General features: G+C 47.2%; 1 protein-coding gene across 1 annotated transcript; it reads right to left on the bottom strand.

The window, feature by feature from the left end:
• Nucleotides 1-31,501: 31,501 nt before the first annotated feature.
• On the bottom strand, nt 31,502-54,557 carry LOC139255162 (cytotoxic T-lymphocyte protein 4-like). Its single transcript, XM_070873877.1, has 5 exons — nt 54,494-54,557; nt 37,092-37,463; nt 36,530-36,630; nt 33,690-33,822; nt 31,502-31,536 (listed from the first exon to the last, which is right to left on the bottom strand). The coding sequence occupies exons 1-5, from the start codon at nt 54,555-54,557 to the stop codon at nt 31,502-31,504; spliced, it is 705 nt and encodes a 234-aa protein (XP_070729978.1).
• Between the last annotated feature and the right edge of the window lie 17,532 nt (nt 54,558-72,089).

Here is a 72,089-nt window from a genome sequence, read left to right as displayed (position 1 = left end):
TCCAGGAGGACGAGGAGGGATAGTTTACCTTTCTCACAGTCACAAAGGATGTCATTTGTGACTTTGATGAGAGATGTTTCGATACTGTGGCAGGGGCGAAAACCAGATTGAAGGGATTCAAACATTGAGTTCTGGGAAAGATGGTCACGGATTTTGGAGGCAACAACACATTCAAGGACTTTGGACAGGACAGGGAGGTTGGAGATGGGGCGGTAGCTAGCTAGCTAGCACAGTGGGGTTGTTTCTTTGAAGAGAGGGGTGATGACAGCAGATTTGAAGGAGAGAGGAACAGTACCTGAGGAGAGAGAACCGTTAACAATATCGGCTAACATGGGAGCCAAAAAAGGAAGTTGGGTGTTCAGCAGTTTAGTGGGAATAAGGTCAAGGGAGCAGGAAGTGAGTCTCATGGACAAGATGAACTTGGAGAGGTCAAGAGGGAGATCAAAGAGAAACTGGAGAAAGATATGAATTTAGGGCTGGGGCCGGTGGGAGCCTCAGAGGAAGTTTGGCCCGGTGGGTAGGTGAAGGAAGGGAACTCACAGAGGCAACTGATCGGATGGTTTCAATTTTTGAGACAAAAATCCATGAGCTCCTCACATATGTTGTTGGAAGTGAGTGTGGTGGAGACAGGGGAGAGGGGTTTAAGAAGACGGTTAGCAGTAGAGAATAGTAGTCTGCATCCCTTGGACTTGAGGGAGCAAAGATGAGGGCTGTACCGGGGGAACAGCCAGGGTGGCAGAGAGTAATGGTGAGTCACTGGCTGGGAACCTGGGTGGAGGGGGAGCATGTGGGAGGGCGCTGAGCACCACGAGTCTCGTCACCGAGAGCATGCGGAGGTTGGACTGTACCTTCACCTGAGAGCTCACTTAGACTGGAAGCAGGTCTTCCTCAATTTCGAGGGACTGCCGATGATGATGATTACCCTTATTACATGCGTTTCTAATTTCCTGATTTATACTCTGCTCTACATTACAACTACTGTTTGGGGGCCTATAAACAACTCCCACCAATGTTTTCTGCCCCTTGCTGTTTCTTAGCTCCACCCAAACTGATTCTACTTTTGGTTTTCAGAGCTAAGATCCTTTCTCTCTCCTGTCTTTATCCCATCCTTTATTATCAGGGCTACCCCCCTCCTCCTTTTCAATTTTGCCTATCTCTTCTAAAAGTTAAGTATCCTGGAATATTTAGTTCCCATCTGTAGCCACTTTGCAACCATGTCTCTGTAATGGCTATTAGATCAAACCTATTAATTTCTATCTGCGCTATTCATCTTTTTTGTTGCAAATGCTTCGTGCATTCAGATATAGTGCCTTTAGCTTTGATTATTTCTATTCTTCCCTAATGTCACCTCAGTCACTGATGCCTTATTACCTTTGTAGCGGCGGAGCCTGGTCTCCAGTCATCTTGGATCCCCTTGCCACTGGAACAAGACCTTGCTCCGTCAAGCCCGTGTGGTGGCTGGTGTGCAATGGCTACCTCACGTTAAAAGAATTCATGCACAGGCATCTTCCACTGTTTAAAATGGGTTCATCAGTCACCTGGGTACTCGTTTTTGGTGTGGAGGTGGGTCATCCTCGACTCTGAGGGACTGCCTATGATGATGATAATGATGAATGGTTTTAATAGGGACTAGGGCATTAAAGGTGGTGATGAGGGTGTGGATGAGCAGATCGGTGGCTGCAGAAATATCATTGTGAAAGGAGGGCCAAAGGTTGGACAGTTTGAAGTTGATAGAAATTTTTGAGAGATTTTTCCAGGGGCAGATGCAGAAGGAAGAAGGTGAGGGAAGGGGGATGTGGGTGGAGAGCGATACAAGGAAATGGTCAAAGATGGCCTTATCTGTAACTGACATGTTAGGAATAGCGAGACCATGAGAGATGGCATGGTCAAGGAGGTGGCTGTGAATATAGATTGAGGGAGAGATTAAGGGAGGATAGGAGGGCAATGAGAGGAGAGAGCGCATGATGAATTGAGATGGAGGTTGAAATCACCGAGGATGAGAAGTCACTCGGTGGAGAGGCTGAGGGAGGAAAGCAGTGAAGATATATCCGTAATAAAATGTTATCATATAAAATGTTTAAGGTATTTGGGTGGGTGGTAGAGAATGAGAATTTTAAATGAGAGAGGAGAGGGGTGGAATAGGGTGAGATGCTCAAAGGAGGAGAAAGTGCCGGAGGAGTAGGGGGACAGACCACGGTGTGATTTGCTGATGAGAGCCACATCGCCACCATGGTGGTTTGGGTGGGGCAAGTGGTGGAAGCTATAGCCAGGCGGGGCAGCTTCGTTTAAAGGTAAGGTGTCATTAACCCTCAGCCAAGTTTCCATCAGGGCCATGATGTCGATGCAATCACCCACGATAAGCTCATGGATGACAAGGGCCTTGTTCGCAAGTGAACGGACATTGTGCAATAAGATCTGGAGAGGATCCGTGATGGCTGATCCATTGCCAGCATACACAGGGTCAGGGATGAGTTGGATGGGGAGGAGATTGGCAAGGTTAGCCCCCTGCGGGCAAGCTCGGTGAGAGAGCAGGATGGGGTTGCTGTTTGTGAGGAGACAGCGACGAGTGCCATGGTAGGCCCTTTGGAGAATGCCAAGAGTGGCACAGAGGGAAGCTGCAGGCTTATCTAAAAGGGAGTCGAGCCTGGGATGATGGCAGGAGAGTAGGAAGGTTGAAGAGTAATGAAGGATTGGGGTAGGGATTTGGGAGGACAGAGTATTCAGAGAGGAGAGATGAAAAGCGGCCTGACGACAGGAGAGACTGATCAGGGAGGGAGGGAGAGAAAAAGCGGGAGAAGGAAGTGGAAATAGAAGTCAACAGCTCGGGTCCGAAGCGGCAGCCAAAATGCGCAAGCAAATAGGCACGGGAAGAAGAAAAAAAGAAACTCAATTTACTAGTAAATACTACAATAGGGATTCTGCAATAGTAGAATCGGTATAATCAAGATGAATTATCCTAAAATAAAATGGATTAATATGTAGAATAATTATAAATAAATTTTAAATCAGAACATCAGTAATTGAAAAAGTTAAATCAGTCTTTAGCTGTCTTAATAAATCAATTCTCCAGTAGATTAAAAAGCACAATAAGAGGTAATCATTCCAAAGGCTGTTGATCTAACTTCTTTCCTGCGATTAATTGAAATGCTACTCTCTGTCCTGCGATTGATATAACAGGGTGATCTCCACCCTCATGTCCTGTGAAGGTTGGAACTGATGCTCTCCTGACGGTGCCCCTTCACTTCGGGAGAGGAGTGCATCATGGATGGCCCATGTCTGGCATGTTATATTCCATCTGCATGTGCCTCTTGTAGAAGTTGCCATGCTTGGTGACGTACTCTTCATGGTCATGGATCCTGTTGACTTGTGGAGGATGTGCGAGTGCCAGCATGTCTACTCTGCCGCATCCTCTGCGACGATCAACTGGGAGAAATGTTCTGGACTCCTGGTGGGTAAGTGGTGGATGGAATCCCTGCCGGAGGAGTTCAAGCCTCTTGCCTGGAGCACCACTCATCTCCTCTACCTGGGAGTCTACCTTAGCCCTGTCGAGGAAGCCTGGGCTGTGAACTGGCAAGAGCTGGAGGCCAAAGTCACCACTCGCCTCGGGTAGTGGTGGTGGAGTCTAGGGGGTGGAGTCCTTGAGGGGTGGTGAGGGAGTCTGGGAAGGGGGAGAGTCTGGGGAGTGGGGGAGGAATGTCCAGGGGGATGGAGGGCAGGAGTCCAGGGCTATGGAGGTGTGTGGGGGGGAGTCTGAGGTGAGGGTGTCTGGGGGGTGGGGAAGAGTCTGGGGTGGGGGAATGAAGAGTCCGGGGCGATCGGCTCCAACCTTGCACAGGATATTGCAAAGAGATTGGAGCCCATCCTTTCCAGCGTGGAAGTGATTGGCAGCTCAATTAGCACACCACTGCCACTCCAGCCAACCATAATACAGCGTCTGATGGCCGGGGTGTGGGTTTTTCGGGACTGGGACGGGGATGTGGCGGGGGGGTGTAGTGGTGTGCAGCTGTCCAACGGGTGGTGGGGGAGCCCGAGGGGATGGCGTGGGGGGCCGGGGAGAATCCGGAGGAATGGGGGGGGGGGAGTCCGACGGGTCTCTAAAGCGAGAGGCTGCTGGTAAAATGACACTCCAACGGGTTCACTGCCCAGTCACGAGAGTGCCCGGGAACTGCAGCACTCTGGGCTAAGGGAAAGATTGCATAAATTGGTTTAACCTTTCAGTATCGACAGCGAGGTACGTAAGAGTCTGCTATTTGCTGCTGTCTGCAGATTTGTTAAAGCGAACTCAATCAACTTTGATCTGAGGATGTGACATTTGGTTTGACTGGTGAAATGATTGTCGGTTTGATAACAGATCTTATGTTTTCAACCCTGTTGCCTTGTTGCGTAGACACAATGGCCGCCTATCATTGGCCAGGGAAAAGTTCATTTTCCACTTGACTGGCCATTGTTGGACGCTGACAGAACAAAGTCATCTAGGTAGAATTCTAGAAGGTCATGCCTTAAGACTTGTGAAGGGAAAGTCCCCTGAATAGTTAAATTTTTAAAGGCTCAGCTGCCAGCTTCCCGGAGCATGAGGTTGCACACGAGTACTGCTGCACAGGACTCGGAAGAGGGCTTCGATACAGAAGAACACTGTTAGTATGCACAACAAAATACTTGGTGCATTGGCAGGCCTGCCAGAAAACCTGAGTGCAATGTCAAGGAGCATGGAGAGACTCGGCTCCAATCTTGCACAGGATATTGCAAAGAGATTGGAGCCCATCCTTTCCAGCGTGGAAGTGATTGGCAGCTCAATTAGCACACCACTGCCACTCCAGCCAACCATAATACAGCGTCTGATGGCCGATGTCTCAGCTTCCATTGCAGCACCAGCAGAAGGCACCCAATGTCTGAGTGCTGCAGAGGAAGCTCAGACTTCTCCCATGCAAGCTCAGACTTCTGCCGTTGTGGCTGCATTTACCAGTGTGGAAAGGGCCTTGCAGACTGTCACAGTAGTCCAGCAATCTGCCCTTCAACAGATGGCTAGGAATGCTGAGGCTCACCCAGGGGGAGTAGCAGTGGTTCAGTAGAGCATGAACCTACTGTCCTCTCAGGATGACAACATTCATCCTCCCACCACTGCCACTCCATCACTGCTCTTGTTGTTGCCTGTCAGCCAGCCAGCCCAGAATGCTGCAGTCCATGCTGAGGTGGTGCAGTCTGCAGTCAGGTCCTCTAGGCCCGGAGGCACTTGAGGTCAGCCTGCAAGGCCATCTGCAGTCTTGACCACTGAAAGCCAGCAGCCTTCCACCAGCCATGCTGCATCCATGGGATAACACTTCATAGGAGCACTAGGACGCAAAGGAACACAAAAGACAGGCACTAAGAGAATCCACAAGGGTGATTAGTTGACTTTGTTATGCTAAATTTGACAGATTGATGGATAAAGTTGGATTGAAATGTTTCTTTTGTGGTGGTTTCGATTGCAACCAAGAAGATGCTGTGAAGGTCAGTAACAGAGGAAAGGTAAGGTGTGGGACTATTTAGATAGAGGCATTGGGGCTGCGTTTGTCCAACCCAGTCAGATGAGTCGATCAAGGACACTACGGGCAGAAAGCGACTATCTGGGTTGCCTTCTCACTTCCGCATCCTCCTCTTCCTCCTTCTCCTCCTCCTCCTCTTCTTCCTCCACCTCCTCCTCTTCCTCCTCCTTCTCTTCTGCTTCCTCTTCTGCTTCCGCCACTTCCTCCTCCTCTTCCTCCTCCTCAGCTGGAGGCAAGGTTGTGGAGCATGCAGCAGACCACGACAAATCTTGATATGCGCTCTGGTGAGTACTGCGGGGCTTTTCCAGTGCGGTCTAGGCAGAGGAAGTGTTGTTTAAGGATGACAATGGTCTGCTCTATCAGATTCCGTGTGGCAGCATGGCTCTCATTGTATGCATGTTGCCCATGTGTAGTTGGGTTGTGGAGCCAGGTGGTCAGCAAATAGCCCTTTTTGCCCAGTAGCCACCTGGTTAGTCTTGGTGGCTCACAGACTGAGGGAACAGCGGACCACCGCAGAATAAAAACATCATGACTGTTGCCAGAATATACCGGAAATTCGCCATCATGATGTGCTGAGCTTGGTGGCACACCAACTGCAAATTCAGCGAGTGGTAACCTTTGTGGTTGTGGTACATCTCAGCATTTAGATACAGCGCCTGCAAAGCCACATGAGTGCAGTTGATGGCACCATGTACCATGGGGATGCCTGCTATCCTGGCAAAGGTACATACATACTCTGCCTGCTTCTCTCTAGTCAGAGAGAAGACAATGAAGTCCCCTCTCCTGACATAAAGAGCGACTGTCACCTCTCCTATGCAACAGTGTACAGCAGAGTGATGTTACAGTTGTCGCTACAGAATCCCGACACAAAGAAATTCAGGGCCACAGTCACCTTCACAGCCACTGGCAGTGCTGTCCTTGCCCTGGTGTGAGGCTGCAAGTCTAGTTGCAAGAGAGAGATTTCTGTGAGCACCTCCTTCGTTAAACACAGACACCGCACACACTGCTCCTGGCTCAGGCTCAGTTAAGACAATTGCTCTCTGAAGACCCTAGGTAGGTAAGGCCTCCTGCTGAGAGCCCTTCTCCCCCTCCCTCTGTGACTAGCTTGTTTTCTTCTTCGCCTCTGTTCCATCTCCCTGTCAGGCTGCAGGACAAGGGGGATAACAACTAGAGCCCCTATGACTGGAAGCAAGAAGAAATTAATCAGCAACTAACCTATAAGTAGGTGATGATCCCTTTGAATATCACTGGCAAGGGGTCTTTGCAGCTGCTGAATGCATGCTCCGCTGTGCGAGGTTAACACAGGGCACTGGTTCCAGCATTGTCAAAAAAGGCAGCCCTGTCTTCAAATCAGTATTTCACACTGATTAACATCACGCTCTGCCTCCTCTACATACTTCAAGTGCTCGCTCCCAGCGTCGACGCTAATGCCCTCACCAAGATGGCGACTGGCATGGCCCACACCAGAAGTGTGAGCACGCGGCTTGGACGGCACTTTTGACAAAAAATGGCACCTGTTGCAATCAAACTTTTAGCCTCATGTTTCCTGGACGGGGATGGAGGGCTGTGAAGGAGGGGTGAGAAGCAGGGATAGGAAGCAGGGATGGGAAGCAGGAATGGGAAGGAGGGATAGGAAGCAGGGATGGGAAGCAGGAATGGGAAGCAGGGATTTGAAGGAGGGGTAGGAATGAGGGTTGGGGAGCAGGGATAGGAAGCAGGGATACAATGCAGGGATGGGAAGGAGAGAAGCGAAAGAGGGATGGAAAAGTGAGATGGAAAGGAGAGATGGGAAGCAGGGATGGGAAGGAGGGATGTGAAGGAAGAATGTGAAGGAGGGATGGGAAGGAGGGATGAGAATGAGGGATGAGAAGGAGGGGTGCGAAGCAGGGATAGGAAGCAAGGATTGGAAGCAGGGATGGGAACGAGGGATGGGAAGGAGGAATGGGAAGGAGTGATGGGAAGCAGGGATGGGAAGGTGGGATGGGAAGGAGGGGTGGGAAGGAGGGATAGGAAGCAGCGATGGGAAGGAGGGATGGGAAGGAGTGATAGGAAGCAGGGATGGGAAGGAGGGAAGGGAAACAGTGATGCGATGTAGGAATGGGAAGCAGGGATTTGAAGGAGGGGTGCGAATGAGGGATGGGGAGCAGGGATAGGAAGCAGAGATGGGAAGGAGAGAAGCGAAAGAGGGATCTGAAGGAGGGACAAGAAAGTGGGATGGAAAAGAGAGATGGGAAGCAGGGATGGGAAGGAGGGACGTGAAGCGGGGATGGGAAGGAGGGATATGAAGGAAGAATGCAAACAAGGGATGGGAAGGAGAGAATCACAATGGGAAACATAGAAACATAGAAAATAGGTGCAGGAACGGGCCATTCGGCCCTTCGAGCCTGCACCGCCATTCAATATGATCATGACTGATCATTCAACCTCAGTACCCCACCTCAGCCTTCTCCCATACCCCCTGATCCCTTTAGCCGTAAGGGCCACATCTAACTCCCTTTTGAATATGTCCAACGAACTGGACTCAACAACTTTCTGTGGCAGAGAATCCACAGGTTCACAACTCTCTGCGTGAAAAAGTTCCTCCTCATCTCGATCCTATTTGGCTTACTCCTTATCCTTAGACTGTGTCCCCTGGTTCTGGACTTCCCCAACATCGGGAACATTCTTCCTGCAGCTAACCTGTCCAGTCCCGTCAGAATTTTATACGTTTCTATGAGATCCCCTCTCATTCTTCTAAATTCCAGTGAATATAAATCTAGTCGATCCAGTCCTTCTTCATATGCCAGTCCTGCCATCCTGGGAATCAGTCTGGTGAACCTTCGCTGCACTCTCTCAATAGCAAGCACGTCCTTTCTCAGATTAGGAGATCAAAACTGCACACAATACTCAAGGTGTGGTCTCACCAAGGCCCTGTACAACTGCAGCAAGACCTCCCTGCTCCTATACTCAAATCCCCTCGCTATGAAGGCCAGCATGCATTTGCCTTCTTTACTGCCTGCTGTACCTGCATGCCTACCTTCAATGACTGATGTACCATGACACCCAGGTCTCGTTGCACCTCCCCTTTTACTAATCTGTCACCATTCAGATAATAATCTGCCTTCCTGTTTTTGCCACCAAAGTGCATAACCTCACATTTATCCACATTATACTGCATCTGCCATGCATTTGCCCATTCATCTAACCTGCCCAAGTCCCCCTGCAGCCTCATAGCATTCTCCTCGCAGCTCACACTACGGCCCAGCTTAGTGTCATCTGCAAACTTGGAGATATTACATTCAATTCCTTCGTCTAAATCATTAATGTACATTGTAAGTAACTGGGATCCCAGCACTGAACCCTGTGGCACTCCACTAGTCACTGCCTGCCATTCTGAAAAGGACCCGTTTATTCCCACTCTTTGCTTCCTGTCTGCCAACCAGTTCTCTATCTGCGTCAATACATTATCCCCAATACCATGTATTTTAATTTTGCACACTAATCTCTTGTGTGGGACCTTGTCAAAAGCCTTTTGAAAGTCCAAATACACTACATCTACTGGTTCTGCCTCATCCACTGTACTAGTTAAAAAATTCTAGAAGATTTGTCAAGCATGATTTCCCTTTCATAAATCCATGCTGACTTGGACCGAAGCAGGGATAGGAAGCAGGGATGGGAAGAAGTAATGCAATGCAGGGATAGGAAGTAGGGGTGGGGAGCATGGATGCGATGGGAATGGGGATGGGAAGGAGGGATGAGAAGGAGGGATGGAGAGTGGGGATGTGTCTGAGGGATGGGAAGCAGGGATGGGAAGGGTGGATGTGAAGGGGGGATGGGAAGCAGGGACGCAGTACAGGTATTGGAAGTAATGATTTGAAACAGGGATGGGAAGGAGCGATGGGAAGGAGGGATGGGAAGGAAGGATGGTGACCAGGCATGGGAAGCATGGATGGGAAGGAGGGCTGCGAAGGAGGGATTGGAAGCAGGGACGGGGAACAGGATTGGGAAGCAGGGATGAGAAGCAGGGATGGGAAGGAGGGAAAGGAAACAGGATTGGGAAGCAGGGATGCAATGCAGGGATGTGAAGTGTAAGAATTCGGCGAAAACATTGACAACAAAAGCATAAACTTTTGGACTTAAAGTTTTGGACATTGCTTGGACATTTGATGTTACTGCAGAGAAGCAGACAGCCTGATGTGGGACAGGTCCAAAGATGTCCCACAGGAATACACATCAAGTGGGCAGGAATCAATGGCTGAAATGGCAGGAAGATGGTTGATGGACGGGCCCTTTGTCGTGTAATCAGTGAGAGATCAAGAAGATTGCTCGGTGCTCAAGACACAAAGGAAGCTTTTCGACCACCCAGACCTGTTGGAGTTTTATCAAGGAAACAGTCCAGTAACAAAAGAACAGGCTGAAGACATGATTTTGCTCTTTTAGTTGTACTGCCTCAGGCGAAAGACAATTGAACTTTTGATGCAAAAAGAAGCATTCTGCAGGTATAAGAGTGGCAGGTTTCGGCTGCCATCTCTCTCTCTCTCTCTCTCTCCCCTCTCCTACACCTACTTGCTTTGTTCATGGCACAAGGACTGACCACTCAGTCTGGGATGGAGAGAAGAAACACCATCTACAAGCAAAGAGAGCCTCGCTACTTCGACTGGGAAGCTGACCTTGAATACCACACATTGGTACAGAACCAGAAGCTATGCCTCACCAGGAGAAGCAGCGAGTAAGCCAGAGGGGTAATTGGTGAGCATTTATCCCAGCCCACACATCTTAAGACCACTGCATAGTTAGGTGTTGTGTATCCCAACTAAGCCTTAGGGGTTTAGTTGAGAGGTTTTTGCACGGATCCCTGTCTGGAGTAAAAATAAAACGAGGAAGGTGGCTCAACCATGGCTAACAAGGGAAATTAAGGATAGTGTTAAATCCAAGGAAGAGGCATATAAATTGGCCAGAAAAAGCAGCAAACCTGAGGACTGGGAGAAATTTAAAATTCAGCAGAGGAGGACAAAGGGTTTAATTAGGAGGGGGAAAATAGAGTATGAGAGGAAGCTTGCCGGGAACATAAAAACTGACTGCAAAAGCTTCTATAGATAGGTGAAGAGAAAAAGATTAGTGAAGACAAACGTAGGTCCCTTGCAGTCAGATTCAGGTGAATTTATAATGGGGAACAAAGAAATGGCAGACCAGTTGAACACATACTTTGGTTCTGTCTTCACGAAGGAAGACACAAATAACCTTCCGGAAGTACTAGGGAACTGAGGGTCTAGTGAGAAGGAGGAACTGAAGGATATCCTTATTAGGCGGAAAATTGTGTTTGGGAAATTGATGGGATTGAAGGCCGATAAATCCCCGGGGCCTGATAGTCTGCATCCCAGAGTACTTAAGGAAGTGGCCCTAGAAATAGTGGATGAATTGGTGATCATTTTCCAACAGTCTATCGAATCTGAATCAGTTCCTATGGACTGGAGGGTAGTTAATGTAACACCACTTTTTAAAAAAGGAGGGAGAGAGAAAACAGGTAATTATAGACCAGTTAGCCTGACATCAGTAGTGGGCAAAATGTTGGTATAAATTATTAAAGATGAAATAACAACGCATTTGGAAAGCAGTGACAGGATCGGTCCAAGTCAGCATGGATTTATGAAAGGGAAATCATGCTTGACAACTCTTCTGGAATTTTTTGAGGATGTAACTAGTAGAGTGGACAAGGAAGAACCAGTGGATGTGGTGCATTTGGACTTTCAAAAGGCTTTTGACAAGGTCCCACACAAGAAATTGGTGTGCAAAATCAAAGCACATGGTATTGGGCGTAATGTACTGACGTGGCTAGAGAACTGGTTGGCAGATAGGAAGCAGAGAGTCGGGATAAACGGGTCCTTTTCAGAATGGCAGGCAGTGACTAGTGGAGTGCCGCAGGGCTTAGTGCTGGGATCCCAGCTATTTACAATATACATTAATGATTTGGATGAAGGAATTGAGTGTAATATCTCCAAGTTTGCAGATGACACTAAGCTGGGTGGCGGTGTAAGCTGTGAGGAGGACGCTACGAGGCTGCAGGGTGACTTGGACAGATTAGGTGAGTGGGCAAATGCATGGCAGATGCAGTATAATGTGGATAAATGTGAGGTTATCCATTTTGGGGGCAAAAAGACTAAGGCAGAATATTATCTGAATGGCGGCAGATTAGGAAAAGGAGAGGTGCAACGAGACTTTGGTGTTGTTAGATCTCTTAATTTCCAATGAAATACGAACTCCGATGGTAGTTTTAACTTTTTAATCTTGGCACAGAGTAACAAGCTGCTGGCTGATTGCCAGTTTCTTTGTCTTACTGAAACCACATGGTCAAAATGGCTGTATTTATACCTGGATCAATTTACAGAAAAGAACTCGCCTTCTTTGACCTTATTGGCTCAATTGAAAGTCTTTTAACGTTTTAATTGGCTCGCTACCCAAGGTCCGAAAATGTCAAGTTGATTGATGACTTAATGCAATGTGGCTTGTGTTTTTTCACAGCCTGTCTAAATGCAGCCTGTTTGAATTCTCTATCAATCCCCCCTTTGATTCTTTCACAAACTCAATCATAAAACATCAGGTATCACTGGTTAAACATTCTACAAAATCATTTCATACATGTTAATAGAGTTTCCTTCTAAAATTTGTTGATGTGTTTCGCCACATGTCCGGACTAGTAGCTTCCACACAAATTTACACCAACCCGAGTTCCATCGTGGCCACAATGGAAGTCTGGTTTTAGTAGGTTAATTAACCTTATTCCAATTTAATCCAAATCAATATCTTAATTCAACCAGTAAACCACCTTTCCTTAAGCATAACATACCCCTGTGCCACGTACAGACGGTCTGCTGGGACCTGCAAGGTGTCTCACCTGCGGAACAGCAGCTACAGCCGCCTGGTCGCAACAACATTTAATCAACATAAACAAACAATATAAAAGTAAAAGGTGTTTACATATAATTCCCTTGCTACCCTACTATTTCCCTTTGGTGCAGAGGGTCGGCTAGTAAGAAGTAGGCCTATGCCTAGAATACCTACAATCAATACTACAGTAAATTTATACATTTTCGCAAAAAGTAATTGTCCTTATTAGATTTCAGCTTCAGTTATGGGTGCTCGTTTAACGTGTGAAGCGTGGATCCAGGCTTTCTTTCCTTGGACTTTAACAGCTGCCTGGGTGGTCAATAACACTTGATAAGGTCCCTCCCACTTGGCACCCAAAGGTTCTTTATGCAACTTTTTCACATACACCCAGACTCCCGGGATGATGTCGTGTCCTCCTTCGGGTGGATTACCCCAAGCTGCCGATACCTGTCGAGAAACAGAACTAATAGCATTGGTTAAGTTCTGACAGTATGATAACAAAGTGTCAATCATTAAGTGAACATCAGCTTTCCGTAAATCGATAGTTCCTGGCAGCGACATGGGTCTTCCTGTTATAATTTCAAATGGGCTTAGACCTGTAGTTCTGTTCGGGATTGCCCTAATGCTACATAGCACTATTGGTAGTGCCTGGGGCCATGGTGTTCCTTCTTGGTGATATTTGGCAAGCCGTTGTTTCAGAGTTCGATTCATTCGTTCTACTTGTCCTGATGATTGTGGATGATAAGGACAGTGTAAATCCCACGTAATGTTCAGTAACCTGCAGACTTCTTGGCAGACAGTACCTGTGAAGTGTGTTCCCTGATCTGAGTCAATACTACTCGGGACTCCCCATCGGGGAATGTAATCCTTACACAAGACCTTTGCAGTGTGATTAGCTGTGGCTCTTTTAGTTGGGACATCTAGAGAATCTGTCGACCATGACAAGAATGTTAGTGTATCCTTGAAGGAAGCGATATATAATCAACCTGCAGGTGCTGGAATGGTCCGACAGGGGCAGGGGGCCTCAGTTGGGGCATTACCGTGATAGGTCCAGAATTATTTTTCTGGCAGACCACACAGCGGTCTGTTACCAGCTGGGCATGTTTTTTAAATCCCCGACCCCACCAGCTTTTCTGGAACCGTGCCGTCATCTGTTATGAGGCCAAGTGTCCCCACGAGTGGATCTGTTGGGCTAAAAAAGGCATACGCGCTTGTGGCGCGACTGGCTTGTCGGTAACTCTTTGCCTCCAGACACCATCTTCGCATAGCTTAATTCCTGCCTCAATCCATGTCCATTTTTCCTCTCGGGAGCACTCGCCTTGCATTGTTTGAAGGTCTCGTGTCAGAGTCCTGAGTGCTTTCAATCTGCACATCTGTGTTGGTTCTTCTGGAGGAACGCCCTGTGAGGCGGCATCTTTAGCTGCCTGGTCGGCTAGGACATTTCCCTGTGCTTCTGTGGTATTTTCCTTGATATGGGCCTTACACTTCAGGATGGACACTTCCTGAGGTAATTGTATGGCCTCCAGTAAGTCTCGGACTTCTTTTCCATTTCGGATAGGTGTACCAGCAGCAGTGAGGAATCCTCTTTTCCGCCATAACAGACCAAAGTCGTGAGCGACTCCAAAAGCATAACGAGAATCTGTGTAGACATTAGCTGTCTGTCCTTCTGCTATTCGACATGCTTCTGACAGGGCCCGTAACTCAGCCTGTTGTGCTGACGTTCCTGAGGGTAAACATCCTTTTGCCACTACCTCATATAAGGTTGTAACTGCCCATCCTGCTTTTCTGGTACCATTGTCAACAAAGGAGGAACCATCTGTAAACAGGATGAGGTCTGGGTTGTGCTGAGGCTCCTCTGCTGCTAAGGCTGCTTCTTCTGTTTCTTTTAAAATCTCCACGCAGTCATGTTCTTCACATTCTCCCCCCTCTTGCTCCCTCGATTCTGACATCGGGAGCATAGTTGCGGGATTAACCGGGCTGGCCCGGACGATATGGAGATTAGGAGCTTCCAAAACTGCTGTCCAGCGGGTCCATCTTGCGGCTGTCACCTGAGACATGCTATCCATAGACAGCAAAGCGTGTACGATGTGGGGACACTTGACAATCAGCTTTTGGTCGAGGACTAGACCCGCAGTGATCATTACCGCTCGACATGTAGCTTCCATGGCCCTTAGGCAACTTCCCCATCCGAGGGCTACCGCATCCAGTTTTGCCGAATAATAGCCAATAGGTTTTTGCCAATCCCCATGTTCTTGTGTCAGTATAGCTGTCATATATCCTTCTTTCTCATGGACAAACAGGGTAAATGGCTTACCACTGTCGGAGATTCCCAGAGCCGGTGCCGAACACAAAGCCTTTTTCAAACTCAGGAAGGCCACTTGCTGTTCTTTAGCGAGGGTGATGGCTTCTTTAGAGGCACGTTTCCCCTTTAAAATATCATTCAGTGGCTGAGCAAGCTGTGTAAAGGAGTCAATCCAATTTCTGTTAAAGTTACACAATCCCAAAAAAGACCTTAGTTCCTGAATAGTGGTGGGTTTTTTAGCAGCCCGAATGGCTGCAGTTCTATCCTGGGTAAGTTCTCTCTTTCCTTGTGAAATCTTTTGTCCCAGGTATACAACCTCTTCTTGGGATATTTTTGCTTTGTCGATGCTGGCTTTATGTCCTTTCAGCCAAGGTGATCCAGCAAAGCTCGTAAATCTTGTTCATGCTGTTCTTCCGTGTTTGAAGCTAGCAGGATATAGTCTACATATTGGATGACTGTGGATGACAGGGGAGGTAATTCTCGCAAATGGCTTTGTAAAGCCATGTGGAATACCATAGGACTGTTGTGGAAACCCTGTGGTAACCGGGTCCAAGTATACTGTTGTCTTTGGACAGTGAAAGCAAACCACTGTCGAACCTCCGGTGCCAGAGGCACCGACCAAAATCCGTTGGCCATATCTATAACCGAGAAATATTTATGTTCCGGTTTGAGGGCATTAAAAATGGTGGAGGGATCTGCGACCAAAGGAGCTTTTTGATCAATACACTGGTTAGCTTTCCTATAATCGACAGTCAAACGCCAAGTCTCATTAGATTTCTGTACCGGCCACACGGGGCTATTGGGGGAGCTATGCGTTTTAATAAGCACCCCTTGTTTCTCCAATTGCTAAATAACCGGTAAGATTCCCGCGATGGCAGTTGGACTGATGAGATACTGTTTAGTGCATGGAGGCTTGGTCCCTGTAAATGACGCAGGCTCCATCTGGAGTAGGCCACAATCGTTCTTATCTTTAGCCCATATCGGGTGTTCCTTCAATTCTTCTTTCTTCAAAGTTCTAATTGACCATGTCACCCGACCATCCTCGAAATGCAACGATGAATCTATTTGGATTAGAACGTCCATTCCCAAAAGGGGTTGATCTACTGGACCTATCCAGACCGGCGGGGTTAGTTCATGTGGACCCAGCCCTATAAGTATCGGTGTTGTCCTTTTAATTTCCATTTTATGGCCCCCAACTCCATAGGCTGTACGTGCCCTACCATGCAACGGCAAAAACTCTCCATATTGTAGGGGTAAGCATGTTAATTCCGCCCCTGTGTCTAAAAGACAGTCCACATCCTTATCGCCCACCCTCAGTTATATATAGCCCATCTCCCCTTTGTTGTATTAGTGCGAGGAGGGGGGCCAGGACGGGCTCTAATCGTTTTTTGCTATCCCAAGTAACTCCTTCTGTTGTTGTATTGTCAGTCGCTTAAATGCTTCTATGAGGTCGTTATCTTGTGACAAGCCTGGTTTGTTGGCTGAATTGTATCCCTGGCTGCGTCCTCTTCCCCAGCCACGACCTTGCTGTTTTGCCCTGCACGTCTTGGCCCAGTGACCTTCTTTCCCACAATAATGACATTTTCCGGGTAATTTTCCGAATGACTGTTTATCGGAATCCTGGGATTTCCATCCCATAGCCTGTACAGCTCGGACTTTAGCTCCCATATCCCGATCTAATTGGTTACATCGATCCACCAATGCTGCAAAGGTAGTTCCTCTACCTTCCCAGTCCGGTAACACTACCTTAAGCATTTTGGACAGTTCTGGCTTTAGACCTGCCACGAAAGCTGCTTTCAGGGGTCCAAACACTTGTTCATCCATTTCCTCATCCGTATTATTCATACCCGAATGTTCTAGCCACGTGCATCTAAACCGCTCGTCATACTCCAGGACCTCCTCTGTTCCTTTCTGTTGGCAGGCTGCAATTTTTCCCCAGTCTGCCTTAGCTGGACTGAAGGCTTGCAGCCAGTGTTTAATCGCCTCCCATCCTGCGTCTAATTCTTGCTCATTCTGCCCCAAAGCTTCATCTACCTTGTCGTGCAATTTTCTTCCCTGTGTTTTTGGCATCATTATGGTCAAAATTTGCACTCCGTCCCAGGGATGAAGTTGATATATATTTCTTAAGCGGTCCAATTGGTCCCACGTTTTTACTCCCCCTTTCTTTGGATTGGGCAACTCCTTGGACCATTTATCAATTTTCTCTGGGTCTGCCGGAGCATGAACTAAGTATTCCGCATACACCCTTCTCTTTGTTTTTTTGGTTCCACCCTCATCCGCAGTCTCTTCTGATTTGACTACAACTCGTCTTTTTTTAAACGGGGCAAAGCGCACCCCTAATTCGTCATCCTCCGACACTGTATTGTCGGAGGATTCAGAATTCGTATCTATTCCTCAGTCGTGTCTTCGTGTTTGCGCTTTTAATTTATCCAAACATGGGTACCCTGGGAATTGATCAATACATTTTCCTTTTCCTATTACTGTCTCTTGACCCAATGATTTTTTCCATTATTTAATTTCACCTTTAAGATCTTTAACTTCTGCTTCCAGCTTTTCAAGTTCAAGCTTTTTCTGATGCAACTGTGCACAAACAGCTTGCAATTGATCCTTTGTACTGGTCAGTTCTCGATCATGTTGGGAACGCATTATAATTTCATTCCGGTTTCGAATCTGGCCCATAACCACTAGGGACCATCTAGTTCGCTCTTTATTTTTCATACGGGTCATTTTTCCCCAGACCCTTTTAATCTCGTCCAAGGACCATTGTCCTTTGGAGGTTCCGTACTTTTGTTCATTCGTAATACAGGTTTTAGATAAGTTGAATTGTTGCTCTATGTATTCTTTCAACTGTTCGAGAATGAAATCTAGCGAAACTTCAGGTGGTGCCTGCCCACCTTTAACAGATGTAGGCAATTCTTTGCTCTTATCTCCTGCTGCCATTTCTTTACTGAGTTCTTTACTGGGGTCTCGAGTCATAGGCTTGCTAGCCGATCAATAGGTCGGTGATTAATTAACTAACACACCGCCGAAGTTTAGACGTCTATGGGACCTCGAGCCGACTACCAACCGGAGGGTTCGCAAACCGGAAGCTTTCGGAGTCGCGTTGGAGAGGCGAATTTAGACTTTTGACCGAGGACTTTTTTTTTAAAAAGAGGTGTCTTTCCCTCAATATGTAGGTCCGATGTCCAAAATTCAGTTTCTTTCCTCAGCGACCCTGCTCGCAGCGCCAAAATTGTTAGATCTCTTAATTTCCAATGAAATACGAACTCCGATGGTAGTTTTAACTTTTTAATCTTGGCAGAGAGTAACAAGCTGCTGGCTGATTGCCAGTTTCTTTGTCTTACTGAAACCACATGGTCAAAATGGCTGTATTTATACCTGGATCAATTTACAGAAAAGAACTCGCCTTCTTTGACCTTATTGGCTCAATTGAAAGTCTTTTAACGTTTTAATTGGCTCGCTACCTAAGGTCCGAAAATGTCAAGTTGATTGATGACTTAATGCAATGTGGCCTGTGTTTTTTCACAGCCTGTCTAAATGCAGCCTGTTTGAATTCTCTATCAGGTTTCATGGTACATCAGTCATTGAAAGTTGGCATGCAGGTACAGCAGGCGGTGAAGAAGGCAAATGGTATGTTGGCCTTCATAGCTAGGAGATTTGAATATAGGAGTAGGGAGGTCTTTCTGCAGTTGTACAGGGCCTTGGTGAGGCCTCACCTGGAATATTGTGTTCAGTTTTGGTCTCCTAATCTGAGGAAGGACGTTCTTGTTATTGAGAGAGTGCAGCGAAGGTTCACCAGACTGATTCCCGGGATGGCTGGACTGACATATGAGGAGAGATTGGATCGACTGGGCCTTTATTCACTAGAGTTTAGAAGGATGAGAGGGAATCTCATAGAAACATATAAAATTCAGAAGGTTAGATGCAGGAAGAATGTTCCCGATGTTGGGGAAGTCCAGAACCAAGGGACACAGTCTAAGGATAAGGGCTAAGCCATTTAGGATAGAGAGTTGTTAATCTGTGGAATTCCCTACCGCAGAGAGTTGTTGATGCCAGTTCATTGGATATATTCAAGAGGGAGTTAGATATGGCCCTTACGGCTAAAGGGATCAAGGAGTAAGGAGAGAAAGCAGGAAAAGTGAATGATCAGCCATGATCTTATTGAATGGTGGTGCAGGCTTGAAGGGCCGAATGGCCTACTCCTGCACCTATTTTCTATGTTTCTATGTTTCTATCATAAGTGTACGCACAATTCTGTTGGACAGATTCAGAGTTGCTCTTTTGAATATGAGCAGGGGTGTTTTAGTTGTGGGTACTTTGCGTTAGGGGCCTAGTTGTGTGTTTTACTTTGTTTGTTTGTTTTTCACCACCAGGGTGTTTTACTGGGTGCATGTGTGTGCTTTAACTTGAATAAAAGCATTGTGACGGTTGAGACCGAAAGATCTGGCTATAACTGTGTATTTCTGTTCACCACTATAATTCCGTTGTCTGGAACTGCTGTAAGAGGGGTGATTCAAAACCATCAGGAGCAAAACCACTTACAGAAGGAGGGATTGGAAGGAGGGATGGGAAATAGGGATGAGAAGGAGAGAATGGAGAGTGGGGACTTGCCTGAAGTATGGGAAGCAGGGAAGGGAAGGTGGGCTGGGGAGGAGGATGGGTAAGAGAGAAGTGAAAGAAGGAAGAATGTGAAGGAGGGATGGGATGCAGGTTTTAGAAGTAGGGATAGGGAGCAGGGATGATATGGAGCATGGGAAGTTGGGATGGGAATGTGGGATGGGGAGTGAGGAACCGATTGAGGGATGGAAAACAGGGATGGGAGCAAGGTTGGGAATGAAGGATGGGAAACAGTGATGTGAAGGATGGATGGGAAGCACGGATGGGAAGCAGAGATGGGAAGGAGGGATTGGAAGCTGTGATGTGATGCAGGAATGGGAAGACGGGAAGCGAAAGAGGGATGCAAAGGAGGGGTAGGAATGTGGGATGTGAAGGAAAGATGGAAAGCAGGGATGGGAAGCAAGGATGGGGAGCAGGGATGGGAAGGATGGCTGGTAAGCAAGGTTGCGATGCAGGAATGGAAAGGAGGATTGGGTGGCAGAGATGGGAAGGAGTGATAGGAAGGAAGGATAGGAAACAGGGATGTGAATCAGGGATGGGAATCAGGGATAGGAAGGAGGAATGCGAAGGATTGATGGGATGGAGGGATGGGAAGGATTGATGGGAAGGAGGAATGGGGAGGCGAGTGAGATTCAAGATGGGAAGCAGGAATGAGAAGCAGATATGGGAAGGATGGGTGGGCTGGAGGAATGTGGAGGAGGGATGGGAAGAATGAATGCGATGCAGGGATGGGAAGCATTGATGGGAAGCAGAGATGGGAAGCAGAGTTGCAATGCTGGGATGTGAAGCAGAGATGGGAAGGGGATGGGAAGCAGGGCTGGGTAACAGGGATGTGAAACAGGGATGGGAAGGATGGATGGGAAGCAGGGATGGGTAGCAGGAATGGGAAGGAGTGATGGGAAGGGGATGGGAAGCAGGGATGGGAAGCAGTGATGTGATACAGGAATTGGAAGGAGGGATTAGAAGCATGGATGGGAAGGAGCGATGGGAAGGAAGGATAGAGAGCAGGGATGGGAAGGAGGGTTGGGGAACAGGGATGGGAAGCAGGAATGGGAAGCAGGGATGCAATGCAGGGATCAGAAGGATGGATTGGATGTATCAATGGGAAGGAGGGATTGGAAGGAAGGATTTAAAGCAGGGATGTGTTTGAGGAATGGGAAGGAGGGCTGTGGAGCGGGATGCGATTGAAGGATGGGAAGCAATGATGGAAAGGAAGGTTGGGAAACTGGGATGGGAAGCAAGTATGCAATGCCCAGATGTATGGCAGGGATGGGACAGAGGCATGGGAACAAGGATGAGAAGCAGGGATGCGATGCAGGGATGGGAAGTAGGGATGGTTAGCAGGGATGGGAAGTAGGGATGAGAAGGAGTGATGCATAGCAGAGATGACCACCAGTTTAACTATCATTGCATTCATCACACCCGCCTGAAACCATTGGGCCAGGTGACTATTGTTCTTTGAATGGAAGGTGTTGTGTATGGAGAAAGAGTCAGACTGAATTGTGTGAGCTCAAAGTAACGTGTGACCTTAGTCTTTTATTGCAGATCTCCAGAGTGCCTCTCCAACCTGTGAAGCCTTCTTAAATATTTGTGCTCCCAAGGGATTATGGGATCCCTTGGGACTCCGGGGAATGAGCCCTCTGGTGGCTGTACAGAGTAAATATAAGTGCACATATATAACAACATTCCCCCACAAAGTCAATAGTGTAACTATTTACAATGTGAGTCGATCTGGGGCACTTCTTGCCCTGGTTGATCATCTCGGTGTGAAAGCTGGTGATGTTGAATCATTTGTTGGGCCCTCGCTGGGCTGCTGTGCAGCTGGCCTTGCTGGGCTGCCTGGTGTGTTGGACCCTGCAGGGCTGCTGTGAATGATGGGTTCTGCTTCGTGGTCAACCGTGGTAGGGGATCAAAAAAAGGTAGGGTCCAAGGTGGGTTGCTCAGGGTAGTCCGTGAATCTGAGTTTGATTTGGTCCAAGTGTTTCCAGTGAATGAGTCCATTTGAAAGTTTGACCCGAAACACCCTGCTCCCTTCTTTGGCCATGACAGTGCCGGGAAGCCACTTGGGACCTTGTTCATAATTTAAAACAAATACAGGATCATTGATTTCAATCTTGCGTGACACATTTGCGCTATCATGGTATGCACTTTGTTGAAGCCGCCTGCTCTCTACCTGTTCATGTAGATCAGAGTGAACTAACGAGAGCCTTGTCTTGAGTGCTCTTTTCATGAGCAGTTCAGCAGGTGGGACCCCAGTGAGTGAGTGGGGTCTCATGCGGTAGCTAAGCAGGACTCGGGATAGGCGAATCTGCAATGAGCCTTCAGTTACCCTCTTCTTGATGGTTTGCACTGCTCTCTTTGCCTGACCATTGGACATTGGTTTAAATGGATCAGATGTGACATGTTTGATCCCGTTATGGGTCATGAATTCTTTGAACTCAGCACTGGTAAAACATGGCCCGTTGTCGCTCACCAGCATATCGGGTAGGCCGTGTGTGGCAAACATGGCCCACAGCCTTTCAACAGCGGCAGCGGACATGCTAGCCGACATTATCTCATATTCAATCCACTTGGAGTACGCATCTACAACTACAAGGAACATTTTACCCACGAACGGGCCTGCATAGTCGATGTGTACCCTAGACCACGGTTTGGAGGGCCAAGACCATAAACTTAGCGGCGCCTCCCTGGGTACATTGCTTAACTGCGAGCATGTATTACATCTGTGAACGCAGGACTCTAAGTCCTCATTGATACCGGGCCACTACACGTGGGATCTGGCTATCGCTTTCATCATTACGATGCCTGGGTGGGTACTGTGGAGGTCATTGATGAAGGTGTCTCTGCCCTTCTTGGGGACCACTACTCGATTGCCCCACAGAAGGCAGTCTGCCTGTATAGACATTTCATCTTTGCGCCGCTGGAATGGCTTTATTTCCACTGGGACACTGGACCAGCTCCTGTGAAGCACACAGCTTTTGACTAGAGATAATAAGGTTTTGATCTGCCGGCAGTGACGGGTGATTGCTCACTCTTAAATGCTTCCATAATCATGGCTAGATCTGCGGGCTGCGCCATTTCCACCCCTGTGGTGGGCAATGACTGCCTACTGAGAGCATCGGCGCAGTTTTCTGTGCCTGGCCCGTGGCGGATGGTGTAGTTGTATGCGGATAATGTGAGTGCCCATCTCTGGATGCGGGCCGATGCATTGGTATTTATCCCTTTACTCTCGGAAAAGAGGGATATAAGTGGCTTATGGTCAGTTTCCAATTTGAATTTTAGCCCAAACAGGTACTGATGCATTTTCTTTACCCCATAGACATACGCTAACGCTACTTTTTCAATCATGCTGTAGGCTCTCTCAGCCTCCGGGATGCATAAGCAACCGGTTGCAGTTTCCCGAAATCATTAGCTTGTTGCAATACACACCCGATGCCATATGATGACGTATCACATGCTAGTACCAAACACTTACATGGATCATACAACACAAGCAATTTGTTTGAGCATAACAATTTTCTCGCTTTTACAAAGGCATTTTCTTGGCTTTTGCCCCAAACCCATTTGACCCCTTTTCGTAGTAAGACATGTAGTCGTTTTAGCAGTGTGCTGAGACCCGGTAAGAAGTTACCAAAGTAGTTCAAGAGTCCCAGAAACGACCGCAGCTCCGTCACGTCCTGTGGTCTCGGTGCATTCTCGATTGCCTCCGTCTTTGCGTTAGTGGGCCTAATGTCGTCCGCCGCAATCCTCCTTCCCAGGAACTCCACTTCAGGTGCCAGGAAAACATACTTCGAGCATTTTGACTTGAGCCCCACGTGGTTGAGTCGACTAAGAGCCTCCTCCAGGTTCTGCAGATGCTTGACTGTGTTTCGACCTATGACCAAAATGTCGTCCTGGAAAACCACGGTGTGCGGGACCGACTTCAGTAACTTTTCATATTTCTCTGGAATATCGCCACCACTGATCGGATTCCAAACGGGCACCTGTTATAAACAAAAAGACCTTTGTGCATGTTGAGGCAGGTGAGGGTCGTCGATGATTCCTCCAGTTCCTGCATCATGTAGGCTGAAATCAGATCCAGCTTCGTGAACATCTTTCCTCCCGCCAGCGTTGCAAAGAGGTCGTCGGCTTTTGGTAGTGGGTATTGGTGTTGCAGGGAGAAACGATTGATAGTTACTTTGTAATCGCCACAGATTCTGACAGTGCCATCTCCCTTGAGAACTGGGACAATAGGACTGGCCCACTCGCTGAACTCAATCGGTGAAATGATGCCCTCTCGTTGCAGCCGGTCTAGCTCGATCTCTACCCTTTCTCTCATCATGTACGGTACTGCTCTCGCCTTGTGATGGATGAGTCTCGCCCCCGGAATTAGGTGGATCTACACTTTTGCTCCTTGTAATTTCCTGATGCCTGGTTCGAATAGAAGGAAATTTGTTTAAGACCTGGGCACACGAAGTGTCATCAGTGGGCAATCGCGCTCGGACGTCGTCCCAGTTCCAGCATATCTTTCCCAGCCAGCTCCTGCCAAGCAGCGTGGGACCATCGCCTGGTCACCCAGAGTGGTAGCTTGTGCACCGCTCCATCGTAGGAGATCTTTACGATAGCACTGCTGATTACAGGAAGCAGTTCTTTTGTGTAAGTTCTTAGTTTCGTGTGAATTGGAGTTAAGTCTGGCCTTGAGGCTTTGTTGTACCACAACCTTTCGAAAGTCTTTTTGCCCATGATGGATTGGCTTGCGCCCATGTCCAGCTCCATTGACACCGGGAGTCTATTTAATTCAACATTCAGCATTATCGGGGGACAATTCATGGTGAATGTGTGTACCCCATGTACCTCTGCCTCCTCTATCTGAGGCTCTGTTTCGTTGTGATCCTCCTCTGCAACATGGTGGTTTGCAGGTTTAACAGGCTTAGCAGCTCGCCTGCATACTCGTTGGAGGTGTCCCACAGCCCTTGCAAATGTATCCTTTGAATCGGCATGAGTGGAAACGATGATCACCCCCGCAGCGCCAACAAGGTGTTAATGGCCTTGCATTCATCACCCTTGATGGTGGACTCTGAGACATCTGCGGACGTGTAGCTGCAGGTATGTGTGACCTGTACATTATGATTCGAAAACAACATCACTTTGTTTACAGTACTTGAAGCAGCACTTGTGTGCTGAGAGATTTGCTTAATATTGTCACTGGTGGCAATGAACACCTGGGTATCACTATAGCCTTACTCAAGGTTGAGGTCTCTACAGTCAAAAGTTTGCGAAGTATGGTTTCGTGGCCAATGTCAAGTACGAAAAAGTCTCTGAGCATGTGCTCCTAATGGCCTTCAAATTCACAATATCCTACAATGTCTTAGCTCGGTGACATAACTCACCACTTCCTGGCCTTCAGACCTTTTGTAAGTGTAGAACCGGTACCTCGCCATCAGAACGCTTTCCTTCGGGTTCAAATGCTCTCGGACCAGTGTGCACAAATCGTCGTACGATTTCTCCGTGGGTTTCGCTGGAGAGAGCAGGTTCTTCATGAGGCTATACGTTGGTGCCCCACAGACGGTAAGGGGGATCGCCCTTCGTTTGGCAGCGCTCTCTTCCCCATCCAGCTCATTGGCCACGAAGTATTGGTCGAGTCGCTCCACAAAAGTTTCCCAATCATCTCGCTCCGAAAATTTCTCCAGGATTCCCACTGTTCTCTGCATCTTTGGGTTCGCTATCTGTATCTCGTCACCAGTTGTTTATGTATGGAGAAAGATTCTGACTGAATACTGTGAGCTCAAAGTAATGTATGACCTTAATCTTTTATTGCAGGTATCCAGAGTGCCTCTCCAACCTGTGAAGCCTTCTTAAATACCTGTGCTCCCATGGATTTATGGGATCCCTTGGGACTCCGGGGAATGAGCCCTCTGGTGGCTGTACAGAGTAAATACAAGTCCACATATATAACAAAAGGCAACTAATCAGCACCACCATGACCCTTTCATAAGGTGATTCCTTCGAATCCAGGTGATGGCAATACTGCCTTTGCAGACGCTGTCAGATACCTATAGACCAGGGACAAAAGTGGCTTCCACCAGACACCTGGATCAAGATCAATCTGTCCATCAGTTAAGGTCTCGTTTCCCAGGACAGATCCTAACTCAAGACTCAGGGAAGAGTAGCTGTGGTGGTTTCCCATTACCTTTCTCGTGGTTTTTATCTTCTCCTAGGTAGGCTGCAACCAGGGCTAAAGATCCCCATCTACCCTTTCAATGGTGGGGCAGGGGGTGTAATGTGTATGGGGGGGGGGGGGGTGGGGGTGCACCTGGTAAAAATCAGATACCTTGTCACCCAGCAGATCCTTTCCATCTCTGATTAGGTGAAGAGAGAAGCCCAGTAGACATTGTCTACTCAAATTTTAAAAAGCTTTTTAAAAAGCTTTTGACAACGTTGAAGCCTCCGATATTAGTGGTAATATATTTAGCTGTATTGAATACTGACTGGAAGGACATAGGCAAAAAGTACTTATAGATGAATTTGTATACTTGAATCTGTTTGGAGAGCGGTCACCCGCAGGGATTGGTGTTGTGACTGTTGCTCTTTACTATCTTTAGCAATGATCCAGAAGTAGCTGTTGGTAATCGATCCCTTTTTGTCTTTCTCGACCTGTTTGCAGCCTTTCACATGATGGATCACAAAATTCTGCTCCAACGCCTCTCCACTGTCATCCGGCTGGATGGGATTGCTCTTGCCTGATTTCATTCCTATATTTCTAGCCATAGCCAGAGAATCACCTGCATGGCTTCTCTTTCCGCTCCCGCACCGTTATTTCTGGTGTCCCCCAAAGATCTCTCTTCGGCCCCCTCCAATTTCTCATCTATACGCTGTCCCTCGGTGACATCATCCAACAACACAATGTGAGTTTTCACATGTACGCTGATGATACCCAGCTCTACCTCTCCTCCACCTCTCTCGAACCCTTCATGGTCTCTATGCTGTCAGACTGCTTGTCCAACATTCAGTAAATTAAATATGGGGAAGACTATTGTCACAAACGCTGTTTCCTTTCCACTAATTCGATCACTCTCACTAACAACTGTCTGAGACTGACCAAGTTTGTTCACTACCTTGGTGTCATATTTAATCACGAATTGAGCTTCCTATCTCATATCCGTTCTGTTATGTATGTAACACTATGTAACCAGCATTCCACCGCCACTAGAGGGCGTATCTGTTGGAGTCCCAAGGGATCCCAGCATCCCTTGGGAGCACTGTATTTAAGCAGGCCTCCTATGATGTACCAACACTCTGGAGTTAGAAAAAAGAGACTAAGGTCACACTTACTCACGTCTACAGTACTCAGTCACATTGCTTTATTCGAGACATAACGCGTTCCAACACTAATATCACCTATTTACACCACCGTAACATCACCCATCTCCGCCTTTACCTCAACTGATCTGTTGCTGAAATCCTCATCCACACCTTTCTTACCTCTAGAATTGACTATTCCAATGCGCTCCTGGCCAGCCTCACTTGTTCTACTCTCCATAAACTTGCGGTCATCCAAAACTCTACCGCCCTTGTCCAAACTCGCACCGTCTCGTTCACCCACCTCCTCTGTTCTTGCTGACCTACATTGGCTCCCAGTTAAGCAACGCCTCGATTTTAAAATGTTTATCTTTTTCAAATGTCTCCATGGCCTTCATGGCCTCATGCCCCCTTATCTCTGTAAACTCCTCCAGCTCTAAAATCCCATAGACCTCTGCGCTTCACCTATTCTGACTATTTGAACATCCCCAATTTTAAATACTCCACCACTGATGGTCATGCTTTCAGCTGCCTAGATCCTAAACTCTGGAATTCCCTCCCTAAATCTCTCTGCCTCTCCACTTCCCTTTCCTCCTTAAAACTTTAAAACCTTTGACCATGCTTTTGGTCATCTGCTCTACCATCACCTTATATGGTTTGGTTTCAAATTTTGTTTTATTTGATAACACTCCTGTGAAGCGCCTTGGGATATTTTATTATGTTAAAGGCGCTATATAAATATAAGTTGTTGGTGTTGGTCTTGGGGGCATGATCTGCAAATTTGTACATGATACTAAGATCTGTGAGAGTGTTAGGACTGTAGATGATGCTTGACTGCTCAGGAGGATCTTGATATGTTGGGAGATTGGACACGTGACTGGCAAAGGCTGTTTCATTTGGTAAAGTGCAGTATTATGCATGTGGGCATGGTCAATACTCAACATACATCGACTCTTCAGGGAAAAGCATTAAAAAAGATGATGGAGAAAGATATCTGGGATTCTAATGCAAACATCTCTGAAGGTGCATGAGCAATTCCGTGAAGTGATAGCTAGAGCAAATAGGGTATAGGGGTGCATTCATAGGGCAATTGAGTACAAGGCAAAGCATGCTATTTTGTCCTTATATAAGACATTGGTCAGGCCTCATTTGGAATACTGTGTCCAGTTTTGGTCTCCATACATGATGGATGATATTGAGGCTTTGGAAAGGGTGCAGAGGAGAGCCACTAGTCTAATTCCCAGTTTAAAGCATCTTAGTTATCAAGATAGGCGAAAAGAGATGGGACTTTAGAGAAGCATTGGCTTGGGGGTGATCTGATTGAGGATAATAAGATGATGATGGGAGTAGATTGTGTTCCAGTTGACAGTTTGTCAGGAGGTGGTTCTTTTTTCAGAGAATAGTAGACAGTGATTCACTGAAATCCTTCAAGCGAGAGCTGGACCTGTTCCTGGCTGCAGCGGAGATCACCTCTTGCAGAAGGTAGGTACTGCTGGTAATTCAGGGCCAGAGTGATCTCCAGGATTAGTTTTGATTGCCTAGATGGGTCGGAGAGGAAGTTCCCAGATTTTCTCCCCAAATTGGCCTGGGTTTTTTAAATCTGTTTTTCACCTCTCCCAGGAGATCACATAGTTTCGGGTGGGGTGGTAGGTGTATATATTGTGATACTCAAGGTATCATCATTGTGTGGGACAGGATGGTTGGAGCGGAGGGTCTTTACGTGTCCGACATTGTTCGTACGTTCATACTATACATTCTTGGCAGACTGTCAAATCTCAGATCTACCGCATATCTTCATGAAGACCAATCTGCTCTGAGAAAATAGGAGCCACATTCATTGTACAGCATGGGTTAAAGTAATGCTCCCTCTACACTGTCCCATCAAACACTCCCAGGGCAGGTACAGCATGGGTTATATATAGAGTAAAGCTCGCTCTACACTGTCCCATCAAACACTCCCAGGGCAGGTATATTACGGGTTAGAGACAGAGTAAAGTTCCCTCTACACTGTCCCATCATATGCAACATTTTTCCATTTCTCATCCTGTGCCCTCTCAGATTGGCAATCCCATGCTGAATTTGGGGCGGCTTTGTTGGTGTGGGCTCACTCGGAGCTTGATTTAATTCCCTATGGGGAAGCCTTCCAGGCAGTGGGGTGATAAGACTTTCATCCCATGAGTCCGGATTGGGTTGGTACCCCACTGGCAGTGGAGTCCATGTCTGTCTGGTTGCACCACCTGTTCCCCAGTCTCCTGACCTCTTGTTCCGGGTTGGGTTCGAGAACCTGCGTATTGTGAACAACATGAAGAAATAGAGGAGTCTTGCTCTAGCCAAGGATCCATTTATTAGTTAGTGCATGAAGTCGGATAATCAGTGTGAATATACAGTCCTGATAGAGTGAGGCCAATGTTACTATCATGTAAATGTGAAGAAACAGGCATCTAAAATTGGCAATTATCACGCAAATACGGCAATTGTCAATAGCAGATTGAATGTTACGGCTGGTGAAAAGAGCACGTAATTTACAGCTACTGGTAATATCGCTGGGCAAAGGCCTTGTTGGAGTGACTTCATGTGTCTCTGAACCTCCATTCATGGCCCAGATAACTGGGCGTCCCTGCAGCTGGTGTTCAGAACTGTTCCTTCTCTTTTCCGGTGGCTGGCCAGCATGAGGCTGTTCTGAAATGGAGTTTTCCTGGGACCTGCCGGACAAAGACCATTCCTTCCTCCATGTTTGTGTGAGCAAGTACTCGACCTCCCACTTGCTTTGGGGCAGACCTGATGGACCAGCTGTTTTTTTCCTGACCATCAATTTTGTATGTCCGTATGTAGCACATTGAGAAACTGGGACTTGGTGTGAGGAACAGTGCAGCATTCTGGGGAACAACATTCGAGCAACACAGAGTTTGAGATAGTGGAAATCCTGATATAAAATCCTGCAATAACCGGTTATAAAAAGTGCATCATTTCTAAGCAAGCAAATATACTACTTGATCATTTCTGTATTCACAGACTGATAATAACTTTTATGCTTTTTACTGTTTAGAAGGAATTTTTTTTTAATTCCCAGTTTTGGTGAGGCTTCACACAGACACACAGTTACAGGGATACCCACAAACACACACAGACACACACAAACACAGACATACACAGACATACACAGACATACACACAGCCACAGAGATACCCACAGACACACACACACAGACACACAGATACAGAGAAACCCACAGACACACAAACACAGACATACACACAGCCACACACACACACACACAGACACACAGATAGAGATACCCACAGACACACACACACACACAGACACACAGATAGAGATACGCACAGACACACACACAGACACACACAAACACAGACGTACACATAGCCACACACACACATACATGCTCACATACACAGACACACAAACACGCAGAGATAACCACAGACACACAAACACACAGAGATACCCACAGACACCACAGACACCACACACACAGGCACACAGGCGTGCGCAGGCACACACACAGACTGTGCTTCTGTTGACATTTCTATCAGTTCTCAGGAATAAGAAAAAAGAAAAGTAATCAGGACATAGACACAGATACATACACAGACATAGACACGGACACAGACATACACGCATAGACACAATAGACAGAAACAGACACATATATAGAGACAAGCACACAGACACACACACATGCAGACACAGGGTTGCACACAGACATAGAGACACGCACAGACATAGACACACAGACATATAAACTAACAGAGAGAGAGAGAGACACACACACACGCTCCCACAGGGGCACACACACAGCCATTCACATGCATGCTCACACACTGTGATAGTGGTATGGTCAGTTATATTAACACAGCTTGAAATTGAACTCAGGCAGACCTCACTCTGGTGCTGATCATGTTTCCTTGTGCTGGTGACTGTGTCTGAGTACGTGTGGGTGTGTATGGATGTGAGAGGGCTGCTTGTGAATATATTTCTATTTTTGAGGTTAAGATTCCTTTACGTTTCTCCCCTTTTACTCCTCTCCTGAAAGCACTGACTCTTCTGGGGTGTGGTTGCACAGCTGGCCAGTGCCCTCTTCATGTGAGTGTCTGAACAGTGAGTGTTAGATGGATATTGCTACAGGGGGCACTAATTTAGGAGGCCAGTAAGTAGTGCAGATGGGAGCAGGAAATTGCAAAGGGACATGAACAGATTAAGTCAGTTGACAAAACTGTGCAAATGGAGTTCAATGTGGGGAAGTGTGAGGTCATTAACTATCATCAAGAAAGATAAATAGGTGTAATCCTAAATGGTGAGAAAGTAGGAACTGTAGATGAGCAAAGAAATTTGGGAGTTCAAGAACGCGAGGAGATCAAGTAAGAAGGGGAGCAAATACCCTGAAAGTTGGAGGTTCAGCCTCAAATAACAGAGTTGTCACTCTGACTTCAATTACTTTTGAAATGCTCGTACTGAGGGAATACAACAGAGACTGAAGTTTGCCAAAGTGCCGGATGTGGAATAGCCTGACTGAACCAAACTGAGGCCTGGGCCTCTGGCAGGATTTGTCCAGTCCCCTCTGCTCTGTGTGGTGGAGGTTCCAGTGGGGTTATGTCGTACCTTGGTGTGCGGGTGTTTCTGGTGCGCTACAGTCCTGCACAAACTTGCACCATACGACAAACATGGAGAGAATTAAAACTACACCCGAAGTCCATTAGTGGCTTTTCCATCAACTCAATGAGGGAAGTGGGGAGGAGGCAGAGGGTATGTTTCATTGGGGACCTTCCTGGGCTCGCCCAGGTCTGTTCAGGAAAAGCATTCAGTTCTAGTCCTGGTGGGCGTTATGTGCAGTAATATCCTGTTTGGTTCCCTCGCTTTCTACCAGAGCTGTGTTTGGGAGGCTCCATGTTCACATATTCATTGTTCTGTTCTTCTTGGTTCTTTTTCAACATCTAAAGAAGAAGAAGGTAAAAGAAGAAGATAAAGAAAGACTTTGTAAATCTGGGTAGCTCCAATCGACACGGCAGCAGCTTATGCTGGTCCTTCAACCCCAGGAGACTATTGAACAGCAGATCCCCATCCTCTTCTGCCATCTTCGAACAAGGGTCGATAACTTTTAACTGGTACTTTATATCAAAGACAAGCTTAAGTGATCCCCGCCAGTGTAGAACTGAGCCCTGGTCAGAACTCCACAGTTTGTGGTGAGTCGGGGGGTCCCAACTGGGGATGGGGGTAGAGGTGCTACAATCGGTCTGATTGGTCGGAACTTAAGAACAGGAGTAGGCCATTCAGTCCATTGGGCCTGCTCGACCTTTCATGGCTGATCGGCCCCTCAACTCCATATCCCTTGATAATCTTACCCAACAAAAATCTATCAATCTCAGGCTTGGAAGCTCTACTTGACCCCCAGCATCCATGGCTTTTGGGGGAGAGAATTCCAGTTATTCACTACCCTTTGTATGAAAAAGTGCTTCTTTATATCACTCCTGAATGGCCTGGCTCTAATTTTAAGATAATTCCACCAGATGAAATAGTTTCCCTGTAACTATCCTATCAAATCCTTAAACACATCGATCAGATCACCCCTCAACCGTCTAAACTCAAAGGAATGCAAATCAAGTTTATGCAAGTTGTCCTCACAATTTAACCCTTTTAGCCCTGGTATAATTCTGGTGAATCTGCGCTGCACACCCTCCAGGGCCAATATATCTTTCCTGAGTTGCGGTCCCAGAACTGAATGCAGTGCTCCAGATGGGCCTAACCAGAGCTCTGTACAACTGTAACATAAAATTTCCCTCTTGAGATAAAGGCCAACACTTTATTAATATTTGTGATTGCTTTTTGTTCCTGTCTACGGGCCTTTAATGATTTGTGTACTTGAACTCCCAAATCTCTTTGCTCCTCTACAGTTCCTAGTTTCTCATCATATCCATCTTGGGTCCAACATATTTTTGGGCTGTAAAGATGCAGAATCTTTGAATTGTAACCAAGGCCAGACAAACTGTGCGCAAAGCCACAACTAGAAAATAGAGCAGGCACTTCTGCATTCATCTTACAAAAAGAGATACATCTCCAACACCATTCTTATATAAAATACAAAAGGTAATTTTAAAATGTAGCCCGAAAGAAATTTCCGTACAAAAGTATTACAGATATTTGCACACCAGGCCCGTATAATGATAAGAGGATACCCAAAGGTCATGCACCAATTCACCACGCATCACTGAGCAGAATGAACTTGCCTGAAAACCAGAAGAGCAACAGGGTCCTATGTAGAGGGAAATTGATTTGTGAGCCAGCTGTTAATCGGCTGGAGTGATATAATAAGCAGAAAGTTAAAGGGAGCAAATCATTTTAAAAAATGGGTAATGGCTGAGTGTGTGAGTGCACTGCCCCTGTGTGGTACTGAGGCACATAAACCATGCAGTTGACCTGCTCCTGATTGATGTCCCTCTGGGAAATGTCTATGTGGGTGTGAAGTTGGGGTTGGCCATGATATTGACACTCGCTATATGAGCTCTGGTGGAGTCAGGGCAGTTCAATGAGGTCCCAGACGGGGGGTAGGCTGGAGCCCGAGGAACCGAATCCCGGACACAAGAGATGAGCTTCAGCAGAAGGAAAGGGAGAGAAAGCAGCAAGCTTGAGAAAGGAGTAGGACATACATGTAGGGCATGATAGTATGCTTGTCATGGTACTGGACTAGTAATCCAGAGAACGTGAGTTCAAATTCCACCGTGGCCGTTTGAGAATTTCAATAAAAATTCTGGAAATCGAAAGCTAGTACCAGTAAAAGTGACGTTGTCGGATTGTCATAAAAACCCAACTGGTTCACTGATGTCCTTCAGGGAAGGAAACTTACCATCTTTACCTGGTCTGCCCTATATGTGACTCCAGTCCCACACCAATGTGGTTGACTCTTAACTGCCCAGCAAGCCACTCAGGCCAACCATCACCTTCACAAGGGTGACTAGGGATGGGCAATAAATGCAGGCCTTGCCAGCGATGCCCACATTTCGAGAATGATTTTTAATAATGCCAGTTTGGAGGGTGGGGAGATGGTTCGAAGGGTTGAGCGAGTGGTAGAGTCCAGCTCGGATGTACTTGCCTTGACTCGGGCCTGTCTCCCAGCGCTGGCCAGTCCATGTAGCAGTAGCGGGCTCGTCAGAATTGTGAATCAGTTCACATTTCATGTCGACCGCCTCCTTCATCCTGAGAATGCAAGCGGCGGCACCAAGAGGCTGTGGAGGGGGAATCGAACACAGAGCGGAGAAACACATTAACACGACAAAACACAACGGAGAGACAGACAGGAAGGGCAGAGCACGAGGAACTGCGAGAAGAGAAGGAAGGGGCCGGAGAGAAGCAGGGAGGGATGTAAGCAGGGTGTGTAATTGTACGGGAAAGCTGTCCCTCCACAGGGACTTCTTTCAATTAATTTTCAGGAGTTTATATTCCCGTCTACTTTGTTTGAAGTCACTGCGCACATTACTTGTGAGGGCCCTCCCTGGGGTTTTATTCCATGGTTGTGTTTGTGCAGGAGTGATACGGGTTTGAGGGCTGAAGGAAACAGTTTTTTCTTGGTTGTGTTAGCAACAGGTTGGTGGAGGAGAGCAGGACCTGCCCACCAGTGCCCCCTCTTGGCTGGGTGGCTGTCCATGGCAGTCTCTGTTACTTGCCGACTTTCTCTTCCGTGGAGATGGTCCAGGTGCTGTGAGGAGCAGGAGATTTCAGAAACAGGCCCTGGCCACTTGGAACTTCTCCAGTCCCTCTCTTTGTCTCTCTCTTTGTCTCTGTCTCTCTGTCTTTCTGTCTGTCTCTGTCTCTCTCTCTCTGTCTCTCTCACTGTGGCTCTCTCTCTCTCTGTCTCTCTCTGTGTCTCTCTGTCTGTCTGTTTCTGTCTTTCTCTTTCTCTCTCGCTCTGTCCATCTCTTCTCTGTCTCTTGTAAGATAGGGTAGGTAGGAAATAAGGTGAGATGGGGTTGAGTGATATAATGAGAATAAGGGTAGTTGGTTTTGAGGGATATGGTGAGAACGTGGGTAGGTGGAATTTGAAGGATATGGTGAGAAGGTCGGTAGGTGGGATTGAGAAATAGGTGAGAAGGTGGGTAGGTGGGATTGAGAAATAGGTGAGAAGGTGGGTAGGTGGGGTTGAGGAATAAGGTGAGAAGGTGGGCAGGTGGGGTTGAGGGATGTGGTGAGAAGGTGGGGTTGAGGAATAAGGTGAGAAGGTGGGTAGGTGGGGTTGAGGAATAAGGTGAGAAGGTGGATAGGTGGGGTTGAGGAATAAGGTGAGAAGGTGGGTAGGTGGGGTTGAGGAATAAGGTGAGAAGGTGGGTAGGTGGGGTTGAGGAATAAGGTGAGAAGGTGGGTAGGTGGGGTTGAGGAATAAGGTGAGAAGGTGGGCAGGTGGGGTTGAGGAATAAGGTGAGAAGGTGGGTAGGTGGGGTTGAGGGATATGGTGAGAAGGTGGGCAGGTGGAATTTGAGGGATATGGTGAGAAGGTGGGCAGGTGAAATTTGAGGGATATGGTGAGAAGGTGGGTAGGTGGGGTTGAGGAATAAGGTGAGAAGGTGGGTAGGTGGGGTTGAGGAATAAGGTGAGAAGGTGGGTAGGTGGGGTTGAGGGATATGGTGAGAAGGTGGGCAGGTGGAATTTGAGGGATATGGTGAGAAGGTGGGCAGGTGGGGTTGATCTATCAGAAAGCGATGTTCGGACTATTGTCTTTTTGCATCTGTACATAACTCTGCAATCCCTCAGTTGAAACGTTTGTTCTTGCAGTGATTGTACAATGTGTGTTTTCTGTGTGTTCTGAACTCTTCCCGTTTACACTGCGGGAGTGGGCAGTTGGATTGTGGGGGCAGGGGGGAGGGGGAGACATCCACAGCATCTTCAGCACCTGAGAAACAACTGCATAGGAGCAAGGCTGCACAAAGACAATTGGTTCTGCGGTCGATGGTTTTTGTATATGGCAGAATGTTGCGAAGTCTGTTCATTTTCCAAGTCTCGCTCTGTCTGCTGTTGTCTCAGATTGTTTCACTCTAACAGCTGTAACACGAATTTGCTCACTTGGGTACAGGGCCATGCCCACTGTATATTTGAGAGCCTGGGGGCATGAATTCAGAACGTTTTACCCACTCATGTATCTCTGCAACTCTTCCTCTTTGTATTTGGAACCATTTTTTTTCTCATTGGCTGGCCATTCACCCCCTCAACTCCCCGCCCCCACCCTCCACCCAGCTAAATCCATGCCAGTCCGGATAGCTGCTCTTTACGGGTTAGTTTGGAGGGAGAATGTTTCGCCATGAAAGGCATCACAGTCGATCCTTCCCTCATCCACGCTGTCACTGATGCGTGTTTGAGCAGAAGTCAGCTCGTGGTGATCGTAAGGGCTAACCCACGCAGGTCCAGATCCAATTAGGCCACTCGTAGCACCTTAACTTCTAGCCCCGTTGTGATCAGGTAACTAAAAACTGATTCGTGATTGAAACTGGCACTAGAAGCGCTGCCATACTCAATAACTTGTACTTGATTTTCAATAACTTCTACTCAATATTCAATAACCTGTACACGATACTCAATAACCTGTACACGGCATTCGGTAATGTGTACGTGGTACTCAATAACCTGTACGTGATATTCAATAACCTGATACTCAATAACCAGTATGTGGTACTCAATAATCTGTACGCGGTACTCGGCAACTTGTACATGGTACACAATAACCTGTACGTGGTACTCGGCAACATTTAATCAGTGCTCGGTAACATGTACGCAGCACTTAGTAACCTGTAGTCAGTATTTGGTAACCTGTATGTAGTACTCATTAAGCGCTCCGTGGTACTCGGCAATCTGTATTCGGTACTTGGTAACCTGTACTTAGTAACCTGTAGTCGGTACTCGGTAAAGCCAGTACTAGAGAGCATTCCCAAGCATTGTGATACTTACCCAGTGCCGGCAGGAGATGAGGACAATGTATAACACGGAGATTACAGCGAATACCAGGACAATCAGAGTGGCCTGAGTGAATTGATGGCATGGCTTCATCTCTGGAACAGACAGGACAAGGTTAGCATAGCTTTCTGCTCAGTCAGCACATCTGCTCAGTAAGACAGAGAGCACAGGAACAGTTAAACAGAGATTGTAGGAGCTTCAGAAGCACTTTGTGTGGAGTTCTCGCTTTCCAATTTGTAGGATGTGGTTCAGTTATAACTTCCTCCATTCTATTACACTTCAACAAAATAAGTGCAATCTCCGCACTTTTGTCATTTAATCACTTCTGCCCTCCACCCTATCACAGACATTTCCCATTTGTTCTCTCCCTCCAGCCCCCCGCCCCCGCCTTCTCATGCTCTGCACTTGCTTAAAAGCTAATCATCTCTAACATCTTCCAGTTCTGATTGAAAGGTCACTAGCCTGAGCTGTTAACTCTGCCTCTCGCTCCACAGATGCTGCCTGACCTGCTGAGAGTTTTCCATTTTCTGTTTTTATTTCAGATCTCCGCACTCACCAGTCGTGTCTGGCCTGATGAAAATCCAAGTGGCAGTCCCGAAGCCCTCAATGTAGGGGGGTGGATGCATTTTCTCCACTTTGCAAATATACCAGTCGCTATGAGATGTGTTGAGCCCATTGAATGTTATTGAAACGCCGTCTTTCCGTGGTTGTCCCAGACAGTGCAGCTCAGTTGTCCTCTCGAAGTGATTCACGGTGAAATTAAAGGAGGCGGCACAGACTTCAATGTTGTCCTTTTTCTTTCCTTTAAGAATGGTGATCCTGAACTCCTCGGCTTGCCCATCCCCTGTGATGTTATACGCACACTCGAGCGTGACATTGTGTCTCTCAGCAATGATTAATCTTGGCTGTGTAACTTTCATCGCCAGCGCTGCGAGTGGGGGAAAAGAGAAAAGGGACACAACTCAATTTTAAATAGAAAAAAATAGTTACTGAGCATAGGGTCATACAGTGACCTTTGACCTGAGGGTACTGGGTTCGCACCCAGCCCAGACTGATGAGATGAAAGTCACTCATGCCTGCTGCCTGTAAGGGTACTACGTGAAAAGAGTTTGGGCCGTCTCAATCCAGCTCTCCTAGTGCTCCAGCCGAGGGAGTGATACTCAACCGAATGCTCACTTTGAGAGGCAACTGGAAGCTGAGTGTGGGAAACAGAGCAAATATCAGACTGGTGAGATAAATGATCAGACACATTTTAGGGACAGTGTAGATCGAGCTTCACATTATCTAACCGGTGCTGTACTTGATCTGGGACTGCTTGAAGGGACTCGGTATCTAACCCATGCTGCATCTGCCGTGGGAGTGTATGATGGGACAGTGGAGAGGAAGCTTTACTCTTTATCTAACCTGTGCTGTACCTGCCCTGGGAGTGTTTGATGGGTCATTGTTGAGGGAGATTTACTCTGTATCTAACCTGTGCGGTATCTGCCCTAGGAGTGTTTGATGGGACATGTAACGCCCTTATTTAAAAAAGGAAGCAGACAAAAAGCAGGAAACTATAGACCAGTTAGCCTAACATCTGTTGTTGGGAAAATGCTGGAGTCCATTATTAAGGAAGCAATAGCAGGACATTTGGAAAAGCATAATTCAATCAAGCAGAGCCAGCATGGTTTATGAAAGGGAAATCATGTTTGACAAATTTGCTGGAGTTATTTGAGGATGTAACGAGCAGGGTGGACAAGGGGGAACCAGTGGATGTGGTGTATTTGGATTTCCAGAAGGCATTCGATAAAGTGCCACATAAAAGGTTACTGCACAGGGGTAATATTTAGCATGGATAGAGGAGTGGCTAACTAACAGAAAACAGAGAGTCAGGATAAATGGGTCATTTTCCAGTAGGCGAACCGTGACTAGTGGGGTGCTGCAGGGATTTGTGCTGGGTCCTCAACTATTTACAATCTATATTAATGACTTAGATGAAAGGACCGAGTGTAATGGGGCCAAGTTTGCTGATGATACAAAGTGCGAAAACAAATTGTGAGGAGGACACACAAAATCTGCAAAGTGATGTACACAGGCTAAGTGAGTGGGCAAAAATTTGGCAGATGGAGTATAATGTGGGAAAATGTGAGGATATCCACTTTGGCAGAAAAAATAGAAAAACAAGTTATAATTTAAATGGTGAAAAATTGCAAAATGCTGCAGTACAGAGGGACCTAGGGGTCCTTGTGCATGAAACACAAAAAGTGAGTATGCAGGTACAGCAAGTAATCAGCAAGTAATCAGGAAGGCAAATGGAATGTTGGCCTTTATTACAAGAGGATTTGAGTATAAAAGCAGAGAAGTCCTGCTACAACTATACAGGGTATTGGTGAGGCCACGCCTGCGTACAATTTTGGTCTCCATATTTAAGGAAGGATATACTGCATTGGAGGCTGTTCAGAGAAGGTTCACTAGATTGATTCTGGAGATGAGGGGGTTGACTTATGAGGAAAGGTTGAGTAGGTTGGGCCTATACTCATTGGAGTTCAGAAGAATGAGAGGTGATCTTATTGAAACATAAGATAATGAGGAGGCTCGACAAGGTGGATGCAGAGAGGATATTTCCAATCATAGGGGAAACTAAAATTAGGGCCAGACTTTCCATAAAGGTCCTCAATGCCCGATTGCCTGCCGAGAATCATCGTTAACGCTCGGCGAAAAAAACGGGCGAGAATTTGCATTTTTAGGGAAAAAGTGTGCGGAAATGATCGCCCGACGAAAAAAGTCGGCATTGCACTCATTCTCCGTGGTCTCTTGGCAGGTAAGTGGAAATTCAGCCAAATGGGCGGTCGTTACCGAAATGGAATGGATGGTAAGTGCAAGGATTTAGGCCGAGGCTGTGGCTGGGCCTACGGAGGTGGGAAAACATAAATAAAAAATTATCATTAAAAAAAAACACATACAACGCATTCCCAAGACAGTTTTAAGCGGCATGGTAAAATTTTAAATAAATAATTAAATAACCTTTCCCTTACCTTTCTTTGCAGGGTACCCCCTTACCACACTATAAAGCAACTTTTACAGGGTGGGTCTCTCGGCGATCTGGATGCCGGTGGTTGAGGCCCAAACTTATGTCCTGGCGGTTATTCTCGGCGTTGCACGAGGGCGGTTTGGTCCTGGCGGGCAACTTCTGATGTGGGCGATACCAGGTAAAAAACTTGCGTGCAAACTCTCGCCGGGCAAAAAAGCAACTGCAACGCCGAGAAAATCGCCGACAATGAAGCCGAAAGTCTGGCCCATAGTCTCAGAATAAGGGACCACCCATTTAAAACTGAGATGAGGAGGAATTTCTTCTCTCAGAGGGTTGTAAATCTGTGGAATTCTCTGCCCCAGGGAGTTGTGGAGTCTGAGTCATTAAATATATTTAAGGCGGAGATGGACAGATTTTTGAGCGATAAGGGAGTAAAGAGTTATGGGGAGCGGACAGGGAAGTGGAGCTGAGCCCATGATCAGATCAGCCATGATCTTATTAAATGGTGGAGGGGACTCGAGGGGCCAAATGGCCTACTCCTGCTCCTATTTCTTATGTTCTTATGTTCTTATATTATGGCAGTGTAGAGGGAGCTTTGCTCTGTATCTAACCTGTCCTGGGATAATTGACACACAGTGGATGCCAGAAATGGAAGGTGTTCCATTTGCAGCACTGACTTCCCTGGATCAGCATCAAATTTACCAAAAAAAGTACATGGTCTTGCTTCTTCCCTATTTTGTATTTCCATGTTTCTTGCGCTACATGCTCATTGTATCTACACTGAATTTGCACTGTATTTGCACAGTATTTGTACAGTGTTTGCACTGTATTTGTCTACCAGTGTTTGCTGTTTAGTTGCACAGTGATTGCAGTGTTTGTATGCAATTTGCACAGTGTTTGCCCTGTGTTTGCATGCTGCTTACACTGCATTTTCAGAGCTTCTGTATGGTCTGTGCACTGTGTCCAGCATAAGTTCATTCCCTTGACTTATTGAAACAGCAATCTTCTGATCTCTACTCAGCTGTGTAGAGAGAAAGTGAATGGCACCCATTCCTCTACTCAACTGACAAACAGCAGACCCAGCAGAGGCTTCTGACAGTGGGTTCCACTACACCCTTCAAGGTGGGAGGCAACTTCAAAACGGGTCGAAACAACAAAGGAGAAATCCAGATCTGGTGCAGGATGGATGTAGGCCAACAGTCAAATGGAAACCTTAGGAGGTAAGACAATGTAAATCATTGGCAAGTAGTGATTTTGTTTGACACCAAACCTTTTTTTCCAACTTTGTAGATTGTAGGAGGAATGGAAAGACTGAGGCAGGTGAGAAGTTGCAAGTTTGAAGTTCTGGGAAAGAATGAGTTTGAGGAGGAGAGGATGCGATAACTCATAAGAACATAAGAAATAGGAGCAGGAGTAGGCCATTTGGCACCTCGAGCCTACGCCGCCATTTAATAAGATCATGGCTGATCTGATCATGGACTCAGCTCCACTTCCCTGCCCGCTCCGATTTCAATGGAGGGAGAGTGGTGGGTTGTGTAGGACAGTGGTTTTGGAGCTTTGTAGAAACAAGAAAGCAAAGATCAGGGAAGCACTGAGCGGAGTAGCAATCAGATAGAGGGAGATAAGAAAGGCTTTTGATGAAAACTGAAGGAGTGAATTGACTGTCAGACTGAATTGTCTTGAAGGGAGATGATGGGCATGTGAAAAACAATTAGATAGCTGACTCTGGGATAGCAGTCTCGTTAACCAGACGACAGACAGTCGAGAGTCCGCTGAGAAACCAGCATTTTCTATTTTTATTATAGTCGAGAGTCCTGAGTGGTTTTCTGCAGCTATTGACTGCTAGCTGGCCATGAAGAGACCACAAAGCACCAACCACAAAACAGGTCATGTTGACAAACCATGAGATTGGGAGGTTGTTTATCTGTTGATGTGTTAGAAATGTTGTGATTTTTGGCAAGTATCGACCCAGCCACAGAGCTAATTCATAACGAGGCAAGATGGTCTGCCGTCCCCTACTGACAGACGGACATGCCCATTGAGGTCAAATCACACCGCACCGCACAGGAAAGCTACCTTCAGCATGAGAGCTGTGTGCTCGAGGTGCTGGCTTCATGCCTGGTTAGAAGGCTGTGCTGGTCCCCTGGGCTGTGGTGGTGATTAGTCGAATGCGCGGTTCCGGCATCGAGCTTCACCCGCCGAGAGTGCCTGGGTCAGCCGAGGCATCAGACACCACCCTTGGAAGATTGTGGGTGGCGTGCGAGGTATAGAGGGAATAGAGGGCTCCGGGGGCAGAGTGGGAGGAGTGAATTAGAGGAGGCTTGTGTGGATCATGGACACTGGGACAGGCCAGTTGGGCTGAATGGCCTGTTTCTGTGCTGTAATTTCTATGTAATGTGTGAGGAGTTGAAAATCTGCCCTATTCGGACGTTACAAGAATCAGCCTTTAATTTGCTGATCTATACTCCCCCAGGGCAGACACTCACATAACTGTCCCTCAATATTCTTCTGCCTCCTGGCATCTTTTTTCACTGTTCACCTCCCGCCTGGCTGTCGATGTGTTGAATGTCTCCCTTCTGAAGACAGAGTGTGGAACAACCACCAACGGACTGTAACCTGGCTGATGAGCCATGTTTGGGTCACCATGATTCGTGGCTGGGTTGCGTGTCACTGATGAGTGAGAATTACATTTAAGTAAAGCCACATGCAAATTGGTCTGGGAAGCAAAACACTCTGGATGGAATTCATGAGTCACAAAGCCATCAACTCCAGAACATAGTGAAGGTGTAAATGTCTCTTAATTAAGAGAGAGGTTGAGAAGAAAGGGAGAGACGAGGAAGAGAGGGCGTATTGTTACTGTATAAGACCTCATCTGGAACACTATGTGCAATCTGCTATCCAAGCACAGGAAGGGGACTATTGACCTTCAAGGGGGTAACAAAAATAATTCATTTCTGAGGAAGTTGTGCGTGCTTTCATAGGGAGCGGAGTGTTCAGGATGATTCAATCGAAATTAACATCAATCTGAATGGTTACTGAAACCAGAACAATCGTTCACTCAGATGAATGGTTCAAATCCCACAGGTTTAAAATGAGGAAGTCAGGAGTAAGAATGGAAGTCAGTGAGTAGCTGTTTCAGCCAATGGAGAATCATAGAATAAGGAACCAGGGAAAGAATTAAAAGTGGGCGGTATATTTGGGGTCTGAGGGGGATTAGGATGTATTTCTAAAGAGAGAAGGGAGTGGAGGAACATGGTGGGTAGGTGGGGTTCAGGGATATGGTGGGTAAGTTCAGGGATAAGATGTGAAGGTGGGGTTAAGAGACATGGTGAGTAGGTTGAGAGATATGGTGGGTAGGTGGGGATGATGAATTTGATGGGTTGAGGGATATGGTGGATAGTTGGGTAGGCTATTCATCTGGGATGTCATCACAACTCACTCCAATCTTGTCCTAACCCGCTGACACACACTTGCACTTTCCAATGAGGGATGGGGTGGGCGACTGGATAGTGATCAGGAACCGAGAGTCCTGGATGAGACCAGCTAACTCAACACTGACCGGGAATCATGCCTGGGGTTTTCTGGTCTGCGTGCCTTAGTATCTCACTGGGCTATTGGCGGAGGGGTGCGATTCCCCCAACCCCACTAGACCTGAGGTGGGACTCCATCAGCATTGTAAATGATGTTGAATCCCACTTGGAGTATTCAGATACATGTGGGCCTGTTAAATCAGGCATGGTCGTGGGTGGAATCAAGAGGTGGCCAGAGTTCTGGCAGAGTTGGTGTTTGCGAGCAATGGGTGCCAGAATATACCAAGGGGTTGTTACAGACCATCAGCTCGGAGCTAGAAGGAAGACATTCCATTCTGTGAAGGGATAGGACCTCGAATTTCCTCTGGGATTCAGCTGGACTTGCACCATATCATAGGCTAGTGTCTAGACCATTACAGTCAAAGGTCAGTGTCTACACCATTACAGAGTCAAAGGTCAGTGTCGAGACCATTACATTGACAAAGGTCAATGTCTTGGCCAATCATGGTCAAAGCTCAGTGTTCAGACCATTACACAGTCAAAGGTCAGTGTCTAGACCATTATACAGTCAAAGGTCAGTGTCTAGACCATTACACAGTCAAAGATCAGTGTCTAGACCATTATACAGTCAAAGGTCAGTATCTAGACCATTACACAGTCAAAGGTCAGTGTCTAGACCATTACAGTCAAAGGTCAGTGTCTACACCATTACAGAGTCAAAGGTCAGTGTCGAGACCATTACATTGACAAAGGTCAATGTCTTGGCCAATCATGGTCAAAGCTCAGTGTTCAGACCATTACACAGTCAAAGGTCAGTGTCTAGACCATTATACAGTCAAAGGTCAGTGTCTAGACCATTACACAGTCAAAGATCAGTGTCTAGACCATTATACAGTCAAAGGTCAGTATCTAGACCATTACACAGTCAAAGGTCATTGTCTAGACCATTATACAGTCAAAGGTCAGTGTCTAGACCATTACACAGTCAAAGGTCAGTGTCTAGACCATTATACAGTCAAAGGTCAGTTTCTAGACCATTACACAGTCAAAGGTCAGTGTCTAGACCATTACACAGTCAAAGGTCAGTGTCTAGACCATTATACAGTCAAAGGTCAGTGTCTAGACCATTACACAGTCAAAGATCAGTGTCTAGACCATTATACAGTCAAAGGTCAGTATCTAGACCATTACACAGTCAAAGGTCAGTGTCTAGACCATTATACAGTCAAAGGTCAGTGTCTAGACCATTACACAGTCAAAGGTCAGTGTCTAGACCATTATACAGTCAAAGGTCAGTGTCTAGACCATTACACAGTCAAAGGTCAGTGTCTAGACCATTACACAGTCATAAGAACATAAGAACATAAGAATTAGGAACAGGAGTAGGCCATCTAGCCCCTCGAGCCTGCACCGCCATTCAATAAGATCATGGCTGATCTGGTCGTGGACTCAGCTCCACTTACCCGCCCTCTCCCTGTAACCCTTAATTCCCTTATTGCTTAAAAATCTATCTATCTTTGACTTGAAAACATTCAATGAGCCAGCCTCAACTGCTTCCTTGGGCAGAGAATTCCACAGATTCACAACCCTCTGGGAGAAGAAATTCTTTCTCAACTCGGTTTTAAATTGGCTCCTCCGTATTTTGAGGCTGTGCCCCCTAGTTCTAGTCTCCGCTACCAATGGAAACAACCTCTCTGCCTCTATCTTGTCTATCCCTTTCATGATTTTAAATGTTTCTATAAGATCACCCCTCATCCTTCTGAACTCCAAGGAGTAAAGACCCAGTCTACTCAATCTATCATCATAAGGTAACCCCCTCATTTCTGGAATCAGCCTAGTGAATCGTCTCTGTACCCTTTCCAAAGCTAGTATATCCTTCCTTAAGTAAGGTGACCAAAACTGCACGCAGTACTCCAGTTGCGGCCTTACCAATACCTTATACAGTTGCAGCAACACCTCCCTGCTTTTGTACTCCATCCCTTTCGCAATGAAGGCCAACATTCCATTTTCCTTCCTGATTACCTGCTGCACCTGCAAACTAACCTTTTGGGATTCATGCACAAGGACCCCCAGGTCCCTCTGCACCGCAGCATGTTGTAATTTCTCCCCATTCAAATAATATTCCCTTTTACTGTTTTTTTTCCCCAAGGTGGATGACCTCACACTTTCCGACATTGTATTCCATCTGCCAAACCTTAGCCCATTCGCTTAACCTATCCAAATCTCCTTGCAGCCTCTCTGAGTCCTCTACACAACCCGCTTTCCCACTAATCTTAGTGTCATCTGCAAATTTTGTTGCACTACACTCTGTCCCCTCTTCTAGGTCATCTATGTATATTGTAAACAGTTGTGGTCCCAGTACTGATCCCTGTGGCAAACCACTAACCACTGATTTCCAACCGGAAAAGGACCCATTTATCCCGACTCTCTGCTTTCTGTTCGCCAGCCAATTCTCTATCCATGCTAATACATTTCCTCTGACTCCGTGTACCTTTATCTTCTGCAGTAATCTTTTGTGTGGCACCTTATCGAATGCCCTTTGGAAATCTAAATACACCACATCCATCGGTACACCTCTATCCACCATGCTCGTTATATCCTCAAAGAATTCCAGTAAGTTAGTTAAACATGATTTCCCTTTCATGAATCCATGCCGCGTCTGCTTGATTGCACTATTCCTATCCAGATGTCCCGCTATTTCTTCCTTAATGATAGTTTTAAGCATTTTCCCCACTACAGATGTTAAACTCACCGGCCTATAGTTACCTGCCTTTTGCCTGCCCCCTTTTTTAAACAGAGGCGTTACATTAGCTGCTCTCCAATCCGCTGGTACCTCCCCAGAGTCCAGAGAATTTTGGTAGATTATAACGAATGCATCTGCTATAACTTCCGCCATCTCTTTTAATACCCTGGGATGCATTTCATCAGGACCAGGGGACTTGTCTACCTTCAGTCCCATTAGTCTGTCCAGCACTACCTCTCTAGTGATAGTGATCATCTCAAGGTCCTCCCTTCCCACATTCCTATGACCAGCAATTTTTGGCATGGGTTTTGTGTCTTCCACTGTGAAGACGGAAGCAAAATAATTGTTTAAGGTCTCAGCCATTTCCACATTTCCCATTATTAAATCCCCTTTTTCATCTTCTAAGGGACCAACATTTACTTTAGTCACTCTTTTCCGTTTTATATATCTGTAAAAGCTTTTACTATCTGTTTTTATGTTTTGCGCAAGTTTACCTTCGTAATCTATCTTCCCTTTCTTTATTGCTTTTTTAGTCATTCTTTGCTGTTGCCTAAAATTTTCCCAATCCTCTAGTTTCCCACTAACCTTGGCCGCCTTATACGCATTGGTCTTTGATTTGATACTTTCCTTTATTTCCTTGGTTATCCACGGCTGGTTATCTCTTCTCTTGCCGCCCTTCTTTTTCACTGGAATATATTTTTGTTGCGCATTATGAAAGAGCTCCTTAAAAGTCCTCCACTGTTCCTCAATTGTGCCACCGTTTAGTCTTTGTTTCCAGTCTACTTTAGCCAACTCTGCCCTCATCCCACTGTAGTCCCCTTTGTTTAAGCATAGTACGCTCGTTTCTGACACAACTTCCTCATCCTCAATCTGTATTACAAATTCAACAATATTGTGATCACTCATTCCGAGAGGATCTTTTACGAGGAGATCGTTTATTTTTCCTGTCTCGTTACACAGGACCAGATCCAAAATGGCTTGCTCCCTTGTAGGCTCTGTTACATACTGTTCTAAGAAACAATCCCGTATGCATTCTATGAATTCCTCCTCCAGGCTACCCCCTGCAATTTGATTTGACCAATCGATATGTAGGTTAAAATCCCCCATCACTACTGCCGTTCCTTTTTCACATGCCTCCATTATTCCCTTGATTATTGCCCGCCCCACCATGAAGTTATTATTTGGGGGCCTATAAACTACGCCGACCAGTGACTTTTTCCCCTTACTATCTCTAATCTCCACCCACAATGATTCAACATTTTGTTCATTGGAGCCAATATCATCCCTCACAACTGCCCTGATATCATCCTTTATTAACAGAGCTACTCCACCTCCTTTCCCTTCTTGCCTATCTTTCTGAATCGTCAGATACCCCTGTATGTTTAATTCCCAGTCTTGGCCACCTTGCAACCATGTTTCTGTAATGGCCACCAAATCATACCCATTTGTAATGATTTGTGCCGTCAACTCATTTACTTTATTTCTAATGCTGCGTGCATTTAGGTAGAGTGTTTTCATCCTAGTTTTTAAACCATGATTTTTAGTTTTTACCCCTCCTGCAGCCCTTTTATATTCAGTGGCCCTTTTTATTTCTTGCCTTTGGTTTCTCTGCCCTCCACTTTTACTCAACTCTTTTCTGTCTTTTGTTTTTGTCTCCTTTTTGTTTCCCTCTGTCTCCCTGTATTGGTTCCCATCCCCCTGCCATATTAGTTTAACTCCTCATCAACAGCACTAGCAAACACTCCCCCTAGGACATTGGTTCTGTTCCAGTCAAAGGTCAGTGTCTAGACCATTACAGTCAAAGGTCAGTGTCTAGACCATTACAGTCAAAGCTCAGTGTTCAGACCATTCATAGTCAAAGGTTAGTTTCTAGACCATTACAGTCAAAGGTCAGTGTCTAGACCATTACAGTCAAAGGTCAGTGTCTAGACCATTACACAGTCAAAGGTCAGTGTCTAGACCATTACAGTCAAAGGTCAGTGTCTAGACCATTACAGTCAAAGATCAGTGTCTAGACCATTACAGTCAAAGATCAGTGTCTAGACCATTATACAGTCAAAGGTCAGTGTCTAGACCATTACAGTCAAAGGTCAGTGTCTAGGCCATTACAGTCAAAGATCAGTGTCTAGACCATTACAGTCAAAGATCAGTGTCTAGACCATTACAGTCAAAGATCAGTGTCTAGATCATTATACAGTCAAAGGTCAGTGTCTAGACTATTATACAGTCAAAGGTCAGTGTCTAGACCATTACAGTCAAAGGTCAGTGTCTAGACCATTATACAGTCAAAGGTCAGTGTCTAGACCATTATACAGTCAAAAGTCAGTGTCTAGACCATTACAGTCAAAGGTCAGTGTCTAGACCATTACAGTCAAAGATCAGTGTCTAGACCATTATACAGTCAAAGGTCAGTGTCTAGACCATTATACAGTCAAAGTTCAGTGTCTAGACCATTATACAGTCAAAGGTCAGTGTCTAGACCATTACACAGTCAAAGGTCAGTGTCTAGACCATTACAGTCAAAGGTCAGTGTCTAGACCATTACAGTCAAAGATCAGTGTCTAGACCATTACAGTCAAAGATCAGTGTCTAGACCATTATACAGTCAAAGGTCAGTGTCTAGACTATTATACAGTCAAAGGTCAGTGTCTAGACCATTACAGTCAAAGGTCAGTGTCTAGACCATTATACAGTCAAAGGTCAGTGTCTAGACCATTACAGTCAAAGATCAGTGTCTAGACCATTCATAGTCAAAGGTTAGTGTCTAGACCATTACACAGTCAAAGGTCAGTGTCTAAACCATTACAGTCAAAGGGGCCAGTATCTAGACCATTACAGTCAAAGGTCAGTGTCTAGACCATTATAGTCAAAGGTCAGTGTCTAGACCATTCATGGTCAAAGGTCAGTGTCTAAACCATTACACAGTAAAATGTCAGTATCTAAACCCCATCATCATAGGCAGTCCCTCGAAACGAGGATGACTTGCTTCCACGTCGAAAGTGGATGAGTTCACAAGAGTTTCAATGATATTCCGGATCCTGAACTACATCCTGAAGGGTGGAAGATGCCTGTGCATGGATTTTTATAACCGTTGCACTCCAGCCACCACATGGGCTTGACGGAGCAAGGTCTTGGTCCAGTAGCAAGGATTACCCAAGACGACTGGAGACCAACTCTGCTGCACGGCCCGAGTGCACACACAGTGTGGGCTGGCCCATGCTGCCCCTGGGCCCTCGCCTCTTCTGGGCCCCAAACTCTTGCCTCTCCTGGGCCCTGATCACATCCCTTTTTGAACTCTCGCCGCTCCTTCGTCCTGACCTCGCCGCTGCTGCTATCTTAACCATCTAAACCTTTACTTAATCAAATGTCAATGTCTAAACCATTACACAGTCAAAGGTCAGTGTCTAAACTAGTACACAGTCAAAGGTCAGTGTCTAAACCACTACACAGTCAAAGGTCAGTGTTTAAACCACTACACAGTCAAAGGTCAGTGTCTAAACCATTACACAGTCAAAGGTCAGTGTTTAAACCACTACACAGTCAAAGGTCAGTGTTTAAATCACTACACAGTCAAAGGTCAGTGTTTAAGCCAGTACACAGTCAAAGGTCAGTGTTTAAACCACTACACAGTCAAAGGTCAGTGTCTAAACCATTACACAATCAAAGGTCAGTGCCTAAACCATTACACAGTCAAAGGTCAATGCCTAACCATTACACAATCAAAGGTTTGTGTCTAAACCATTACATGACTCAGTCTCTGGATAAAAGGGTCCTAATGTGTTCCCATGTCCTATGAATACGCAGCGCTCTTGAAATCTTGCACTGATTTTTCCGCTGTCATTTTGGTGGCAGACCTATGAAAGTCCCAGAGACACGGCCACGTACTGAAAACGGCCATTAACGTCGTTCTCTGGAGGACATTCACAGAATTTCACATCACAGCACTTCATTATTTTAAAGAACCTCCACTGTTGTCTGTACTGAACCTATGTTAAGCTGTGCCTTTTTTATTCATTCACGGGATGTGGGCATCATTTATTGCCCATCCTTAATTGCCCTTGAGAACTTTTTACCTCACAATGCAGGAATCCTCAGAATCAGCAACATATGAACATAAGAACATAAGAAATAGGAGCAGGAGTAGGCCGCTCGAGCCTGCTCTGCCATTCAATAAGATCATGGCTGATCATTGATCTCAACTCCACTTTCCTGCGCGATCTCCATATCCCTTGATTCCCCTAGACTTCCAAAATGTATCTATCTCAGCCTTGAATAGATTCAGAGACTCAGCATCAACAGTCCTCTGGGGCAGAGAATTCCAAAGATTCACAATCCTTATGTTGAAGAAATTCCTCTTCATCTCTGTCTTAAATGGCCTTCTCCTTATCCTGAGACTGTGACCCCTAGTTCTAGACTCTCCAGCCAAGGAGAACCTCTCAGTATCTACCCTGTCAATCCCCTTTAGAGTCTTGTATGTTTCAATGAGATCACCTCTCATTTTTTCTAAATTCCAGAGAGTATAGGCCCATTCTACACAATTCCTCATCATAAGACAGTCCTCTCATCCCAGGAATCAATATAGTGAACCTTCATTGCACTATCTCCAAGGCGAGTAGATCCCTCCTCAGATAAGGAGACTAAAACTGTGCACAGTACTCCAGGTGTGGTCTCGTCAAGGCCCTGTACAATTATAGCAAGACTTCCTTACTCTTATACTCCATCCTTCTTGCAATAAAGGACAGCATGTCATTTGCCTTCCTTATTGCTTGCTGTACCTGCATACTAGCTTTCTGTGTTTCTTGCACAAGGACACCCAAATCTCTCTGAACACCATCATTTAAAAGTTTCTCACCATTTAAAAAATATTCTGTTTTTTTTATCTTCCTACCAAAGTGAATAACCTCACATTTCCCCACATTATACTCCATCTGCCACCTTACTGCACACTCACTTAGTCTATCTGTATCCCTTTTCTGGTGTTTTGTCGCAACTAGCTTTGTATCATCAGCAAACATAGATACATTGCACTCTGTCCCTTCATCTAGGTCATTAATATAGATTGTGAATAGCTGAGGCCCCAGCACTGATCCTTGTGACATCCTACTAGTTACAGCCTGCCAACCTGAAAAAGACCCGTTTATCCCTACTCTCTGTTTTCTGTCCATTAACCAATCCGCTATCCATGCTAATACATTACCTCCAATCCTATGAGCCCGTATCTTGTGTAATAATCTTTTAAGTGGCACCTTATCGAATGCCTTTTGGCAATCCAAATATACTACATCCACTGGTTCCCCTTTATCTATCCTACTATTTACATTAATACTCTAATAAATTTGTCAAACATGATTTCCCTTTCATAAAACCATGTTGACTTTGCCTAATCATGTTATGATTTTCTAAATGCTCTGATACTACTTCCTTAACAATGGATTTCAGCATTTTCCGGATGACTGTTGTCAGGCTAACTGGCCTGTAGTTCCCTGTTTACTCTCTCCCTCCTTTCTTGAATAGCGGTGTTACATTTGCTACCTTCCAATCTGCTGAGAGCATCCTAGAAGCTAGGGAATTTTGAAAGATCAAAATCAATGCATCCATTATCTCTGCAGCCACCTCTTTCAGAACCTAAGGATGTAGGCAATCAGGTTCAGAGGATTTGTCAGCTTTTAGTCCCATTAGTTTCTCTAGTACTTTTTCTCTACTTATATTAATTACATTAAATTCCTCTCCCTCATTAGACCCTTGGTTCCCCAACATTTTAAGCATGCTTTTTGCATCTTCTACTGTGAAGACAGATACAAAATATTTGTTTAACATTTCTGCCATTTCCTTATTTCCCATAATAATTTCTCCTGCCTCAGCCTCTAAGGGATCCATGTTTACTTTTGCTACTCTCTTCCTTTTTACTTGTAGATGCTCTTACAATATGTTTTTATATTTCTTGCTAATTTTCTCTCATATTCTTCTCTCATGGAAACAGGGGTAAGCCATTCAGTCTCTCGAGCATATTCTGCCATTCCATTAGATCATGTAATGATCCTTGCTGTTCCTAGGTTAAAGCCTTTCCAATCCACCAATGGCACTTTTCAATGTGGGTGGCACGAAATTATACTCAGCAAAATGCAGCCTTCCCAAGTACATACACATGGCTGGAATTAAGTTGTTTTACTTAATTTGCTACACACTCTCTCATGTGTAGAGCTCTGTTGATCAGTGCTGGGTACATCTCACTAAGATGATCTCTACTGAGACAATTACTGTGTACATAGGAACATAGGAACAAGAGGGAATTCAATTCCTTGCGCCTGCTCCACCATTCAGTTAGATCATGGCTGATCTGTATCTTAATTCCATCTACCCGCCTTGGTCCCGTAAACCTTAATACCCTAACAAAAATAAATGAATCTCAGTTTTGAAATTAAGTACCTACATCCATCCTTCCCTTTAAGGAACTGAATTTCTGTTTTTTTACTTTCAAGTAGGGGATTAAACCTGAAAGCGATAGGTTTATAAAATAGGCTTCGCTGAGATGTCAAACCAAAGGCCCTGTATGCATGTTTCCCTCACCCTACAATCTGCCGGCTTCTGAAACCCAAATACTGAGGAACCCTACAATTGGTTTTAACTCCCTTGGACAATGGGGGGCCAAAATCTTACAAGGTTCCTTGCTTGTGGTCACTATACAGTGATCCCTACAGGAAAATGCACACGTATTAAGGCAGGTTGCAGCTCCTCACCTGCAATGCACTCGACGAGCAGAAAGCCTGCCAACACTCCATGGCTGACCTACGACGGCGAACCATCTGGATGAGGTACTGGCGGGCACCCTAGGAACTGTGGCTCCAGCATGGAGCTAAGTCCTCCAGGAGAGGAGGGAAAATGCTTCCATGGGTCGGTGCTGAGGCGCAGTAATGTTGGGAGATTCCCCTTAGAGCACCTCTGATTCCTGCCACTTGTATGAGCGCGCTCAGTCAACCACCCCCGAAGTTTTACTCCAACGCCGAGATCCAATCTCTGACCTGAATCAGCGGCCAAGTACGACACAAAGGACGATTCTTCAGAACATGTCATGAAACTGGATTATCTAATGTCAGTTTTGGGAGGGACTTCAGGGACTTGAGCACAAAATCTAGGTTGACACTCCTACTGAGCTGCCGTCTTTCGGATGAGACGTCTGCCTTCTCAGGTGGATGTAAACGATCCCATGGCATTATTTTAAAGAAGAGCAGGTGAGTCCTCGCTGGTGTCCTGGCCAATATTTATCTCTCAAACAAAATAGATTATCTGATCATTTATTTAATTTCTGTTTGTGGGATCTTGCTGTGCACAAATTGGTTGCCACATTTACTACATTACAACAGTGACTACATTTCAAAAGTACTTCATTGGCTGTAAAGCACTTTGCGACGTCTTGAAGTTGTGAAAGACACTGTAGCAATGCAAGTCTTTTGTTTCCAATGGGTGTAAATGATTGTTGCATTGGAGAGTACCACAATTTTGAGCCTGCCTCTTGCTCACAATCAATAAGCAAGAATATGCGCTTACCAGCAGGAATTACTTGATCGCCTTTTGGAGCAAGAACCCAAACCCAGAGGTACTGAGGCCAATTCATAAATCGTTGAAATTACAACACAAGAGGTCCATTGTGCCTGTTGCTAGCTCTTCTACTGGCGCTATCTGCACTAATCCCAATTTCCTGCCCTTACCAATTCACCAACCAGTGGAAACAACCAAATCCTGTCAAAATCTTTCAGAATATTGAAACTTTCCATTAGTTCCGCCTTAGCCCTTCTCTGTTCCAGAGAAAAAAAGCCCCAATGAGCCTTTCCTCATAACCCTAACCTCTCATTGCTGGAGTCACACTAGTGAATCTACGTTGTCCCGTTGCCACATTTCAAATATCCTCATTATAAAATGATGTTCAGAACTACATGCTGTATTTTAACATATGTTGTACAACTTCGCCAAAGCTTCCTTGCTTTAACGTTCACTACCACATGGATAAAGGACCCCAGAAAGACTTACATTTCTATAGCACCTTTCATGACTTTAGAATGTCGTCAAAGCATTTTACAGCCAATGAAGTACTTTTGAAGTATAGTCACTGTTGTAATGTAGGAAACACGGCAGCCAATTTGCACACTGCAAGAACCCATGAACAGCAATGTGATGATTACCAGATAATCTGTTTCTTTGATGTTGGTTGAGGGATAAATATTGGCCATAGCACTGGGGAGAATTCCCCTGCTCTTTTTCAAAATAGTGCCGTGGGATCGTTTACTGCCACCTGAAGGCAGTTTAACGTCTCATCTGAAAGACGGCACTTGGCAGTGTCTGCTTGGATCATGAGCTCAAATCCCTGGAGTGGGGCTGTAACCCATGACCTTCTGACTAAGGAGCGAGAGAGATACCAGTGTGCTAAGGCTGGCACCGAAATGAGCACCGAACTCAGTACAGAAGAGAGCCCGATCCTGGGTCTTCCTTGGTTTGGCTCTATCCACCAGCCCAGCGTGGGCCTTTCCAAGGGACTCGTCAGCTGAATGTAATGCAAGTCACGGGTTGCAGGGAATGCCGACTGCGCAGTAATCCATTGCCAGGTGCGGAAAGGCAGCCTGAGCGCTGCAGAGTAACAATACTCAGGAGCAGACGAGGGGGGAAAAAGCAGGAAAAATTACCTGGTATCTTCAGGGCTGCCAGAAGGCAGATGAACGAGGCGACAAACTGGTCCATATACTTCATGATGCCGCTGGTTTATTGTTCTCGGTGAAATGGCGCAATGAGTATTATAGTCACAATGAACCCCCTCAGCTGACAGGATGTGGGTGGCTCCAAGAAAAGCCGTGGCCCAGATAGCAGAAGTATGTGGGAGGCTGACAAATGGAGTTTTCTGTTTAAACTTTTTAAAGTAACATTTTACACAGCATAGCATTTCTCATTTCCTTGATTCAGAAACATTCAACTTTGCACTACTGTTACCGAGCAGCGGGATGCAACTGGACTGACGCGACACTGTCTGCTCTTCAGCACTTTATCAGAAATCCATTATATTACCCCAGTTTAGGTTTTGTGACTTTTTTGACTGTCAAGATGAGGGATGTTAGTGGTGAGAATGCCATTCATTCCATTTCATACATCCCAACAAACACTCCCAGGGCAGTTTCTGCATGTGTTAGATACAGAGTAAAGCTCCCTGTACACTGTCCCATCAAACACTCCCAGGGCAGGTACAGCACGGGTGAGATACAGAGTAAAGCTCCCTGTACACTGACCCATCAAACACTCCCAGGGCAGGTACAGCACAGGTTAGATACAGAGTAAAGCTCCCTCTGACCCATCAAACACTCCCAGGGCAGGTACAGCATGGGTTAGATACAGAGTAAAGCTCCCTGTATATTGTCCCATCAAACACTCCCAGGGCAGGTACAGCACGGATTAGATACAGAGTAAAGATCCCTGTACACTGACCCATCAAACACTCCCAGGGCAGTAAATTACATATCCGCAACATAACTAAGACCGCCTATTTCCACCTCCGTATCATTACCCGTCTCTGTCCCTGCCTCAGCTCATCCGCTGCTAAAACCCTCATCCAAGCCTGTGTTACCTCCAGACATTACTATTCCAACCCATTCCTAGCCGGCCTCTCACGTTCTACACTCTGTAAACTTGAGGTCATCCTAAACTCTGCTGCCCGTGTCTTAACTCGCAGCAAGTCCCGTTCACCCATTATCCCTGTGCTCACTGACCGACATTGGCTCCCGGTTCAGCACCTTGGGTTAAAAATTAAGTATAGCCCGGTTTGAGGCGGTGATACTGCCTGGTTGTTAACTTTAGTGCGGGCCGATGTTTACCGCCTTTAAGTGGGATATTCACTATTAGGGATAGTCATTCCTCTTCGGGCAGTAACCCTGATTCCTATCGTGGGAGCGCTGCTGAAGTTCTGGTGCTGGGAAACTAGCCTAAACAAGAGGTCAGCTGCACCACCCCAAAAGTTAAAGAAAAGCCAAGGCAGCTAAACAACAGTGTCCTGCATCTAGGAGTGGCATTACTTGGGGAAAAAAATAATTTTAACTGTCCACCTGCTTCCCCTCGGACATATCGCCCCGGCAACTTCTCCCTGACGCCTGCTTTTCCTGTCAGATGTAGTGCCAGGCACTGCAGCAGGCGAAGGCAATCAGGTAAGCGACTGCGGAGCTACGGGGGCGTTGCACACTCTTGACATGACCAAGTGGGTGGTGCTAGAGTGTGCAGCGCCAACTGTTAGTGCCCCACGAAACCGCCACTGAAGTTTGTGGGAGGCACTGCCAGCGTGTCGCTCTGGTGGTAAGCACTTAGCAGCCTGTTAGCGCCTCTCTAGAGTGCTAACAGGTGACGCTAAACAAATAAATGTCGAGCCACTTGATTTTAAAATTCTCATCCTTGTTTTCAAATCCCTCCATGGCTTTGCCCCTCACTATCTCTATCAGCTCCTCCAGCCCCATAACCCCTCCCAAGATATCTGCGCTCCTCTAATTCTGGCATCTTGAGCATTCCCGATTTTAATTATTCAACTATTGGCGGCTGTGCCTTCAGCAGCCCAGCCACAAAGCTCCGGAATTCCCTCCTTAAACCTCTCCACCTCTCTTCCTTTAAGATGCTCCTTAAAATCTATCTCTTTGACCACGCTTTTGGTCACCTGGCCTAATTTCTCCTTACGTGGCTTGGTGCCAAATTTTGTTTTATAACATTCCCGTGAAGAGCCTTGGGATATTTTACTACATTAAAGGTGTTATATAAATACAAGTTGTTGTTGTTAAGGAGTCAGGAGCAATGTTCCTGCTTAGAAGCCCCACACAGGCCGCTCACCGGCTCACCGATCCCTCCACCCATCTCTCCACCCATCTCTCCACCCATCCCTCCACCCAGCCCTCCACCCATCCCTCCACCCATCCCTCCACCCATCTCTCCACCCAGCCCTCCACCCAGCTCTCCACCCAGCCCTCCACCCATCTCTCCACCCATCCCTCCACCCAGCCCTCCACCCATCCCTCCACCCATCCCTCCACCCATCTCTCCACCCATCCCTCCACCCAGCCCTCCACCCATCTCTCCACCCAGCCCTCCACCCATCCCTCCACCCATCCCTCCACCCATCCCTCCAACCATCTCTCCACCCATCCCTCCACCCATCCCTCCACCCATCTCTCCACCCAGCCCTCCACCGATCCCTCCACCCATCTCTCCACCCATCTCTCCACCCATCCCTCCACCCAGCCCTCCACCCATCCCTCCACCCATCCCTCCACCCATCTCTCCACCCAGCCCTCCACCCAGCTCTCCACCCAGCCCTCCACCCATCTCTCCACCCATCCCTCCACCCAGCCCTCCACCCATCCCTCCACCCATCCCTCCACCCATCTCTCCACCCATCCCTCCACCCAGCCTTCCACCCATCTCTCCACCCAGCCCTCCACCCATCCCTCCACCCATCCCTCCACCCATCCCTCCAACCATCTCTCCACCCATCCCTCCACACATCCCTCCACCCATCTCTCCACCCAGCCCTCCACCCATCTCTCCACCCATCTCTCCACCCATCTCTCCACCCATCCCTCCACCCAGCCCTCCACCCATCTCTCCACCCAGCCCTCCACCCATCCCTCCACACATCCCTCCACCCATCACTCCAACCATCTCTCCACCCATCTCTCCACCCATCCCTCCACCCATCTCTCCACCCAGCCCTCCACCCATCCCTCCACCCATCCCTCCACCCATCTCTCCACCCAGCCCTCCACCCATCTCTCCACCCATCTCTCCACCCATCTCTCCACCCATCTCTCCACCCAGCCCTCCACCCATCTCTCCACCCATCTCTCCACCCATCCCTACACCCATCTCTCCACCCATCCCTCCACCCATCTCTCCACCCATCCCTCCACCCATCTCTCCACCCATCTCTCCACCCATCCCTCCACCCATTTCTCCACCCAGCCCTCCACCCATCCCTCCACCCATCCCTCCACCCAGCCCTCCACCCATCTCTCCACCCATCCCTCCACCCATCTCTCCACCCAGCCCTCCACCCATCCCTCCACCCATCTCTCCACCCATCCCTCCACCCATCTCTCCACCCAGCCCTCCACCCATCTCTCCACCCAGCCCTCCACCCATCCCTCCACCCATCTCTCCACCCAGCCCTCCACCCATCCCTCCACACATCCCTCCACCCATCCCTCCAACCATCTCTCCACCCATCTCTCCACCCATCCCTCCACCCATCTCTCCACCCAGCCCTCCACCCATCCCTCCACCCATCCCTCCACCCATCTCTCCACCCAGCCCTCCACCCATCTCTCCACCCATCTCTCCACCCATCTCTCCACCCATCTCTCCACCCAGCCCTCCACCCATCTCTCCACCCATCTCTCCACCCATCCCTCCACCCATCTCTCCACCCATCCCTCCACCCATCCCTCCACCCATTTCTCCACCCAGCCCTCCACCCATCCCTCCACCCATCCCTCCACCCAGCCCTCCACCCATCTCTCCACCCATCCCTCCACCCATCTCTCCACCCAGCCCTCCACCCATCCCTCCACCCATCTCTCCACCCATCCCTCCACCCAGCCCTCCACCCATCCCTCCACCCATCTCTCCACCCATCCCTCCACCCATCTCTCCACCCAGCCCTCCACCCATCCCTCCACCCATCTCTCCACCCATCCCTCCACCCATCTCTCCACCCAGCCCTCCACCCATCTCTCCACCCATCCCTCCACCCATCTCTCCACCCAGCCCTCCACCCATCCCTCCACCCATCTCTCCACCCATCCCTCCACCCATCTCTCCACCCAGCCCTCCACCCATCTCTCCACCCAGCCCTCCACCCATCCCTCCACCCATCTCTCCACCCAGCCCTCCACCCATCCCTCCACACATCCCTCCACCCATCCCTCCAACCATCTCTCCACCCATCTCTCCACCCATCCCTCCACCCATCTCTCCACCCAGCCCTCCACCCATCCCTCCACCCATCCCTCCACCCATCTCTCCACCCAGCCCTCCACCCATCTCTCCACCCATCTCTCCACCCATCTCTCCACCCATCTCTCCACCCAGCCCTCCACCCATCTCTCCACCCATCTCTCCACCCATCCCTCCACCCATCTCTCCACCCATCCCTCCACCCATCTCTCCACCCATCCCTCCACCCATCTCTCCACCCATCTCTCCACCCATCCCTCCACCCATTTCTCCACCCAGCCCTCCACCCATCCCTCCACCCATCCCTCCACCCAGCCCTCCACCCATCTCTCCACCCATCCCTCCACCCATCTCTCCACCCAGCCCTCCACCCATCCCTCCACCCATCTCTCCACCCATCCCTCCACCCATCTCTCCACCCAGCCCTCCACCCATCTCTCCACCCAGCCCTCCACCCATCCCTCCACTCATCTCTCCACCCATCCCTCCACCCATCTCTCCACCCAGCCCTCCACCCATCCCTCCACCCATCTCTCCACCCATCCCTCCACCCATCTCTCCACCCATCCCTCCACCCATCTCTCCACCCATCTCTCCACCCATCCCTCCACCCATCCCTCCACCCAGCCCTTCACCCATCTCTCCACCCAGCCCTCCACCCATCTCTCCACCCATCCCTTCACCCATCTCTCCACCCAGCCCTCCACCCATCCCTCCACCCATCTCTCCACCCATCCCTCCACCCATCTCTCCACCCAGCCCTCCACCCATCCCTCCACCCATCTCTCCACCCATCCCTCCACCCATCTCTCCACCCAGCCCTCCACCCATCTCTCCACCCATCCCTCCACCCATCCCTCCACCCATCCCTCCACCCATCTCTCCACCCATCCCTCCACCCTGCCCTCCATCCATCCCTCCACCCATCCCTCCAACCATCTCTCCACCCATCCTTCCACCCATCTCCCCACCCATCTCTCCACCCAGCCCTCCACCCATCTCTCCACCCATCCCTCCACCCATCTCTCCACCCAGCCCTCCACCCATCCCTCCACCCATCTCTCCACCCATCCCTCCACCCATCTCTCCACCCAGCCCTCCACCCATCCCTCCACCCATCTCTCCACCCATCCCTCCACCCATCTCTCCACCCAGCCCTCCACCCATCTCTCCACCCATCCCTCCACCCATCCCTCCACCCATCCCTCCACCCATCTCTCCACCCATCCCTCCACCCTGCCCTCCACCCATCCCTCCACCCATCCCTCCAACCATCTCTCCACCCATCCTTCCACCCATCTCCCCACCCATCTCTCCACCCATCTCTCCACCCATCCCTCCACCCATCCCTCCACCCAGCCCTTCACCCATCTCTCCACCCATCCCTCCACCCATCTCTCCACCCATTCCTCCACCCATCTCTCCACCCAGCCCTCCACCCATCCCTCCACCCATCTCTCCACCCATCCCTCCACCCATCTCTCCACCCAGCCCTCCACCCATCTCTCCACCCAGCCCTCCACCCATCTCTCCACCCAGCCCTCCACCCATCCCTCCACCCATCTCTCCACCCATCCCTCCACCCATCTCTCCACCCAGCCCTCCACCCATCCCTCCACCCATCTCTCCACCCATCCCTCCACCCATCTCTCCACCCATCCCTCCACCCATCCCTCCACCCATCCCTCCACCCATCTCTCCACCCATCCCTCCACCCATCTCTCCACCCAGCCCTCCACCCATCCCTCCACCCATCTCTCCACCCATCCCTCCACCCAGCCCTCCACCCAGCCCTCTAGATACACCCAGATACAGAAATGTATAAGTTACTCGACAAGATAATAGGATTCAAAGCCATTTATTGGCTTTCATAGTAATTAGAAACATAGAAACATAGAAACATAGAAAATAGATGCAGGAGTAGGCCATTCGGCCCTTCTAGCCTGCACCACCATTCAATGAGTTCATGGCTGAACATGCAACTTCAGTACCCCATTCCTGCTTTCTCACCATACCCCTTGATTCCCCTAGTAGTAAGGACTTCATCTAACTCCTTTTTGAATATATTTAGTGAATTGGCCTCAACAACTTTCTGTGGTAGAGAATTCCACAGGTTTACCACTCTCTGGGTGAAGAAATTCCTCCTCATCTCGGTCCTAAATGGCTTCCCCCTTATCCTTAGACTGTGTCCCCTGGTTCTGGACTTCCCCAACATTGGGAACATTCTACCTGCATCTAACCTGTCTAACCCCGTCAGAATTTTAAACGTTTCTATGAGGTCTCCTCTCATTCTTCTGAACTCCAGTGAATACAAGCCCAGTTGATCCAGTCTTTCTTGATAGGTCAGTCCCGCCATCCCGGGAATCAGTCTGGTGAACCTTCGCTGCACTCCCTCAATAGCAAGAATGTTCTTCCTCAGGTTAGGAGACCAAAACTGTACACAATTAAGTATACAATGATGAGCATTATTAATAATCTCACATATAAAGTTAATATAAAGAATTTAACCCTTTCCTTACACCTCCATAGCACTCACCTTCAGTAACAAACCCAGTAACTCCCCACAACACTCAGCTTCATTAACCGCCACCCCCTCAGTAGCCCCCCCCCCCCCCATAGCCTGTTTTGATCTTAGACATTTGCTGCTTTCTGAGTAGCTTTTACACTGTAACATAATGAACAGCCATGAAAAGCCTGCGTCACATTCATCGACGGTCGACATTTAGCTCTAATGTTTAAATTTCAGAGGTAGGTGGGGGTAGAGTTACTGGATGTGATATTGAAAGTGAGCAAGATGAAGTGCTTGAGGCCAAGTTGAAAGAGATTGATGAATTAAATGTACAAAATTTCAACTCAATATCAGGATACAGCCTCCTAATTGCCCCAGGAGATTGATCAGCACAAAGCAGGTGGCCAGGAAGTAGCCACAATTCCATGTGGCCTCGATGTAATCCCGCTGCTCGTTCCACTGAAACCACATGCGGATGCCGTAGACATGTTTACAGGCTTTTGTAGACATGTTAATCAACATGTACTTGATCATCAACACTGCTATCTTGACACTCAAGAATCTCATATAAGCGCCCTTATCACTGTCACATTTACTTACTCTACTTTCCCAATGGAGGGAAGCAATGGACAACTGAGGAATGGGCTGGGAAGATGCCAGGCTTGATGTACAGTGCACCCAACACTGCAATTGGATCAAGTGCAAGAAGCAGTGTCCCAACATACTGCAGGCCTCTGGCAAGATGTGTGTGTAAGTGAGCATTGGGAGAGTGTATGATCTAAGTTTCATGTCTGGTCCCTGATAGCGAATTGTGAACTCAAATCTACCCAAGGCTCCAAATCCTCTCCATGGATACTTTTGTTCCAATGCTGTCCCTTTTTATCTTGAAGTCCATCTCGCTAAAGTCCTGCTGAACTTTCCACTTTACTCTCTGTCAGCCAAGTCATCTCTCATTATGAAAGACCTCTTTGGCAGTCACCTAGCATTAGTTTACTGGCTAATTCATAATGAATTCTTGAACTTTTTTTACATTTCCTTGGGATGAGGGCAACATTGGCAAGTCCAACATTTATTGCTCATCCCTATTTGCCCTGAGAAGATGGTGATGGGCCTTCTCCTTGAACTGCTGCAGTCCTTGTGGTGATGGAGTAGTGTTAGGAACAGAATGCCCTGAACAATATCTTGTAGCCCTCCGAATGGTTCTCCCAGATTTGTCAGTTATGTGCTTGTCCTCAGTATCAGTTACATAGACATAGAAACATAGAAAATAGGTGCAGGAGCAGGCCATTCAGCCCTTCTAGCCTGCACCGCCATTCAATGAGTTCATGGCTGAACATGAAACTTCAGTACCCCCTTCCTGCTTTCTCGCCATAACCCTTGATCCCCCGAGTAGTAAGGACTTCATCTAACTCCCTTTTGAATATATTTAGTGAATTGGCCTCAACTACTTTCTGTGGTAGAGAATTCCACAGGTTCACCACTCTCTGGGTGAAGAAGTTTCTCCTCATCTCGGTCCTAAATGGCTTACCCCTTATCCTCAGACTGTGACCCCTGGTTCTGGACTTCCCCAACATTGGGAACATTCTTTCTGCATCTAACCTGTCTAAACCCGTCAGAATTTTAAACGTTTCTATGAGGTCCCCTCTCATTCTTCTGAACTCCAGTGAATACAATCCCAATTGATCCAATCTTTCTTGATAGGTCAGTCCCGCCATCCCGGGAATCAGTCTGGTGAACCTTCGCTGCACTCCCTCAATAGCAAGAATGTCCTTCCTCAAGTTAGGAGACCAAAACTGTACACAATACTCCAGGTGTGGCCTCACCAAGGCCCTGTACAACTGTAGCAACACCTCCCTGCCCCTGTATTCAAATCCCCTCGCTATGAAGGCCAACATGCCATTTGCTTTCTTAACCGCCTGCTGTACCTGCATGCCAACCTTCAATGACTGATGTACCATGACACCCAGGTCTCGTTGCACCTTCCCTTTTCCTAATCTGTCACCATTCAGATAATAGTCTGTCTCTCTGTTTTTACCACCAAAGTGGATAACCTCACATTTATCCACATTATACTTCATCTGCCATGCATTTGCCCACTCACCTAACCTATCCAAGTCACTCTGCAGCCTAATAGCATCCTCCTCGCAGCTCACACTGCCACCCAACTTAGTATCATCCGCAAATTTGGAGATACTGCATTTAATCCCCTCGTCTAAATCATTAATGTACAATGTAAACAGCTGGGGCCCCAGCACAGAACCTTGCGGCACTCCACTAGTCACTGCCTGCCATTCTGAAAAGTACCCGTTTACTCCTACTCTTTGCTTCCTGTCTGACAACCAGTTCTCAATCCACGTCAGCACACTACCCCCAATCCCATGTGCTTTAACTTTGCACATTAATCTCTTGTGTGGGACCTTGTCGAAAGCCTTCTGAAAGTCCAAATATACCACATCAACTGGTTCTCCCTTGTCCACTTTACTGGAAACATCCTCAAAAAATTCCAGAAGATTTGTCAAGCATGATTTCCCTTTCACAAATCCATGCTGACTTGGACCTATCATGTCACCATTTTCCAGATGCACTGCTATGACATCCTTAATAATTGATTCCATCACTTTACCCACTACTGAGGTCAGGCTGACCGGTCTATAATTCCCTGTTTTCTCTCTCCCTCCTTTTTTAAAAAGTGGGGTTACATTGGCTACCCTCCACTCCATAGGAACTGATCCAGAGTCAATGGAATGTTGGAAAATGACTGTCAATGCATCCGCTATTTCCAAGGCCACCTCCTTAAGTACTCTAGGATGCAGTCCATCAGGCCCTGGGGATTTATCGGCCTTCAATCCCATCAATTTCCCCAACACAATTTCCCGACTAATAAAGATTTCCCTCAGTTCCTCTTCCTTACTAGACCCTCTGACCCCTTTTATATCCGGAAGGTTGTTTGTATCCTCCTTAGTGAATACCGAACCAAAGTACTTGTTCAATTGATCCGCCATTTCTTTGCTCCCCGTTAGAGCCTTTCAAGCTATTACCATTGGTGCAACAGCAGGTGTGAGTACATTTCATCTTTTCTTCGTTCATTGTACTTTGCCTTAAGTTGTGTGCTCAACCCTTTGATAGAGCCGCCAGTTGTCTTCAATATTTGTTGCGCATTTTTACATAGCACAATTTGCGCAGGGTGAGCTGACCATTCTTCTCTCTTAAGAAGACACGATTCCCTTGTAGCCTTCAAGTATAGCAGGTGCAGCCATGAATAATCCTTCTCCCTGTGGAGCCTTCACTCTGCACTGGTCTTTGTTGTATAACAACACCACACACAGCAGTGACAAGAGAATGTTTGGTTTGGTTTGGAGAACTTTATTGTGTTATTGTTGTATCACTTCCGCAATCCTGAATTGCTGATATGTTAAAACTGTCAATCACCGGATTTTGGGGCCTTTTGCTAGGTTCCCAGGATTTCCAACTGTGTTGTGGAGCATTGAGGCCCGTTATTTAGAATGTGTGTTTAGAAGAAGATTGTGGTTCTGGATCCTTGGAAGCTCTACCTAAACCATGACAATGCAAATTGTACACACTCCATTGAGAGTAATGGCCTTGAACGGGTAAATGTTCTTTTTCAGCCTCCCTTTCCTTTTTTCTAAAATAAAATTCACATAAATTGGTAGGATTTTGACTCCATTGTCCTATTGAGAAAGCCAGGCTATGCCTAAGTGGAGGAAAGTGCTTCCCAGGGCAAAGGATGGAAGATGGGAAACAAGTCTTAATGATTGCTGCTTTCATTCGGTTCCTTGATGCAGAAATAGCTAGGATGACTGCTCCAATCACTCTCTTTCAGCTGCAGAATGGTTCATGTTCCAAGGAAGGCTATAAATAGGAGGGAGAACCCATCCCCCCTATCCCATCCCAAATAAATGATAAATATCTGAATTGAAACCTGGAACATTCACGTCACACTCCATCTTTCATGCTGATGGTACTCTATTAATTTACTAGTCATTGGAGGGCCTGGATATATCTGTTGTCTTGAGGTACGTGTTGACTGGGCATCTAATGGTTTCCCATTGGGTTCAGGAGGATTAGGAGCACAGATGTGGAAATTAGTGAAACTGTGGCTTCCCAGGTGACACCTTGTGGTTTTAACAGTTACTTCATTGATTTAGTTCCTATCTGGTTTTGGCCAGTCATCATGTAGTGGCACAGATCTGCTCAGAGCCACATATCGTGGCTGGGACTCATTGGAGTTAGATTGGGCACTTCAATATTTAAACCACATCAGCTGGCTAGATGTTCATGTCCAGACCCAGTGTCTGTTAGGTCTTTGTGACTCAGTTCTTCACATGTGTTGACATTGGTTGAGTGTGGGAATTGAGTGTTACTGAGACATCAATAGCATTGTCAGATTATTTCCATGGGTGGTAAGCAAAGGGACAAAGTGATCCTTAAAGTAGGACATCAATAGGTGGTATGGGGGAGGTGAAAAAATCATATGGACTCTGGATGGAATGGAGTTGATGGGCGAGTGACCTCTCCTCACTCCAGAATGTTGTTACTTTCTTACATTAATGTAAATAGTGTCATCCTTCATCTGGAAAGTAAGAAGAAAAATATTGTCAATCAGTTACTATTCCAACACAATGTACAGGTTTGGTCTGTAGACAATGAAAAACTGTTGCTTCACTTCCACTACACTGATGAGAGCATGGGTTCAAAGTGGCACTTTCCCAGATAGTGAGCTTAAAGACTGGGCTGTGATACTTTTTAAATTAAAAGATAAGTAGAGAGGGATAGAGAGAAAGAATGAGAGACAGGGAAAGAGAACGTGAGGCAGGGAGGGAAAGAGTGATGGATCGAAACATGGTGGGAGGGAGCGGGACTGGGAGAACACACGACAGAGAGTGGGATAGACAGGGAGGTGTATTTTATAGTCTCTTGAACACTCTTAGTTCAATTTAATTCTATTTATTCAGTAGATCTCAATCAGACACATGCAGTTAAAATGGCATTCTTCATACAGCTAGTTTCTCTCAAAACAGATCCAGTGTTATACCTCCTAGCTAGAGAGCGCTATATATTTTATTGTTACACCTTTCCTTTCATAAGAAACAAAATGAATTAAAGTGAACTTCAATATAAACTGGTAATTAACTTCTTATGAATACATGTAGTAAACAACTACAAGTTTAACAAACAACAACAAAACCCTTGTCTTATTGATTCTTTATCCAAGTGTCCAGTGTCCATGTTTTCTTATTTCTGTTATAGTGCTCCAGGTTCTTTGGTGTTGTGCGGGTTCTGTTGCTTCGCCTCAAACTGGTTGTTTCAATGGTGTTCTGTGCACTGATCGCTGTAGTCCCATTATCAGTGCTCTGAGGGAAAATATCAGGCAATATACGTGTTTTTGCGTGCTGTCATTGAAGTGCTATGTCACGTGTTAGTTGGCTGTGTTAAAAGCGGATCTGTGTGGGTGTCACTGAGATCTCTGGAGTTTCGATGAGTGTCTCAGCGCTCTTTCTCAGAGGTTTCCTATTTCGGTGATACTTACAGCTATCTTCTGTAATGACCTGATATGAACAAATACTGACTTGTTTCTGAACCTGAGTTATTTTGCCACGCTTTGTTTTCTCGCGCTTGTTTTGAGTCGCACTGTTTCTCCTTCCTGCAGTGTAGGAAGTGCTGTAGCACCTCTGTTGTAGTAGTGTGCTTGTTTGACATGGTTCTTTCCTTTGTTGATGATGACGTCGTGTAGATTCTTGGTTTGAGTAGTTCGTTTGCGATTGGGATGCTTGACTTTGTGCGGCGACCGAGTAAGCATTGTGCTGGCGAACTATCAAGGCCTTCAGTTGGTGTGTTTTGCCAGATGAGAAGGTTCATGTAGAAGTCAACACAGTTTTTCTTTGTCTTCTTGGTTAAACACTTTGCGAGCTTAACCGCGTTTTGAACCTTTCCGTTGCTTTGTGGATATTCTGGTGAGCTTGTTGCGTGATCGAATTCATATTTTGTGGCAAAGTTTGTGGACTGTTGTGAGTTGAAGGGAGGTCCATTGTCGGATTGAACCTTGTCTGGAATACCGTGGTTAGAGAAGTATTTCTTGAGGTGTTTGATGATGACACTGACATTTTTCTTTCTCTGCAGATTGTCTATTTCGAAATAATCCGAGTAGTAGTCCACTGTGCATAAGTAGTCTTTGCCATCGAGTGTGAATATGTCACAACCAATCTTTTCCCACGGTCTTTGAAGGAGGTCCTGACTTATCAATGGCTCTTTTGGTTGGCTCAATTGATAGGTATTGTATGTTTCACACTTTACGCTCATAATGAAGGATGAAACTGAGTACTGTGAGCAATGAGCAAGTGTGACCTTAGCTCCTTTAATAAGACTCCAGAGTGCCGGTACCTCGTGGGTGACCTGCTTATATACCGTGCTCCCAAGGACTCCAACAGGTAGGCCCTCTGGTGGTGGTGTGATACAGGTTGCAAAGGGTTAAATACATAACATCACTCCCTCGTAAAGTTAATAGTATACTTATTTACAAGGTGAGACGATCTGGGGATTTTCGCTCCCTTGTCGATCGTCTCGGTACAAATGCGGGTGTAGGTGAGTTGGTTAGTTCTTCACTGGGCTGCTGGGCAGCTGGCCTTGCTGGGCTGCTGGGGATGGTGAGTTCGGCATCGTGGTCAACCATGATGTCGGTTGCCACTTGTGTGTGTGTGTTGGAGGGTCAAAGTTGGTGGTGTCTTCTTCGGGTTGTTCGTAGCTGTTGGTGAACCGCAATTTGATTTGGTCCAAATATTTTCTGCACGTTGGTCAATTTGACCTGAAACACCCTACTCCCCTCTTTGGCTATGACCGTGCCAGTGAGCCCTTTGGGACCATGTCCATAATTGAGTACAAACACAGGATCATTGGCCTCAATATCGCGTGACAAATTTGCACGGTCATGGTACATACTTTGTTGATGCCGCCTGCCCTCCACGTGATCATGGAGATCAGGGTGGACAAGAGAGACCCTTGTTTTGAGCGCCCTTTTCATGAGCAGGGCCGTGGGGTCTGGTGCGGTAGCTGAGCAGTACTTGGGACAGCCGGGTCTGCAGAGAGCCTTCCGACACATGTTTCAAGCTTTGCTTGATAGTCTGAACTGCCCATTCAGCCTGGCTGTTGGATGCGTGCTTGAACGGGACAGATGTGACGTGCTTGATCCCATTGCGGGTCATGAATTCCTTGAATTCAGCACTGGTGAAACACGGCCCATTGTCGCTGACTGGGCAATCAGGCAGGCCGTGCGTGGCAAACATGGCTCGTAGGCTTTCGATGTTGGCCGTGGACGTGCTTACAAACATTATTACACATTCAATCCATTTTGAATAACACATTTGATCCACGACAACCAAGAACATTTTGCCTAGAAATGGGCCCACATAGTCCATGTGGATCCTCAACCACGGTTTGGAGGGCCACGACCACAAACTTAGCGGTGCCTCCCTGGGTGCATTGCTCAGCTGAGAGCAAGTGTTGCACTGGCGCACGCATGACTCTAAATCTGAGTCGATGCCGGGCCACCACACATGGGATCTAGCTATGGCTTTCATCATTACAGTGCCTGGGTGGATGCTGTGTAGGTCACAAATGAACATTTCTCTACCTTTCTTGGGCAAGACCACCCGATTACCCCACAACAGACAGTCCGCCTGCAAGGACATTCTGTCTTTGCACCTGTGGAACGGCTTAATTGCCCACTCCATCTCTGCTGGGATGCTGGACCAGCTCCCATGGAGGACACAGTTTTTTTTTAATCAAGAACAGTAAAGGATCCTGGCTGGTCCAGGTCCTGATCTGGTGAGCCGTAACGGGTGACTTTTCGTTTTCGAATGCCTCCATTACCATGATCAAGTCCACAGGCTGTGCCATTTCCACCCCGGTGGTGGGCAATGGTAGCCAACTCAGAGCATCAGCGCAGTTCTCTGTGCCCGGTCTGTGGCGGATTACATAGTTACATGCCGACATCGTGAATGCCCATCTTTGGATGTGGGCAGAGGCATTGGTGATAATTCCTTTGCTGTCAGAGAACAGCAATATGAGCGGCTTGTGGTCAGTTTCAAGCTCAAACTTGAGGTCAAACTAGTACTGGTGCATTTTTTTCACCCCGTAAATGCACGCCAGAGCCTCTCTTTCAATCATGCTGTAGGCCCTTTCGGCCTTGGACAAACTCCTGGACGCATAAGCGACCGGTTGCAAAATCCACGATTCGTTTGCCTGTTGTAACACACCCGACCCCATATGACGACGCATCGCAAGCTAGCACTAATCGTTTACAAGGGTTATACAGGACAAGCAGTTTGTTTGAACACAGCAGATTTCTGGCTTTCTCAAAGGCAACCTCTTGTGAATTCTCTCATACCCAGTCATCTCCCTTGCACAGTAGCACATGTAGGGGTTCTAGCAAGGTGTTTAACCCGGTAGAAAATTATCGAAATAGTTGAGGAGTCCCAGGAACGACTGCAGCTCCGTCACGTTCTGAGGTCTCGGCGCGTTCTTGATGGCCTCCGTCTTGGCGTCGGTGGGTCTGATGCCATCGGCTGTGATTCTTCTTCCCAAGAACTTGACCTCCGGCGCCAGGAAAACACACTTCGAGCATTTCAACCTGAGTCCCAAGCGATCCAACCGACGAAGAACATCTTCCAGATTCTTCAAATGCTCATTGGTGTCCCGATCTGTAACCAGTATGTCGTCCTGGAAAATCATGGTGTGAGGAACCAACTTTAGCAGGCTCTCCATGTTCCGTTGGAAGATTGCCGCAACCGACTGAATCCCAAACGGGCACCGGCTATAGATGAACAGACCTTTGTGCGTGTTGATGCAGGTGAGGCCTTTCAAAGATTTCTCCAGCTCCTGCATCATGTAGGCCGAAGTCAGGTCCAACTTGATGAATGTCTTCCCTCCAGCCAGGGTCGCAAATAGGTCGTCTGCCTTGGGTAGCGGGTACTGGTCCTGTAGCGAAAAACAGTTAATCGTTATTTTATAGTCCCCACAAATTTTGACCGTGCTGTCACCTTTAAGTACCGGGACAATTTGACCGGCCCACTCGTTGAATTCCACCGGCGCGATGATGCCTTCTCGCTGCAGCCTGTCCAACTGAATTTCCGCTTTCTCACGCATCATATCAAGCCCGTGCCTTGTGGTGAATGGGTCGCGTACTGGAAATCAAAGGGATCCGCACTTTTGCCCCCGAGAAGCTTCCAATGCCTGACTCGAACAATGATGGAAACCTGCTCAGAACCTGGGCACATGTGTGTTGTCAACAGACGAAAACACTTGGATATCGTCCCAGTTCCTGCGATTTTTCCCAGCCAGCTTCTGCCAAACATCCCCTGGCACAATCCACAGTGGGAGTTGTGCACTGCTCCATCATAGGAGACTTTGACTTCTGCACTGCCAATTATAGGGATCAGTTCCTTGGTGTAAGTTCTTAGATTGGTGTGAATGGGGCTGAGCTTGGGCCTGTGTGCCTTGTTGCACCACAGCCTGTCGAAGGCCTTTTTGCTCATTATGGGCTGACTCGCACCCGTGTCCAGTTCCATGGATACTGGAATTCCATTCAGTTCAACTTTCAACATTATTGGTGGACATTTCGTGGTGAAGGTGTGTACCCCGTACACTTCTGCCTCCTCGGTTCGGGTCTCCAATTCAGTCTGATCCACAGTGGATCGATCTTCCTCTGCAACGTGGTGGTTTGCAGGGTTTGCAGAATTTGCAGCTCGCCTGCACATTCGCTGAAGATGTCCCAATGTTCTGTAGCCGTTGCACGTATAGTGCTTGAAGCGGCATTGATGGGCCCGATGATCATCTCCACAACGCCAACAGGGTGTTAACTGCCTCGTATTAACAATCAATGGCGGACTCTGAGTCATCTGAGATTGTGCAGCAGCTGGCATGTACGTTCTGCCATGTATATTCCTGCTCGAAAACGACGTTACTTTGTGCACAGTACTGGCTGAAACCTCTTTATGCTGCGAAATTTGTTTGTTGTTGTCGCTGGTGGACATAAATGCCTGGGCTATCGTTATAGCTTTGCTCAGATTTGGAGTTTTAGCAGTCAACAGTTTGTGAAGGATTACCTCATGGCCAATGCCAAGCACAAAAAAGTCTCTTTTGTATTTGTTCTAGGAATCCCTCACATTCACAATATCCTGCGAGCCGGCTAAGTTCGGTGACGGAACTCGCCACTTCCTGGCCCTCCGACCGTTGATACGTGTAGAATCGATACCTCGCCAAGAGAACGCATTCTTTAGGATTTAGGTGCTCCCGGACCAGCATACACAATTCTTCATAGGATTTTGTTGTTGGTTTTACCGGAGCTCGAAGATTCTTCATGAGGCCATAGGTTGTTGCCCCACAGACAGTTAGGAGGATCGCCCTTCGTTTGGCATCGTTCTCATCCCCTTCCAGCTCGTTGGCCACGAAGTATTGGTCAAGTCTCTCCACGAAGGCCTCTCAATCGTCCCCTTCTGAGAACTTCTCCAGGATATCCATTGTTCTTTGCATTTTCGCGCGATTGTTCGTTATCTCATCCCCAATTGATACGGTCATAATGAAGGATGAATCTGAGTACCGTGAGCAATGAGTAAGTGTGACCTTAGCTCCTTTAATAAGACTCCAGAGTGCCGGTACCTCGTAGGTGGCCTGCTTATATACAGTGCTCCCAAGGGATGCTGGGATCCCTTGGGACTCCAACAGGTAGGCCCTCTGGTGGTGGTGTGATACAGGTTGCAAAGGGTTAAATACATAACAACCCC

The sequence above is a fragment of the Pristiophorus japonicus genome, chromosome 3, assembly GCF_044704955.1.
Source record: "Pristiophorus japonicus isolate sPriJap1 chromosome 3, sPriJap1.hap1, whole genome shotgun sequence".
In the NCBI taxonomy this organism is placed as follows: Eukaryota; Metazoa; Chordata; class Chondrichthyes; family Pristiophoridae; genus Pristiophorus; species Pristiophorus japonicus.
This window is presented reverse-complemented; position numbering and strand designations above follow the sequence as displayed.

Excerpts from the sequence above, each read along its gene's own strand:
- LOC139255162 (XM_070873877.1), bottom strand. The coding sequence starts at position 54,557 with ATGAAGTATATGGACCAGTTTGTCGCCTCGTTCATCTGCCTTCTGGCA. Across the intron at positions 36,631-37,091 it reads CATCAGGCCAGACACGACTG|AGATGAAGCCATGCCATCAA; the intron begins GTGAGTGCGGAG and ends TGTCTGTTCCAG. Across the intron at positions 33,823-36,529 it reads TCATCTCCTGCCGGCACTGG|CCTCTTGGTGCCGCCGCTTG; the intron begins GTAAGTATCACA and ends CCCCCTCCACAG.